At 42.2% G+C, this 60,948-nt stretch overlaps 6 protein-coding genes and 1 pseudogene across 12 annotated transcripts in view; 3 read left to right on the top strand and 4 right to left on the bottom strand.

Annotated features, from left to right (window-relative positions):
* Positions 1 to 416: 416 nt before the first annotated feature.
* LOC106606512 (histone chaperone asf1b-B) lies at positions 417 to 4,024 on the bottom strand. The gene is made up of 4 exons (XM_045715398.1): positions 3,500 to 4,024; positions 2,608 to 2,723; positions 2,050 to 2,226; positions 417 to 1,554 (listed from the first exon to the last, which is right to left on the bottom strand). The coding sequence occupies exons 1-4, from the start codon at positions 3,606 to 3,608 to the stop codon at positions 1,363 to 1,365; spliced, it is 594 nt and encodes a 197-aa protein (XP_045571354.1). The 5' UTR covers positions 3,609 to 4,024; the 3' UTR covers positions 417 to 1,362.
* Positions 4,025 to 5,198: 1,174 nt separating this feature from the next.
* Positions 5,199 to 9,994, top strand: LOC106601616 (protein crumbs homolog 3). The gene is made up of 4 exons (XM_014193957.2): positions 5,199 to 5,543; positions 6,512 to 6,738; positions 8,453 to 8,496; positions 8,611 to 9,994. The coding sequence occupies exons 2-4, from the start codon at positions 6,639 to 6,641 to the stop codon at positions 8,818 to 8,820; spliced, it is 354 nt and encodes a 117-aa protein (XP_014049432.1). The 5' UTR covers positions 5,199 to 5,543; positions 6,512 to 6,638; the 3' UTR covers positions 8,821 to 9,994.
* Positions 9,995 to 10,081: 87 nt separating this feature from the next.
* Positions 10,082 to 25,805, top strand: LOC106601615 (zinc-binding protein A33). 5 transcript variants are annotated; one of them, XM_045715393.1, is made up of 7 exons: positions 10,096 to 10,187; positions 23,350 to 23,789; positions 24,452 to 24,683; positions 24,806 to 24,828; positions 24,930 to 25,048; positions 25,203 to 25,514; positions 25,591 to 25,805. In XM_045715393.1, the coding sequence occupies exons 2-7, from the start codon at positions 23,749 to 23,751 to the stop codon at positions 25,707 to 25,709; spliced, it is 846 nt and encodes a 281-aa protein (XP_045571349.1). In that variant the 5' UTR covers positions 10,096 to 10,187; positions 23,350 to 23,748; the 3' UTR covers positions 25,710 to 25,805. The 5 variants fall into 5 exon arrangements, with proteins under 5 accessions (XP_045571352.1, XP_045571349.1, XP_045571353.1 ...); XM_045715396.1 differs by lacking the exon at positions 23,350 to 23,789 and having other exon boundaries at positions 10,082 to 10,187; positions 24,507 to 24,683; XM_045715397.1 differs by lacking the exon at positions 23,350 to 23,789 and having other exon boundaries at positions 10,097 to 10,187.
* LOC106601614 (tubulin beta-4B chain-like) lies at positions 10,725 to 13,578 on the bottom strand (annotated as a pseudogene). The gene is made up of 4 exons (XR_006769232.1): positions 13,314 to 13,578; positions 12,493 to 12,601; positions 12,168 to 12,278; positions 10,725 to 12,067 (listed from the first exon to the last, which is right to left on the bottom strand). The product of XR_006769232.1 is annotated as a tubulin beta-4B chain-like (transcript).
* On the bottom strand, positions 17,973 to 20,917 carry LOC123741703 (tubulin beta-4B chain). Its single transcript, XM_045715392.1, has 4 exons — positions 20,688 to 20,917; positions 19,914 to 20,022; positions 19,430 to 19,540; positions 17,973 to 19,329 (listed from the first exon to the last, which is right to left on the bottom strand). Exons 1-4 carry the CDS (start codon positions 20,742 to 20,744, stop codon positions 18,272 to 18,274), a joined length of 1,335 nt encoding a protein of 444 aa, XP_045571348.1. The 5' UTR covers positions 20,745 to 20,917; the 3' UTR covers positions 17,973 to 18,271.
* A 4-nt stretch (positions 25,806 to 25,809) lies between the features above and the next one.
* LOC106600671 (RNA polymerase I-specific transcription initiation factor RRN3) lies at positions 25,810 to 33,138 on the bottom strand. 2 transcript variants are annotated; one of them, XM_045715391.1, is made up of 18 exons: positions 33,044 to 33,138; positions 32,155 to 32,266; positions 31,973 to 32,029; positions 31,785 to 31,874; positions 31,561 to 31,690; positions 31,418 to 31,477; positions 30,836 to 30,899; positions 30,638 to 30,707; positions 30,451 to 30,549; positions 30,240 to 30,335; positions 30,000 to 30,129; positions 29,754 to 29,884; positions 29,513 to 29,643; positions 29,164 to 29,348; positions 27,313 to 27,421; positions 27,012 to 27,164; positions 26,783 to 26,873; positions 25,810 to 26,671 (listed from the first exon to the last, which is right to left on the bottom strand). In XM_045715391.1, the coding sequence occupies exons 2-18, from the start codon at positions 32,248 to 32,250 to the stop codon at positions 26,531 to 26,533; spliced, it is 1,833 nt and encodes a 610-aa protein (XP_045571347.1). In that variant the 5' UTR covers positions 32,251 to 32,266; positions 33,044 to 33,138; the 3' UTR covers positions 25,810 to 26,530. The 2 variants fall into 2 exon arrangements, with proteins under 2 accessions (XP_045571347.1, XP_045571346.1); XM_045715390.1 differs by lacking the exon at positions 33,044 to 33,138 and having other exon boundaries at positions 32,155 to 32,587.
* A 7,710-nt stretch (positions 33,139 to 40,848) lies between these two features.
* The window catches only part of LOC106600670 (transient receptor potential cation channel subfamily M member 4), a 60,504-nt gene continuing 40,404 nt past the window's right edge, over positions 40,849 to 60,948 (top strand). Inside the window, exons 1-4 of the mRNA XM_014192188.2 lie at positions 40,849 to 41,432; positions 54,188 to 54,249; positions 54,393 to 54,570; positions 55,306 to 55,486. Coding sequence (XP_014047663.2) covers positions 41,325 to 41,432; positions 54,188 to 54,249; positions 54,393 to 54,570; positions 55,306 to 55,486 — 529 coding nt within the window. The 5' untranslated portion in view covers positions 40,849 to 41,324. The remainder of the gene's footprint in view (positions 41,433 to 54,187; positions 54,250 to 54,392; positions 54,571 to 55,305; positions 55,487 to 60,948) is intronic.

Raw genomic sequence — 60,948 nt, 5'->3', positions numbered from 1 at the left:
CTACGTTTTCAGAATATCTAACCACTTGATACATTCCAAGTTATATTGGTAAATGTACATTTATATTGAGTAATTTAGCAGATCGACGCTTTTATCCAGAGCGAATTACATGCATCTAAAAACAGCTAAATTGGACAAAAATGTAAATGTTGTTAGTATGACTGGTAAGGAAACCAGTGTCATTTAGTTCTATTTCATATTGCACGAATCGTCCTAGATATCAGATTTTACCACCAGACAGCCCACATTCACATACCGCTTTTGCCATTATCTCCTATGCAGAAAATGACAGTCATACATTTCATAGCTGTCAATAATTGCAAGCGTCCATACATGCATGTTTTTTCAGCAAACCGTTCACAAAAGGATTACAATAACATTCAGTGAACTCTGAAGTCAATGACACGAGAACAGGATTCAATGAAAAGGGGAGATTTGTATGTTAACATTTTCACAATTTTGTCTTGAACACAGCTGTAATTCAAATTGCATGGCAACAAGCAAGCCAGACTATCAATTTCAAAATGTGCACTATAGGTGAGCATACTACACTACAGATATTTATGAATGTAACAAAAAGTCGAGGAAGCCCCACTCATTATTTTCAATGCAAAACATTTCAATGTTGAAAAAAGGTTTTTCTCCTAGAGTTGCAACATCTGCCATCACGTCTCAAAGCTTGTCAGGGACAATCACACGCATCACATAAAAAGATATTTAATTCAAAAACAAAATGGCACACAGGAAAATAAACATATGTACATACCGTTATTAGCACCCCCCCCCCACCCATCCAAAAGTCTCCCAAAACACCAACAGGGAAAAGTGTAACTAAAATGCTATAAGGACCATAACCACTGAAACACAATGGCTCAGAAAGTTCAAAAAAATACCACCATTATTTTCCTTCCAGCAGCTTGAGTCATTTCTTCCTCCATTTTGCTTCACTAGTGTCATAATCCTGTTGGTATTTACATCACATAATTAACAGCTGACTAGTTGGTGTGAATCAGAATTTCTGCCAATTAGCTGCTAACCATCTATGGAAACTTGGATACTTCAGCTGTCGCCCTGTTGATAGTATTAAAAATGAAGGGATGAATTAGTTTTACAACTTTTTTTCACCATGTTATAGACATGAAAGTGAAAAACTTCCAATAGATAATAAAGATTACTCCAGAAAGATTGTCTTGGTTGCAAGACACTGTAGTCCATGGTGGGAGTGTGTTGTTGACAGTTTCTGGGAAATAAGGGCAGCTGTAAGGCAAAGCTGGCTGTACATCCAAGTCAGAATGTCCATGTCCATTCTTCTGCTTATAGTGTTGGGTTGATCAAAGATTATGTGTATTTGTACGTTTCCCTCTACAAGCAGTCCATAGAGTTGTCAGGTAGCAACCCTATGGGTGGGGCCTTGCCCGGGAGGCAAGATGGGGGCAGCATAGAGTTGGGGGCAGGATCCACATTCTCTGAGTCTTCCATCCTTTCTGCACACCCTTCCCAGTTGATATGGAATCTTGTTACACGTGGGTTTGAAGCCAAAATATTTCTCTGGAGCTGGAAGACAAACAGCATTAAGGGGGAAATTATTCAGTAGATGTACTTATATTTGCAATAAGACATGTTCCATTTTTACATTATACGAAAGCCTGAGCAGTACTGTGGCACACGTGCCCCTGATGAGTGAGCGGAGTTTGCACTTTAAGACCAATATTAATGGATATTTCGCCCTTCCACAACGCAAAGGTTTAATTTAATTCCAAAAGGTTGTCCCCTCTCCTCTGCCATCATTCAATCCCCTTCATAGATCTGATCAAAATTGGTAGGTGTAAGCAATAGCTCCACCTAGTTTACTCAATATTAATACAACAGTCCTGTCAGATCTGTGAATGGTAGTGAACAAGGGCAGATGGGAGGGAACAAGTAAAGTGCAAGTAAGCATTTCGTTGGACGGTGTATACCTTATGTATCCTGTACATACGACTAATAAAACTTGAACATCTTCCTGGAAGGAAACACAGTCAAGCACACCCATTGAGTTTCCTCCTTTACCTGTCCATAGTCAGGTTTTATGGGTGGGTTTTCCCGCAGCTCAGGGTCGGTGTACTCGTTGTTGACGTAGTACCCGATACGAATGAACTCCTGTCCGCGGTATGTACAGGTGATTAGCGCCACAGTTACACCGACAGCATCACTTTCTGGAATCAGACCCGTGTTTGGGGCATCCGCCTGTTGAAGGATAACATACTGTAGATGAGGTGCAAGGAGGAAGGCAGGAGAAGAGCGGGGTAAGAGGGAGGGTGTAGTTTCTATATCTGGTTTCTCCAATACAGCACCAGTGTGTTACTAGTGATTATGTTATAAGCTCAGTGTTACTTTTCGGGAACGGTTTCCATCGCTAGGGCTGTCACTAAGGACAGAATCAACAACCTCTGCATCATCAAATCAGTTGCTTTGTGAAGATGTTAATGTTCACAGTTGGCCAGTGTTATGTAAATTATATCTGAAAAAGAGAGAGAGAAATGAAGAGGGGCAAGGAAAGCTGCTGCCAGACTACTGCTGAAATAACATTGTTAGTTACTGCCATCTATAAATACAAAAAAACCTCACCTGGAACACAAACATGTGCCTCCCAGCTGGTACTGGGCCAACCAGAACAGAGTCAAGGGTCTGGTCATACTCTTCACTCTCTGCTGAACCCACATATATGATCTTCCACTCAAGATCTGCAACACAGAAAATTATAAAGTCAAATCACTGTCTTCCGGCCCACAAACTCAGTTCGAAACTTTGGAGAAAGCAAGGAAATAGCTGGACTGAAGACTGCTTTGGTCAGAATGCTGTTATGATTGACACCTGTGAAATTATTTGATTGTTTGGGTAGATAACGCGAAAGGCAAGTGGACATGTCAATACGTGTTCTAGAAGTTAACGTTAGTTACCTCCGTCAGAATTCCCCGCCGCCGCCGACCAAATACAAACAAAAGTTGGACACCATTCTGGCTAAGCTAGCCAGCTATAGGCAAAATAGCCAACTAACTAGCAATATCAACTAACGCCATCGTGTAGTTAAGCAATATCAAAGTACAATGTCATATATATATATATATATACACACTTTTTTTAAACGAGCCAACTCTTTGTTCAGTAGACATAAGGGATTAATTAACCATTGTTTGCCACCCGGTCGAATAATTACTTTGTTAATTCTCATCTAAACGATTTATGGCATGTTTGCTAACGTTACCTCGCTAGCTAAATTGCCAGTTTGAACATGAAGTAGCTGGCCTAGTTGAGAATCTGAGAGCTAGCTAGGGAGATTCTCAACTAGGCTAGTTACTTCATGTTCAAACTGGCAATTTTGTTAGCGAGGTAACGTTAGCAAACTAGCCATAAATTGTCAGATGAGATTTAGCTAGCGAGCTAACATTAGCAAGCTAACTATACATCGTCAGATGAGAATAAACAAAGTAATTATTCGACAGGTGAGCACAACACTTACCTTCTGGCAGGTCTTCCATGCACTCAAATGTTATTTCAAATTGAAATGGGTTTCCGAATCGACTCGGGTTATCGAGGACAGCGACATTTAGTACTTGAACCTTCGCCATTATTGCGGTTCCGGCTGCGAGTGACAGACACGCTGGCTGAGTGGCTCGCAAATTTTCCCGTGGAAGGTTTCAGGCCTCAACAATGTAGCAACGAGCAAGCAATGTTCTCACGCAGCGTATACAAAGATCAATTCTATCACTGAAGAAATTCGGTTGTTGCATTTAAAAATGTATCTGATTTCGCAGGTTGACAGTTACGCTTTAGTGTAATTTTGAAATGACTAGGTATATATATATATTTGTTATGATCGCCTGCTATATGAGCCAATCATTTCTACAGAAATTGTATTTTTTAAAGAAAGTGCTATTAATTTTTTAAGTATTTACTGTTATCTGGAATATTCCTCTGACTAGTTTTGTTCAAAACAGCTATTTCAAAAACCACCCGCCAGTAAATTTCACAAAGCCACCAAAATGTCGAATGAAATGGGGCGGGTGTTTTTTCTGTTCTAAACGATGATTCGCTGGGTAGAACAACAGTAAAGCTATGGTTGGCAAGCAACAAGTACGTAGTGCAGGAACAACGCCACAAGACGCTTGCAATTACAAAACGTTTCAGGTAGAAATTCAATTGACACGACCCAACTCCCCCATGTACCCCACTGCTTTTGCCAAAGCAAACAAACACAACCACTGTACCAAATTCAGCCACTCTTTTAGATGGAAACATGTCTACATTCCAGTCTGGAGCGTTGAGGAAAGTCCCAAGACTATTTCATTTTTGGTCCCATAATGTCTACACCACGTTTGTGTGTGTTTCAGTGGATTTGTGTATATGTGTAGGGCTCTAGCAATTGATGATGCATACTTCAAGTTTATGTTGTGTGTGTCAATACATGGGAGACCATTAACCGAAGGACCTATGTGGCAGAGATACTTTCTGATGTGACTAATCAGTGTTTTTTTGCAGACTGCAGAATGTAGGCCTACATAACATACAATATTGGGGTGGTTATGGGTTGACAATCAACCACACCAAATACAAACATGGAAATAGAATCATACATTGATCAGATTGTGTTTTCTATGCCAGTCTTCAGTCACATTCTGGCATAGGCCTAGATGAAACTGTGATTAGGCAAGAATTAAGGGACCATGATTAGCTGTGCTTATGGTATTTCAGGATTCTTTTTATCTTGCTTTGAGGATAGAGTCAGCTAGAAAAATACAATTGCTCTCCACTAGAGGTCCTAAAACTGCAAACAAATTCTCACCATGCACTCACATGAAACATGTGTCCCTTAAAATACAGGATTTAAAAAATGCAGCCCAAAGTTTCTCAAAATGTTCAGTGTTTACTCATTGGGCCTGAACATATTTCACAGCCTTTTATATTTCTTTTGCAGATGGAAAAAAAGGTAGATGAACACGTTCAAGGCTTCAGACACACATCAATAGAATAGTAGATCTTGAGAAAGGGTCCCATAGAACTCTAATAGTTAAGGATCCATAATGAGTGAGAGAGCATGAGCAATGGGAGGAAGTAGGCTCCATTGAGCAGGTGGATTTTTGTCCACTAGTCTGGTGCCTCATCATACAAAGGGTATCTGTCTCCTGTGCCACAGGTTGATACTGGGCTCAGGTACTGTAACACGAGACTGAAGTGAACCATGTGACCATAGGGGCGATGTGAAGAGAGAATTAAAAAAACTGTTTTACATAGTTAAACCTATACAGGTAATCTACGGTGATATATATAAAAAATAAACCCATTCAGCCAGTAAAACGGCTTTGCGATCGGATTTAGTTTGCAGATTATTTTTCAGACATTGTTGGGAGAGGTTTAATCATAAACACGTCCTAACATATGATCCAGTTTCGGTTCACCCACTCACTCGATTAGGTGAGGCGGCGGAAGCGAGACGTTGTTTTTTCGCAAGGAGTTGGATTGATCCCCGTTGCCTAAAACGGTTATCAACATTATTCGGTGAAAAGGTGTGTATAATGTTCTGTACAGGTCTGTCGATAATAAAATCCTATACTTCTTGTATTATTAGATCGACTAATTTGTTGTGGAGCAGGAGTGCAGTTTCTCTTTACATAAAATGGCTTGGAAGTATTGGAAATGAATTATGGGGCACTATAAATCCAATACTTTACAGTACTTTTATAAGGCTTTCATTTTATTTCGATAGGATGCTACTTTCACAACATTCACTAAGAATATGATTTATGAATTGTCATTTGTTATTTCAATGCCCTCCCTCCCCACCTCCCTGAACAGGTGCAATTGTTCTCATATACCACTAGTTTTACTAAGTCAGCCCACCTTAAACGTTTCATTTGGCGTATAGGCCTATATATGTCTCAAACAAATGATCCAGAATGTGCCTTGAAGGGACAGAAAACTTAACTCACATTTTTTGGGGGGTGGTCATGTTTCGACATGGTGCTGAATTAATCACAATTGTAATTTTGCCTCTAAGGTCAAATGTACATTTTAGTCATTTAGCAGATGTTCTTATCCAGAGTGACTTCCAGGAGCCATTAGGGTTAAGTGCCTTGCTTAAGGGGACATCCTAAGATTTTTTATCTAGTCGGCTCAGGGATTCTAACCAGCGACCTTTCAGTTACTGGCCCAACGCTCTTAACCGCTAGGCTACCTGCAGCCCTATCAATTTCTGATTGGACAGTTTCTGACAGTCTGAAATGTTTATAATAACTTGATTCATTATGTTCTATTGTATTGTCATGGTATGGGATAATTGTTTCTCCTGGGACTTACAATGATTCTATGCAGAATGAAGTATAGAAAGCTGTTATGATTTCATCTTCTCTTACATTTTATGTCACTTTATGAACCAGACTCAATAACATTGGGGTTTCAATAGAGACTCGGGCTCAGTGTAGCTCCATATGAACTGCTCTTTTTTTCTTTAACACTATCACCTTCATCTCTTTAGAGCGGCCCTGGAGACTGACGCCGGTGTGTTTGTGCTGCTGAGCACTACTCCTGATGAAATGGCCCCTTGCTGATGTCCAGGCGTCCCCTTGCTGATGGTCTACCCTCTTTAGAACCCATTGGTTTGAATGGAGATGGCACTGCTCCCAGACATGACGGCCTGGCCTGGTCTCCTGGCTGGGAGTGTCATACTCCTGATCTTGGGGAGTAATCCTTCCTGGGTTGTGGGTGAGTCATGCCACTACCTCTACAACCCCCCCCCCATCCTTCTTGTGAAATAACCCCATCACCACCACACTGGATTGTCTCTGACCACAGACAAACAATCTACTGTACGACTGCTTGGAACGATATGCACAAAAGCAGGTTTCACACATTTCTAGGCATTACTCAATAAAAACTAAAGCATGCAGTAACATGCCAACAGGTTGTACAAATATTTCGTAATGCGTGAGAGCTTTGGGTAGGAACCATTGGTATGAAAAGCTCTGGTACACCCACTTTTCTTAATGCGGACATGTGATTTCTCTGATAGACTTATGGTAATACATAATGCTCGTATTTGTAATGCTTTATTACTTGTTATAAAGTACGTATGAGCCCTTATATGTTATATTTTACACTGCTAGTCGTCAGTGCACTGAACTGTTAGTCAGGATCATTATCAGATGATAGTAAGACATTATAAGGGGTTTGTATGTGCTTATAGAACGTTTTCACAATGCATTATAGCTGTATGTTACCCAGCAAGAAACAATAGATAAAGCTGCCCTTAGTTGTTGTTCTGAGTGTTCTTCTGCTTTTCTGGTAATGGGACAACACTGAACAATGGCTGCACTCCAATGCAGACACCTCCAAGCTGTACTGTCAACCGTAGTTAGTTTGCTACAATAAACGTATCTGGCTGTCACTGCTACAGGAGGTTTTTCGGTGTCTCATTTTGAGCAAAAGTTGTGCCCCTCCCCCAAACAACCTACCCTTGTTTTTTGTTATCATGGTGTACTTTTGCCCCAGGGGGAGTTTACTATTTTACTATTTGCATTAGCCAATCATTAACTTAGTTTGACATCCCTAAATGGGCGTTGAAGTTTTCTAAGCAAGACATCTACTGTGAATTAATAGTCAATAATCACTTTGACACCGCACTGACATGGTAACCAAAATATAATAGTGCTTTTCCGGATACTTCAACTAATAAAACTGTTCAGGGGCTTAGCTTCACTGACCACAGGCAAAGGCCGCATTCCAAGTCCTCTCCTCCCCCTCTCCTACATTCAAGTAGTTACTGTGCGGGATGTCACAGAGTAATCACATGGCTTGTCATGGAGAAAGTGCCTGAAAAAAGCACTGGACTTGAGGAACTCAGTGATCCCATCGCATTGCAATAGGCTATTATGTTGTCAATCTATCAATCTAAAAATGACATCAACTTCCACCTTTCTGTTTTGTTTCCCCCTCCCCCTAGGCTGTAAATAAATTACTCTTAACTGTATTTAAGTAACTTGATGTGTTAAAACGTTTGCTTATTTGTTTATTAGGATCCCCATTAGCTTTTGCAGAAGCTGCAACTACTCTTCCTGGGGTCCTCAAAAAACACAAAACATGAAAAGTAACAAAACACTGACACAGTCACAAATTGAACATACAACGATATGCAAACAATACAACAAAAAAATAATACAAACAATACCCATATACATGCTTTTACATGTGCGTGTTGTTCTGGTATGTGGTCATGTGTGGAGTTGTCGCCTCAGAGCACCACACGTGTTATTTCCATCACCTGCACTTGGTATACAGTGTGTAATTTTGAAATGACCCGTTTTCCCACATTGTTCAAACCTATTGTGTTATCCTACATTGATCAAAGAGAGGGTGTATTTGTATTCTTGTAGCAAACTATTACAATGACCTGAGTGGTAATCATTAATGTTTTCTACAGGGGACAACACAACTAATAGATTACCCTCTAACACAACTGCCCCAGTGAGTAAGCTGCTGCTATCTTTATCTCTGTTTTTGTTAGAGGAAATTAAACCAGAAGTATCCAGAGCTTTATTTGTGAGAATGACTACCACCCCTGTGTTGTTCTGCCTCTAGGGACCCAACATTGCAGCTATTGTGGCCCCGACTGTTATACTGGGGCTGCTGGCCATAGCATCTGCTGTGCTAGTGTGGCTTTTCTGCGTGGTGAGGAAGAAGAGGCAGACAGAGGGGACGTACCGCCCCAGTGCTGAGGAGCAGACGGGGGCCAGCAGTGTTGAGACACCAGATGCACTCAAACTGCCCAAGGAGGAAAGACTCATCTGAGCCTAGTCTCTTAGAAGTATCTCAACACCTGTCCTGTACATCCAAGCAACAGCAAAATCCTGATGACTGTAGAAGCTCCACCTAAAGAGCTGATGATTACCTAGATATTAGAGGGTCATGACACAACGTTGACAGATACAGGATGGGACGAGAGGTACACAGCACCTAGCCCTGGAAGAGGAGGGCCCAGGCACTGTGTACTGTACGTACTGCAAACACATGGACTAGTGCTAGTACAGAACCCAGACACAGACGTTGGGATAGCTACTACAAATACCACAGCCCGCAACTAGAACAACTAGATCTAAGGTCCATGAGGCTCTGACTGCTTTCTCTGTGGTGTGTTATTTAATAGCACTGGCATATTTGAATGGGATAGACATGTACACAATCATTCAAATGGTCATACTGGAAGAGGAACCAAACCATCACCTGCACTATATGGAAGAGGACCAGTATTCAGTCCCTGCTCATACTCGTCTTTGGTAAATACATTTCAGTCTGAGTATTTCAGTCCTCTGTCGAGGCAATTTGGCCCTACTAAAAGACTGGATACAGTCTAACTGCTATAATCGTAAGCAGACTGCTGTTACCTGTGCTACCTTGATACATGCAAAAAATGATATTGGAATGTAATGTAAATGTTTGTATAAATTCCTTATAGATTACTTAAATGTATAGCGTGCAATAATATTTGTTTAACCACTATTGATTGTCAGAAAAGCATTTCATTGTCTAGATTTTTACACTGATTACTTACCTCAATACATGTCTCACTACTGAATCAGTCCTGTATCCAGCTTTACAGATAATGACACTGTAAGCTAATATTATCTAGAAAACATTTCTCCCAGTGGGATATTCTGTTTGTGGATACTGTGTGCAGAACAAATAATTATGTCCTTATTAATAATATTTAAGCACAAAATGAATGATTGTTTACGTTTGAATAATTGTATTGTAGTATTTCAGAATTGTTACATTAATTTAACATTGGCTGAAATGTGATACTACATTAGATCATATGTTCTATGTGTGTTCTTACCAGTACGCTGTTTGTATGTTGCAAAGCCTATGATGGGATTCAATTCTCATCATGTAGTTGTTTCACAATGTCATGACATATTTATCTATTGTAGCCTGCATGTTAAATAAATACTAATAGTCATTTTTAGAATTGGCCACCTCAGTAGATTTTCTTTGCATAATCAGTGTTGGACTTTGATCAGATGATGTCAAGACTTGCTTCTGTCTCTCTCTTTCTTGTGAAAACACAACCAGACTTCTATGAGGAATTAACGAGAGGGGAAAAACAGAAGACAGAGCATCGTATCAGCTGACATCATGTATCAGACATCCCTAAAATGGTGAGTGTGAAGTGTATGAGAAATAACGCACTTGCTCAGCATGCAGACCTTACGAGTCAGCTTTCGGTGAAGCTGTGATTGACAATATAGCTTCAGTCAGAATTATTAGCCAGCGGCAACTGACTGCAGGAGCTGGGAAGTGAAGAATGCAGTCACTATACGTCAGTCTCATTTTGCCTGTTGTTACATTCTAGGAATGCATTCCAATGCAGAGTTTATTGCTACTAACTCATTGGCATGAACCCATAGTGGGCAGTGCAGTTTGTCTTCAGCCTATAGTTAATGCTCCCTCACAAACCCAGTTTCCAACTGTGGTTGGCCTTTTCTGGTTTGTAAATCTGCTTTTACCTTTGACATTTTGGGCTCATGGCTTCAAATTCATATAATTTACAGTATGTGAACATATTGTAATTGTACATGCTGACTTTAACCTAGTGTGCCATTTTAATTTCATGTTGTACAGTAATCAAGTTTATATAAGACCATATTTATAACACCCATCATATATAAACAATAAAAACATAGAGTAAGGACCAATTTAATTTGAACTTTAAAATCACTTGCTTTTAATTCCATAAAGCAATGATGAGATGAATGTAGGAAAAATTGAAACAATTCAGTGAATTTCCAACATACAACAACAAAATAATGTCAAAAGTTCACTACTATCTGGTAAGATCACTGTCTAATGTGGAAAAACATTCAATTCATTTTGGAACATCTGCCTTCTTGAGAGAAAGCAGATGGTAAGGATGAAGGGGTGGAGTTGGGGACAGGACGGAGGGGAGTGATAGACTGTTTGGTAGTTGAGTGACTGGATGGTTTAGGCGGCTTCCTCTTCTCCCTCCTCTTCAAACTCGCCCTCCTCAGCGGTGGCATCTTGGTACTGCTGGTACTCAGACACCAGGTCATTCATGTTGCTCTCAGCCTCAGTGAACTCCATCTCATCCATACCCTCTCCGGTGTACCAGTGAAGGAAGGCCTTACGGCGGAACATGGCAGTGAACTGCTCAGAGATACGCTTGAACAGCTCCTGGATGGCTGTGCTGTTGCCGATGAAGGTGGCAGCCATCTTGAGGCCGCGGGGTGGGATGTCGCAGACAGCGGTCTTCACGTTGTTGGGGATCCATTCCACAAAGTAGCTGCTGTTCTTGTTCTGGACGTTGAGCATCTGCTCGTCAACCTCCTTCATGGACATGCGACCACGGAAGATGGCGGCTACGGTGAGGTAACGGCCATGACGAGGGTCACAGGCCGCCATCATGTTCTTGGAGTCGAACATCTGCTGGGTGAGCTCAGGCACGGACAGGGCGCGGTACTGTTGGCTCCCCCTGCTGGTGAGGGGGGCGAAGCCGGGCATGAAGAAGTGTAGGCGGGGAAGGGCACCATGTTGACAGCCAGTTTGCGGAGGTCGGCGTTGAGCTGGCCAGGGAAACGAAGGCAGGTGGTCACTCCACTCATGGTGGCTGACACCAGGTGGTTGAGGTCTCCATAGGTGGGTGTGGTGAGCTTGAGAGTGCGGAAGCAGATGTCGTAGAGGGCTTCGTTGTCGATGCAGAAGGTCTCATCTGTGTTCTCCACCAGCTGATGCACAGAGAGGGTGGCATTGTAGGGCTCCACCACTGTGTCGGACACTTTAGGAGAGGGCACCACGCTGAAGGTGTTCATGATTCGGTCAGGGTACTCCTCGCGGATCTTGCTGATGAGCAGGGTGCCCATGCCAGAGCCAGTACCCCCACCCAGAGAGTGGGTGAGCTGGAAGCCCTGGAGGCAGTCACAGCTCTCTGCCTCCTTCCTCACTACATCCATGACAGAGTCTACCAGCTCTGCTCCCTCTGTGTAGTGGCCCTTGGCCCAGTTGTTTCCAGCTCCACTCTGGCCTGCAGACAGAAGTGTCATAACCCATTATTTCCTGGACAAGATTTTAGAAGTAGTCTACCACCAAATCTCATATCTGCACTGAACACACCAACCACTCACCAAAGACAAAGTTGTCTGGCCTGAAGATCTGTCCGAAGGGGCCAGACCTGACAGAGTCCATGGTGCCCGGCTCCAGATCCACCAGAATGGCACGGGGGACATACTTCCCACCTGAAAAAGAAAATAAATATTATTACTGTGCATATTTGCACTGTATTTGTGATAATAGGGTACCTCTGAATGCCAGTATTTTTTAAAATTGTTAATACAAGAGTCTATTTAATCAATTGTGCATGTTTCTGTTTGTTTCAATAATTGGAGACATAATGTGGTTCATGTATTCAATGCTAATGTGCATACTGTACCTATAATGTGCATACTGTACCTGAGGCCTCATTGTAGTACACATTGATCCTGTCTAGCTGCAGGTCGCTGTCTCCATGGTAGGTGCCAGTCGGGTCGATGCCATGCTCATCACTGATCACCTCCCAGAACTGAGACAGTGAGAGAGAGAGGAGTTGAGATGCACTCAATAGCAATACACAGAAGCATCCATTTAAAATGCAAGTTAGAATATAAAATATAAATAAATATATATAATGCAATGTCTTTTCTGTTGCATGGACATTTACCTTTTTGTGAGAAACACAAATAGCATGATTTGCAGTAAATATTCCCTTTACATAATTATGTAAGCCTCTAAATGATTTCAATTAAGCATTAAAATTCCATTTAGATCTAAATATTTATCAGGTTAAATATGTCGTGTCATAAAAGAGAGGAGAGGAAGGTATTCTAGTACCGTTATCTCTCCCTTCCACCGCACGTCCATTTAGGGTCCCCAAATAACCATTGGGAATGAGTCAGCAGCAACAATAACAAATCTGCCCATTTCATATGCAAAAGTGATATAAACTGATATTAATCGGATATAGCTATTGTTTAGCCTATTTCTCTTATACACATATTTATTTTGTGCACGGAATGACCATGCATTTTTCATGCATGTTATATTATAGCTAATCGATAATGCACACAGTTCTGCACCAGCTTTCTCTACAAGTCTTATGGGTGGATTATCAGCGGCCTTTCTTCATTTTGCTACGCAGAGGTAAAAAAAAAAAGAGGTATAACTAGCTCGCCTGCAATCATTCACATGAAGCAATCTATTTTCTTGGTAAAATACAAAGGAGTCAACAATGATACCTTGGCTCCGATCTGGTTACCGCACTGGCCGGCTTGCAGATGCACTATTTCGCGCATTATGGATGGATGGACGGGCGTTGGCAGTGAGGTGACCGCAGTCGAGATTTGGCCCGGAGGACGCTTCTTCTCTTCTTCCCCAGCTGACCGTCTGATGGACCCGCCTCTCCTTCAACTACTGGGCCGAATCGGTGGGCGTCATCCCCATGGTAACCAAAGACCGGAGGAGAGGAGGGATCCTAAGCTCGTGGAGAGAGCGGATAGGATGCTGTTATTTGGAAGTCTTCATCAATGAGTGTTCCAGTGATGCGCAGTCACCCGACCCTACTGACTGAGTGGTGTAGTGATAGCTACAGGCATCCTACAGTGTAACAGACTCTCGTAAGTGAGCTGAAGGTATCATTGTCATCAACCCACTAATGATGTTCACGAGAGATTTTCCCCAGTTACACAAAGTGGTCACAATCACGAGTGGTGAAGCACAAGATACAAACCACACGCTGTGGACTGATGATATATTGGCACCAAGCAAAAAAAAATACATATTTAAAATACCATACTGTAGATTGAGGCGGATTGTAGTGTGGTAGAGTTAAAATGGTTATTCCAGCAAATTTCTGATTATTGGAATAGTACACAACGCAGAGCAGAACAATCAGATTGAGGGTCAGTGGCCAAAACCCGCGAACAGGAATGATCCAAGTTCAGACAGAAGGGGGAGTCAGATCGCTATGATCGCCAGGAACTTTGCTTTTGGTTTCTAATTTTAATTGTTGCGCTACTGGTGATGCCTGTTGATGTTAGGTGGGCAGCTACAGTAGCTGAATGATGTTAACATCTTCGGGTTTTATTTCATTAAATGTATTTTATTTTATCTGGGTGCTCACGTCACCTACTAACACCCTGGTACTACCCATAGCTCCGGTTCTCCTCAGTCTGAGAAAACACTGAGAGAGAAAGGTATGTGTAGCAGATTACTCCTTTGTAGAAGTCCGTAAAGTGAAATAAATAAAACGTCCCAAGGTTAATGCTGTAGATATTGTTATAAGGGAGTGTGAGACTATTGAAACACGTAACTTTCAGAGTTTTATTGTTGTTATTAATATAGTTTACAGAGTGCTAAAAGTGTTGCTAGCTAGCATGCCTTTCTGTGATGCAGACGGCTAGCTGAGCACCGGCTAGTGATGGTGTTGCATTATGGGAGATGTCGTTTTGGCCCTCTAAGCTCTGAATGGGATAAAGGCGATTTCACGTTGTAACTTGTTTGTGTTGCAGTGTTTTTGTACATGAGTTGTTGTATTTTGGTACTGTCAACACTGAAAGCACCTAGCAATGTATTGGGGATGTGAGACAGGATATGTGTTTTACCTTTCTTCATGCTCCTGTATAGAACAGCTTGTCAGGTGGTGCATTGGAGACTGATGTGTTCCTGTCCTGTCTTTTCACAATACTATTGCAGGTATGGTTCTATTGTCTAAGAATTAAGATTATACATTCTTTGTATTAAGGACTGGTTATTATTTTATACTATACATTATGGCTTTATGTATGAGTGTGATTGTGAGAGTCTGAGAAAACACTGAGAGAGAAAGAACAGCTTGTCAGGTGGTGCATTGGAGACTGATGTGTTCCTGTCCTGTCTTTTCACAATACTATTGCAGATCAACATAAAAGCCTAAAAGACAGCCGTGGTGTTGCTCTTCATTTCATGGATTCTCCTGTGGTGCATAGTAAAGCCACTACAGTAGTAGGTTATTAAATCAATATTCTGAAACTGACTGTGGTCAAGAGAAACACCCTGCAAGTGTGATCAAACAGGTAGTCCCTCCTGTGAAGCCCCCTCCCATTATGTAAATCCAACAATTTTTTTACAGGCTTCACAGGAAGAAACTTGGTTTGGCATTGATGTTGTGTACATTGTTAAGGTGTTGCTGTAACATCAACAGTACTTTACAGGCAGCTAGTGGTAAGTAAGTTAATGTATTTCATATTGCAGTAGAACTACTGTAATTTAAATACAGTGTCAAAATAAGTACTGTGTAATGACACATGGTACAATACCATAGAATTTAGTGTATTATACTGTAAAAAAGTAAATGCTACTGTAATCATAATTAATGAATGACATTCATTAAGGTGAGATTGGGTTTGTATTTCACAGTATTTTACTGTAATTAAATGGGATTGGTGGAGGCAGGTTGGCTGCTAGGTATAGCTCTCTTTCGTATCGTCTGAGATCCCCAAAGATTGGAAAGCTGCCGCGGTCATCCCGCTCTTCAAAGGGGGAGACACTCTAGACCCAAACTGTTACAGACCTATATCTATCCTACCCTGCCTTTCTAAGGTCTTCGAAAGCCAAGTTAACAACCGGATCACCAACCATTTCGAATCCCACCGTACCTTCTCTGCTATGCAATCTGGTTTCCGAGCTGGTCATGGGTGCACCTCAGGCACGCTCAAGGTCTTAAACGATATCATAACTGCCATCGACAAAAGACAATACTGTGCAGCCGTATTCATCGACCTGGCCAAGGCATTCAACTCTGTCAATCTCCGCATTCTTAATGGCAGGCTCAACAGCCTTGGTTTCTCAAATAACTGCCTCGCCTGGTTCACCAACTACTTCTCAGACAGAGTTCAGTGTGTCAAATCGGAGGGCCTGTTATCCAGACCTCTGGCAGTCTCTATGGGGGTGCCACAGGGTTCAATTCTCGGGCCAACTCTTTTTTCTGTATACATTTACATTTTAGTCATTTAGCAGACGCTCTTATACAGAGCGACTTACATTTCATTTCATACATTTTTTATTTTTTTTCCCCGTACTGGCCCCCCGTGGGAATCGAACCCACAACCCTGGCGTTGCAAACACCATGCTCTACCAACTGAGCTACAGGGACATCAATGATGTCGCTCTTGCGGCTGGCGATTCTCTGATCCACCTCTACGCAGATGACACCCTTCTGTATACTTCTAGCCCTTCTTTGGACACTGTGTTCACTAACCTCCAGACGAGCTTCAATGAAATACAACTCTCCTTCCGTGGCCTCCAACTGCTCTTAAATGCAAGTAAAATTAGATGCATGCTCTTCACCGATCGCTGCCCGCACCTGCCCGCCCACCTAGCATCACTACTCTGGACGGCTCTGACTTAGAATATGTGGACAACTACAAAACCTAGGTGTCTGGTTAGACTGTAAACTCTCCTTCCAGACTCATATTAAGCATCTCCAATCCAAAATTAAATCTAGAATCGGCGTCCTATTTCACAACAAAGCATCCTTCACTCATGCTGCCAAACATACCCTCGTAAAACTGACTATCCTACCGACCCTTGACTTTGGCAGTGTCATTTACGAAATAGCCTCCAACACTATACTCAGCAAATTGGATGCAGTCTATCTGTTTTGTCACCAAAGCCCCATATACTACCCACCACTGCGACCTGTATGCTGTTAGCTGGCCCTCCCTTCATATTCGTCGCCAAACCCACTGGCTCCAGGTCACCTATGTCTTTGCTAGGTAAAACTGCCCCGCCTTATCTCAGCTCACTGGTCACCATAGCAGCACCCACCTGTAGCACGCACTCCAGCAGGTATATTTCACTGGTCACCCCCACACATATCTCCCTCACCAACTTTAAGCACCAGCTGTCAGAGCAGCTTACAAATCATTGCACCTGTACATAGCCCATCTGTAAATAGCCCATCCAACTACCTCATCCCCATATCGTTTTTTTCTTCCTTTGCACCCCAGTATTTCTACTTGCACATTCATCTTCTGCACATCTATCACTCCAGTGTTTATTTGCTAAATTGTAATTATTTCGCCACTACGGCCAATTTATTGCCTTACCTCCCTCATCTTACCTCATTTGCACACACTGTATATAGACTTTTTCTATTGTGTTATTGACTGTACGTTTGTTTATTCTGTGTGTAACTCTGTGTTGTCGTTTGTGTTGCACTGCTTTGATTTATCTTGGCCAGGTCGCAGTTGTAAATGAGAACTTATTCTCAATTGGTCTACCTGGTTAAATAAAGGTGAAAAAATAAATACATTACAGCATATCAATGAATATTTGGTGTTGTGTACCACTTGCACTTCTAGAGGCTTTAACAAAGGCTTCCAAACCGGCAGCGACTACAGGGCAAAGCAGGCCAAAGGGACATGGCAAAATGCTCAAACATTAAAGGTTGAAGACTTGCTACCACTCTCATCTGTCCCCTATATATTTTAAATTGAAGGGGCACGGTAACCACATAGGAGTTAGATCCGTACAGCATTCTCACTAACAGGTGAAAAAAAAATATTACCTTACAAGGCACGCCTCAAAATATATTAAATGTGCCATAAACAAAATGTTTTTGGCACCCCAAAAATACAGTACGGTACTGTATTTTGTGGGAAGGAATTACAGTACCATTCGAAATACAACATTTTCCCACTGCACCATAATCTACCTACCATGGTCCAAAGTATTCTATCTGCATTCCTATGGGATAGTTGACCTGCTGGTTGTACGTCAGTGCCACTTACTGACGTACAACCGCACGTCAGATGATGGACTGAGTGTTTTTACAGAAAAAATAAAATAAAATTGTAAACATAGAAAATTATCTCAGGTATTGAAAGGGTGATTTAAGTAAAGCAACACACCTAGCATTGGAACACATCATTCATTTATTCACATAATTCAATTTAGACATCTAGTAATTGAGTTACAGCTTGCTGCTTTCATAAGAAACCTCATGTTAGAATACCCTCTGACTTCTAGGATGAGCACTGAAAACCTTACAGGATACTAATTAGACTGAAGGGAAGAGATCTTTGAGCACATTAATTTAATTATCACAAATCTGAGTTTCCTTTTCATTAACATTAACTTAAATCAATCAAGTTGTGCTTTGGGGACAGGACGGAGGGGAGTGATAGACTGTTTGGCAGTTGAGTGACTGGGTGGTTTAGGCGGCTTCCTCTTCTCCCTCCTCTTCAAACTCGCCCTCCTCAGCGGTGGCATCTTGGTACTGCTGGTACTCAGACACCAGGTCATTCATGTTGCTCTCAGCCTCAGTGAACTCCATCTCATCCATACCCTCTCCGGTGTACCAGTGAAGGAAGGCCTTACGGCGGAACATGGCAGTGAACTGCTCAGAGATACGCTTGAACAGCTCCTGGATGGCTGTGCTGTTGCCGATGAAGGTGGCAGACATCTTGAGGCCGCGGGGTGGGATGTCGCAGACAGCGGTCTTCACGTTGTTGGGGATCCATTCCACAAAGTAGCTGCTGTTCTTGTTCTGGACGTTGAGCATCTGCTCGTCAACCTCCTTCATGGACATGCGGCCACGGAAGATGGCGGCTACGGTGAGGTAACGGCCATGACGAGGGTCACAGGCCGCCATCATGTTCTTGGAGTCGAACATCTGCTGGGTGAGCTCAGGCACGGACAGGGCGCGGTACTGTTGGCTCCCCCTGCTGGTGAGGGGGGCGAAGCCGGGCATGAAGAAGTGTAGGCGGGGGAAGGGCACCATGTTGACAGCCAGTTTGCGGAGGTCGGCGTTGAGCTGGCCAGGGAAACGAAGGCAGGTGGTCACTCCACTCATGGTGGCTGACACCAGGTGGTTGAGGTCTCCATAGGTGGGTGTGGTGAGCTTGAGAGTGCGGAAGCAGATGTCGTAGAGGGCTTCGTTGTCGATGCAGAAGGTCTCATCTGTGTTCTCCACCAGCTGATGCACAGAGAGGGTGGCATTGTAGGGCTCCACCACTGTGTCGGACACTTTAGGAGAGGGCACCACGCTGAAGGTGTTCATGATTCGGTCAGGGTACTCCTCGCGGATCTTGCTGATGAGCAGGGTGCCCATGCCAGAGCCAGTACCCCCACCCAGAGAGTGGGTGAGCTGGAAGCCCTGGAGGCAGTCACAGCTCTCTGCCTCCTTCCTCACTACATCCATGACAGAGTCTACCAGCTCTGCTCCCTCTGTGTAGTGGCCCTTGGCCCAGTTGTTTCCAGCTCCACTCTGGCCTGCAGACAGAAGTGTCATAACCCATTATTTCCTGGACAAGATTTTAGAAGTAGTCTACCACCAAATCTCATATCTGCACTGAACACACCAACCACTCACCGAAGACAAAGTTGTCTGGCCTGAAGATCTGTCCGAAGGGGCCAGACCTGACAGAGTCCATGGTGCCCGGCTCCAGATCCACCAGAATGGCACGGGGGACATACTTCCCACCTGAAAAATCAAATCAAAATCAAATCAAATTTTATTTGTCACATACACATGGTTAGCAGATGTTAATGCGAGTGGAGCGAAATGCTTGTGCTTCTAGTTCCGACCATGCAGTAATATCTAACAAATAATCGAACAATTTCACAACAACTACCTTATACACACAAGTGTATGTACATAAAATAAGAATAGGGAAATGTTGGGCATACTGAAACTATTGTTGAGGTACATGTTTTATGTATGTATTATTTGTTTGTATAAGTGTAATCAGTTAATTTTTCCTAATTAAAACAGCAGTTTATTTAATTGTGCATGTTTCAATAATTGGAGACATTGTGGTTTATGTATGCAATGCTATATAATGTGCATACTGTACCTGAGGCCTCATTGTAGTACACATTGATCCTGTCTAGCTGCAGGTCGCTGTCTCCATGGTAGGTGCCAGTTGGGTCGATGCCATGCTCATCACTGATCACCTCCCAGAACTGAGACAGTGAGAGGAAGAGAGAGAATTAGAGCGAGCGAGGGAGGGTACAGGGGGATGAGATGCAAGTCAATAGCAATACACAGAAGCATCCATTTAAAACGCAAGTTAGAATACAAATAAATAGATAATGCAATGTGTATTTTCTGTTGCATGGACATTTACCTTTTCAAGAGCAACACAAATAGCATGACTTGCATTAAATATTTCCTTTGCATAATTATGTTATCGTCTAAATGCTTCAAATGATGCATTAAAATGCCATTTAGACCGAAATATTAATCAGGTTGAATATGTAATGTCATAAGAGGGAGGACGGAGGTATTCTAGTAGGCTACCATATCTTTCCCTTCAACGCCCATATTTACAAGGACCCCAAATAACCATTGGGAATGAATCAGCGGGGGAAAAAATCAGAACATGTCATATCGTATGCAACAGCGATTAAAATGTAGTTTATCTTGTGCACGGAATGATCATGCATTTTTCGTCCATGGTAGCCTATTATAGCCTATCGAGGATGCAGTCTTATGGGTGGATTACAAGCGGCCATTCTTAATTTAGCTACGCACTACGCAGAGAGAACGAGAGGTTTATCTAGGTCGCATGCAATCCCCAAATGAAGCAATATATTTTATTGATATACAAACAAGAGAAGAGTAATACCTTGGCTCCAATCTGGTTTCCGCACTGTCCGGCTTGCAGATGCACTATTTCGCGCATTTTGGATGGAAGAAAGGGCGTTAGCTGTGAGGATTCGACGGTGGAACGAGAAGGTACTGGGCTTGGAGGACTCTCTTTGTCTTCTTACCCAGCTGACTGAATCATGGACCCGCCTCTCCTGCTACTACTGGGCCGAATCGGTGGTGCAACCTGACGTCATCCCCATGGTAACGACAGACCGGAGGAAAAAGGGGGATACATCATCCTAGGCTCGTGGAGAGAGCGGATAGGATGCTGTGATTTGGATCTCGCCATTTTATTTTATTTAACCTTTATTTAACTAGGCAAGTCCGTTAAGAACAAATTCTTATTTACAGTGACGGTCTACCAAAAGGCAAAAGGCCTCCTGCGAGGACGGGCCCTGGGATAAAAAATAAATAATAGTAATAATAATAAATACAATATATAAATACAGGGCAAAACACACATCACAACAAGAGAGACAAAACAACACTACATAAAGTGAGACCTAAGACAACAACATAGCAAGGCAGCAACTCATGACAAAACAGCATGGTAGCAACACAACATAACAACAACATGGTACAAACATTATTGGGCACAGTCAACAGCACAAAAGTCAAGAAGGTAGAGACAACAATACATCACACAAAGCAGCCACAACTGTCAGTAAGAGTGTCCATGATTGAGTCTTTGAATGAAGAGATTGTTCCAGAGATGAATGAGTGTTCCAGAGATGCGCAGTTACACGACTATAGTCCCTGAGAGGTGTAGTGATAGCTGCATGCATCCTACAATAAAATCTCTTGTGAGTAGCCTGAAATTATCATTGTCATCAAGCCACTAATTAATGTTCATAGATTTTCCCCAATAATATAAAGTGGTCACAATCACATGTAGTGATACACAAGCTACAAACCACATACTGTGGACTGATGTTGAGAGTTTCAATTTCCTTGGTCTCCACATCACCAACGAACTATCATGGTCCAAACACACCAAGACAGTCGAGAAGAGGGCAGAACAAAACCTTTTCCCCCTCAGGAGACTGAAAAGATTTGGCATGGGTCCCCAGATCCTCAAAAGGTTCTACAGCTGCACCATCGAGAGCATCCTGACCGGTTGCATCACCGCCTGGTATGTCAACTGCTCGGCATCTGACCGTAAGGCGCTACAGAGGGTAGTGCGAACGACCCAGTTCATCACTGGGCCGTTCAGGGGAAAGCCCATAAAATTGTCAGACTCCAGTCACCCAAGTTATAGACTGTTTTCTCTGATACCGCACAGCAAGCGGTCCCGGAGTGCCAAGTGTAGGACCAAAAGGCTCCGCAACAGCTTCTACCCCCAAGCCATAAGACTGCTGAACAATTAATCAAATCGGCACTGGACAATTTACATTGACCCCCCCCCCTCCCTTTTGTACACTGCTGCTACTCGCTGTTTATTATCTATGCATAGTCACTTGTGTTACTTTTTATTATTACTTTTTATTTTATTTTCTTAACTCTTCTTGAACTGCACTGTTGGTTAAGGGCTTGCAAGTAAGCATTTCACGGTAAGGTCTACACTTGTTGTATTCGGCGCATGTGACAAATCAAGTTTGATTTGATTTGATATTGACACCAAGCAACAATAACAAATATTTTAAAATACCACACTGGAGGTGGAGGCAGATGGTTGATTTGTTTTAAACCAATATCATGAAACCTTGAGTTTTCAAGGGAAACACAGGCTAGCCTCTCCAAACCCCTTTCTCCCCCTATGAACCCCTCTTCATCCCCTTTCCTAATGTAAATGCAATGAAACTGCACAGGCTTTTGGGGAAGAAACTTGGTTTGCCATTGAGGTTGTGGAAGGGGAAGATTAGGCCTACAGAATACCTTTTGATGCTTAGCCCTATATGTGCATTCATCGGTGTCAAAAGCACTGGCATATAATTATTGCTTTAGATTACACAGTTATCCCCATTGTAAGTTTTATTTGCAAATGATTAATATAGTGCAAGGTACAAACAGGTATAACAGTTGTATACAATAGGTAATGATGTGTATGGTATTTACGTTAGGTCTACATTGTACCTGCCTTTGTGATAACCATGTAAATACATATGTTTTAGGAGCACAAGTTAATGTGAGGCCAATTTTATTTATGAGGATTTTACCAATAATTTTTGTATTATTTTGGTTGATCATATTTTCATCCTGCTTCATAAGATATATCTTGACAGTCGTCTTTCATTTTTCAGTCTTTTAAAGGCTTTTAAAGTTATTGATTGTGTATCTCTATCCACAACCTTTAACAATGTTGCTATTCAAAACATGTAACAGGTTCTAGGCTAAACCAGTCTGCAGCTATTCCACATGTGACCAATAGGGCTCGACTTCCTGTTTCACGTTGCTGTCTGTCACACAGTACTGTGTGTCTCTGGAGTCACACACAAACACAACTCAACAGACAGGAAAACAGCCTGCACTTTTAAGGTCTGGCATTAGAACAAGAACAATGGAAGAATAGGCACTTTGAGTATCTGTTTTGAAAATCAAAAGGGAGTTGATTTCTGAAAGAAAAAGTAAATAATCTCCACATTTATATGCTTGACATGGGAATGTAGTATTGTTTAAGCCAGAGGATATCTTCTTCACAGACTCCCGGTACCTGATCAGGTGAAGACATACATGTCATCCAGTGTGTGTCTCCCAGAGGAGGATCTCTCCTGTCCTGTGTTCTGTGACATCTTCAGGGACCCTGTCCTCCTACCATGTAGCCACAGCTTTTGTAAGACCTGCTTACAACGCTACTGGAACACCTCAGCCCTCAGACAGTGCCCTCCCTGTCTGCAGGAGAAGAGCTTCCAAGCGCACCCCTCCCTCCAACCTGGCTCTGAAGAACCTCTGTGAAGTTTTGCAACAGGGCAGGATTCAGAGCTCAGCGGAGGGGAATAGGGTACTTTGTAGTCTACATGGAGAGAGACTCAGACTCTTCTGTCTGGTGGACAAGCAGCCTGTCTGTGTAGTGTGCCAAGCCTCGAAAATACACAAGAACCATGAAAGCGTACCCACAGAGAAGGCAGCACAGGGTTGCAAGGTGAGAGACTGAATAATAATTGAAATGACTCTAGTATGTATATGCATGAAATAACTTGGCAACGTCTTTTTTCATAGTTAACGTTGCCATTTTCTCATGTAAGGGGCCTGTGGCCCCTGGCAGTAGAATGCTGTTAATCAGGTCTATCCTGACAGTATATGCGAGTGTACAGTATTAGCAGAGAAATATAGCAGAGAAATTCCAAAGTGTGTAAAGTATTATATCTGCATTCCTATGGGATAATATCTGATCTGCTGGTTGTACGTCAGTGAGTGGTGTTGATGGACATAGTGTGTTTGCAGAGTAAAACATCTTTAAACATAGTAAATTATCTCGGGTATTGAAAGGGTTATTTTAGTCAAGCGACACACCTGGCATTGAACCTATTGTTCATTTATTTCACATAATTAAATCTAGACGTCTAATTGAGTTACAGCTTGCTGCTTTCATAAGAAACCTCCCGTCAGAATACCCTCTTGTAGGATGAGCTCAACGTAGTACTGAAAACCTTACAGGATTCTTCTGGACTCCCTCATTAGACTGAAGGGAACCTCTGAAGAGATGCTCGAGGACATTAAGGTCATCTCCACAGATGTCATCTATGTTTCCTTTTCATTTAAATGAACTCAAATGCATCAAGTTGTGCTCTAACTGCCCCTCAGAATCAGGCCCTGGAGACAGAGGCAGATAAAGGATCTGTTTGTTGAACTCCACCAGTTCTTGTATGATGAAGAGGCAGCGAGGCTAGCTGCTCTGAAGGAGGAGGAAGAGGAGACAATAGGGGTGATGAAGAGTATGGTGACAAAGGCTGCAGCAGGGATGCTATACCTCAAAGAGACTATAACAGTCATAACACAGGAGATGACAGATGCTGAAGACATGACATTGCTCCAGGTTTGTATTGGCACAATTTATACATTATACACAAATTAAATAAAGCCAGAATAATCATTTTTGAGGAGGATGGGATTTATTTTTTTATTCAGACACAATATTACACTTTCTTTGTTTTCCAGAACTTTAAAGTCACTATAGAGAGGTATGTTGAAATCCCCCACCTCTGTCTATCATTCTATTTTTTCCTCCCTCTCTCTGCTTTGGAATACTGAACAGGACAATTGTATTATTTTGTCATTTCAGAGCCCAGTGCACAGGGCAGGGTCCAGAGAGGATTTCAGGGGTGCTGATTGATGTGGCCAAGCACCTCTGTAACCTCAAGTACAGAGTCTGGAAGAAAATGCTTCTGCATGTTGAATACAGTAAGTCAATTTCAATGGTTAACAGAGATGAGGAGATAAGGAAGTTAACTCCCACAGCATTTTAACCTGGCAGAGGGAAGCTAAAACAGTGGTGAATGACCCAAACCCTTTCCCTGTCTCTAACCCAGTCTCTGGCCCATTTTCTCCTCTTCAGCTCCTGTGACCTTGGACCCAAACACAGCCCACCCCTGCCTTTTACTGTCACATGACCTCACGTCCCTTGAGTACACCAGCCAGCCCCACCGTCTCCCTGACAACCCTGAGCGCTTCCACATGGTTGCAGAGGTCCTGTGCATGACCGGGCTTAGCTCAGGAAGCCACTGCTGGGTAGTGGATATTGGATGTAAACAACTGGATTCTGGGCGTGGCCTGTACGTCTGTCACCAGGAATGTGGAGGTCCAGGCCAGGCCCGAGAACAGGTTTTGGACCATGTGTCTGCGAGACAGGGAGTACAGAGCGATGACCTCACCCCCAACAGCCGTGACAGTCACAGAGAAACTCAAGAGGGTCAGAGTGCAGCTGGACTGGGTCAAGGGCCAAGTGTCTTTCTTTGACCCTGCTGATGACGATACACCCCTTTACTCTTTCTCACACAAGTTCAGAGAAAGTGTTTCCGTATTTTTATACGCAAAGCAAACACCCTCTGACAATCCTACCTGAGAGGACGTGTGTTACAGTGCAACATAGTGGGGCAGGGCATCCTTGTACAGTTCCCAACTGATCATTATTTACAATAAATTAATTTCTGTCAACCCACAAATAGACTTTCATTTACAGGGTAGTGTATGTCAACTATGTAATTGATACTCCATACAAGCACAAGTTTACAGAAATAATGTTTCCTTTTTCATCTACTGCAGGTGACCTTTCTTACAAGTATCTGTTCTGGTTAAGAATTTCAATAAGGGAACATGTTTACAATCTGTAAAATTATATAAATCATAAAAATGTGTTGTTCAGAACTTGATACAAATTGTAGATCAGAGAAAACCAAAATCAATGAACCATTGAAAGTGTCAGATATATATTTTTTGTAAATACAGTTACCGTCGTTGAGAACACAATCTACTTACGATTTTCCCATCCTAGATAAAACAAATAAATTCTTTCGATAGTTGAGTTAAATGAACTTATTCACTATTAACCAGTTATAACGTGTTAACTGCTATAACATAGAACCATTATTAGAAAATGAATAGCTCTAGCCACGCATTGTACACTGTGTTCAAAATCTTTTGCATCCTGGAGTAGGTTCTTGATGGGGTGATGATTGCAGATGGTTCCGACTGATACTTCTCTTCAGAGATGATAGGGAAGGATGGACCAGTCCATTTTAAAACAGCAGGGGGTCAAAATCAGAACAGTCTATGGTAAGATCATTTAATATTCCATTTGAAAATGTTAAAGCTGGGTGTCTCTGTATGAAGGCGCTCAGGGTTGTGGATGAGTCCATGTTAAATACGGGGGTGTCAGAAGTATCTCTATAGGAAGGCGATGGGCGGGGAGCCCACATTGCTGGGGCTGTGGAGGTGTGACTCATATGAGCCAGGGGTCATACCCATCACACCCTTTGTCTCCGGCGTCTCCCCTCGCAGGAAGTCATCCTCATCTGCATCCGAGCACTGAGACAGAGAGAAAACAGCCAATCAAACCACAAAAAACAACCAATAGGGAGACACACAGCATCCAATCATGTGTGTGCCTGAGAGAATACAAGAGTGTCTGTGTTTTACCTGTCTGACTCTCTTGGTGGTGACGGTGTCCACTTCAGTGTCTGCTGGCTCCTCCCACACCTGGTAGAGGGGCTCGATGAGTTTACTTGACCTGGAGAGGAGAAAAACATGAGCAGAAATGGAAAATGAACTCTTCTTAGAGTTCAGGTTGTACTACTGCCATTTCCAACCAATTTCTCCTGTTTTGTGCCTACTGATAAGTGGTCCCTGAGAAGGGTTCATGGGTTACCTCTTGAGCACGTAGGGGTCGAAGGGGAAGAAACTGTCCAGGGGGTTGGTGTTGGTGGACACACAGTCGCCCCCCACGGAGCTGCGGACCACGGGGAGAACATGGCGGCTGTTCCTCTCGATGATGGTGTAGCAGAACACCAACTGGTACTTTCTGTGGATGGATGGATGGATGGATACACGTCTGGGTCAAACAACCACTTCACATTTTTAGAAGCAGACAGAAACTAACACAGTGCTGTAGCAGAGTGTAATTGATGTGTGACTGGCTAAAAGGGTGGTTGGTTGGTGTACCACGGTACCTGGTGATGGCAGCAAACATGTTGGTGACGGCAGGCAGGCAGACCTTCAGAGGGTTGAGCTGACACATCACTATCCTCTCTAGGTTCAGACCCTGCAGGTACGCCAGCCCTGGGGGGGGGGAAACAGACATAGTTATAAAATACTGGACACTGGTAGAGAGCCCCCCCCCCACAGAGATTGCCAGGCCAGTGAGATTATATATATATATTGCTCAAAAAAATAAAGGGAACACTAAAATAACACATCCTAGATCTGAATGAATGAAATCATCTTATTAAATACTTTTCTTTACATAGTTGAATGTGCTGACAACAAAATCACACAAAAATAATCAATGGAAATCCAATTTGTCAACCCATGGAGGTCTGGATTTGGAGTCACACTCAAAATCAAAGTGGAAAACCACACTACAGGCTGATCCAACTTTGATGTAATGTCCTTAAAACAAGTCAAAATGAGGCTCAGTAGTGTGTGTGGCCTCCACGTGCCTGTATGACCTCCCTACAACGCCTGGGCATGCTCCTGATGAGGTGGCGGATGGTCTCCTGAGGGATCTCCTCCCAGACCTGGACTAAAGCATCCGCCAACTCCTGGACAGTCTGTGGTGCACTGGTCTGTTGGTGGATGGAGCGAGACATGATGTCCCAGATGTGCTCAATTGGATTCAGGTCTGGGGAACGGGCGGGCCAGTCCATAGCATCAATGCCTTCCTCTTGCAGGAACTGCTGAAACACTCCAGCCACATGAGGTCTAGCATTGTCTTGCATTAGGAGGAACCCAGGGCCAACCGCACCAGCATATGGTCTCACAAGGGGTCTGAGGATCTCATCTCGGTACCTAATGGCAGTCAGGCTACCTCTGGCGAGCACATGGAGGGCGTGCGACCCCCCCAAAGAAATGCCACCCCACACCATGACTGACCCACCGTCAAACAGGTCATGCTGGAGGATGTTGCAGGCAGCAGAACGTTCTCCACGGCGTCTCCAGACTCTGTCACGTCTGTCACATGTGCTCAGTGTGAACCTGCTTTCATCTGTGAAGAGCACAGGGCGCCAGTGGCGAATTTGCCAATCTTGGTGTTCTCTGGCAAATGCCAAATGTCCTGCACGGTGTTGGGCTGTAAGCACCCTCATGGAGTCTGTTTCTGACCGTTTGAGCAGACACATGCACATTTGTGGCCTGCTGGAGGTTATTTTGCAGGGCTCTGGCAGTGCTCCTCCTTGCACAAAGGCGGAGGTAGCGGTCCTGCTGCTGGGTTGTTGCCCTCCTACGACCTCCTCCACGTCTCCTGATGTACTGGCCTGTCTCCTGGTAGCGCCTCCATGCTCTGGACACTACGCTGACAGACACAGCAAACCTTCTTGCCACAGCTCGCATTGATGTGCCATCCTGGATGAGCTGCACTACCTGAGCCACTTGTGTGGGTTGTAGACTCCGTCTCATGCTACCACTAGAGTGAAAGCACCGCCAGCATTCAAAAAAGTGACCAAAACATCAGCCAGGAAGCATAGGAACTGAGAAGTGGTCTGTGGTCACCACCTGCAGAACCACTCCCTTTATTGGGGGTGTCTTGCTAATTGCCTATAATTTCCACCTGTTGTCTATTCCATTTGCACAACAGCATGTGAAATGTATTGTCAATCAGTGTTGCTTCCTAAGTGGACAGTTTGATTTCACAGAAGTGTGATTGACTTGGAGTTACATTGTGTTGTTTAAGTGTTCACATACATACATACATATATATATATATATATATATATGTATATATATGTATCTCAACTGATACAACAAAACATTTAAAATTGTATCTGTGTGAGTATGTGTTTTACAAGCATGTGTAATCCCCCTACCTTTCTTCATGTCGCCCTCCAGGATGCTCCTGTGTCTGAAGATGAGTGTGTAGAAGACAGCCTGGCAGGCGTTGTAGAAGGGCCCGTGTAGCGTGATGTCACAGTAGGCCCGGGAGCCAGAGTCCTGGCTGTCTATGTATAGGTGGAGCCAGGGGACCAGCAGGTCCAGACACGCACGCACCGTACTGCAGGACGGAGAACACAGTCAGAGAATCTTAGTTAGGGAGTTAGGAGGGACCAGAGAGTATGCTGCGTAGAACCAACCACACCCCAACATGCTCTAAGAAGCCCTTTCTGAACAGCAAAGGTACACTTTTGAATATTTAGGAGGACAGAGGGTGTGACTCACGCGACGGGCAGGAAGCTGGCACGGGCCAGGAAGCTACCCATGTAGCCAGCGGCAGATTGGCGCAGTACTGCCGGGTGAGACGGGCTCTGCAGTAACCTCCACAGGTGTTCCAGAAACGCCTCTGCCAGAGCCTGAGAGAGGGGTCAAACACACAGCCAATCAATCCAGTTACCCACTCAACCGTTCTATAAAATGCCACTACTATAAAGTCGCACGGATGCACACTGTTGCGAGTACTGACCAGTCTGAAGCTGCAGAGGTAGAAGAGGGCGTATTGGACGTGACAGGAGGCGTGTGTAGGTAGGATAAGTTTATCAAACACACACACCAGGTCCTTGTATAGATCCTTAGTCTGCTCCACATCCAGACAACCTGCCAGATAGAGAGTAGAGGGGGAGAGATGGAGGGGTGGAAGGGGAGAGAGAAAGGGAGCAGAGTAAGCACTGTCTTGTCATATGTCTAGTGAGTGTGAAGACCCTGTGCTCACCGTTGACATGGCACATGTGCTTGATGAAGGCCAGCAGCACAACCATGAGAGTGTCCAGTCTCTCAGCGACAGGGTGGACCATCACATTGGTCCCTGCTGGACTGGACTTCACTGAACACACATCCTCATCCTGTGTGATAGAGAGAGAAGAGGGAAACGTCACACCACATCAGTCGTAAAATGGAGAACTATCACACCAGTGACTGCTGTATGTAAACCCTAGCAGATCTAGTCAGTCACCATGTCAAAGAGGCCCTCCTCCTCCTGCTCTCCTTTCATCTCCTGCTGCACAGCGTTCTCCTCCACCTCCTCTATCTCTCCCCGAGAAGCACTCACCTGGAACACAACACACAGTGTTAGCACACAAAAAACAGCTATTTCTCAGTGAAGAACTGGAAAGCCAACACACACACACACAGGAGCAACTGTGGCTTAACAAACACACACGTACGTCCAGTTTGAGCATCCTACTGATAATGAGTTCCAGGACGTCTCGTCGTAGAGAGGGGATGTACACCGCCACCCGCAGAAGGTTATGGACATAACACTCCTGGGGAGAGAGAAAGACAACCATACTGTACAACAATCTGACAATTAAAACAACAAACATGAGGCTACCAACCGTAGCCACTACTTACCAGGGTTCTGGAAGATTTCTGCACAAAAGGAAAGTTTTCAGTCAGAATGGGCATCAGGAAACGGCTGGTGCTGAAATGAGAAGGACGAAGAAAACATTTTGTTACCAGTTTGCATTGGGGGTCAACAATTCCCAAGGTCAGACCTGGGTCTGAAAATGATCCAGCAACATGTTGTAGGATTGTCTTATGGATACTTACGATGGGACATATCTGGCAATCAGCTGCAGGGCCTGATGACACTGGTCAAAATTTCTTGGAAGGTCTTCAAAAATCAAGAAAGAAGAGAAAAGGTTAAAATTGTGCATAAATGGAAAAAGTATTTGCCGTTTTGAACTAACATCCAACGTTGAACAAGTTGGATCTGTGAACTGGGTGTCATTATACCCTTTATATTGGAATGGAACATTGATTCTGTAACGTTTGAAATAAAAACAAATTGTAACATTGAAGTAAAACTAAGATTTATGAAGAGGTCTGTCAGCCTGACAAAAATCAGTAACCATAAGGGGTGGGACTCCTGCAGTGAAAGTCCCCAGTGCTAGAGTCTCCGTGCATTATCTTATCTACACCTCACCTCCCCTCTTATCATCCTCACTCTTCAAGGACTTTAGAAGTGTGCCTAGTTTCCCTAAAAGGACGAGCGGAGCAGCCTTTTACCAACCGCATTCTCAGATCACTATGAATTTACTGCAGTGTGTATTGCAATGAAACATTTCAGGGACTGTCCGTTGAACAATCTTGGTTTTCCATTGGAAACAGTAATGAAACAGTAACACCTACTTTCATCGTCATCATCCGAGTCTGAGATGTCCACTCCTCCCTCACAAATCTTCACTCTCTCTGGAAAGGAAGGAAAAACAATACGTCTTCAAAGTAGCCATATTGAGTTATCAGAATGTCCACGCAGACAGACAGGAACTCACTGGGTGTGAAGTTGGAGACCACCATCTTGAGGCAGGCCCGGAGGTAGACAGTCTGAGCAGATACCAGGTTACTGAGGAAGGCCAGATACTCCTCCACTACGGCAGGGCTTCGACCCAGCCACGGCAGCCTCTGGTACAGAGACAAGGGGTAGATACAGCATTAGAAAACTGTTCCTGGCCTGGGCAGTACTGTCCATCTCTTGATTCAAGTGTTCCATCCTCACCAGAACCACATAGATCAGCTGCTCATGGTCTTTGCTGAGTTGTGTCACACAATTCCGGAACTCCTGCAGCCAGTTGATGATTTGGGCATCCTGTCAAAAAAAGGAAGGCATTCTATTATCATTAAGACCTCTGGAAACTTCCTTGTTACACAGTACATGTAGCATAACTGCTAGTCGTGCTCATTTACCTTGATATCTGGATCTGCCAGCTGATGTTTCAACAACTCATAGTCACTGGTGTCTCCCTTAAAAAACAACCAACCAGCAGTAAATACTGTCATACGTATACCAGGTTATAACTACATTCCAGAATGAATCATATAAGTGTTTAAGGCATCCATGTTTGGTGTCACTGGATTGGAAATCTCACCTGTTTGAATTTCGCTAACGTGGCAACAACGTTGCCCCCAAACCGCACCGTCTTCAAGGGGGGAGTGTTCATGAAATCTCTCCCCTCAATCTCCATGCTTTACACACACGCACTGGGGAGGGGAGGATGGCGACAATAACGCGCGAGTAAATTAACTGAGATACAGAGTGGTAAGCAAGTATTGTGAACCATAAAGCATGACAACACAATACAGCTAGCTACCATTAGTTTGATGGTAATGCGTTTACAGCAACGTATTTGAAAGGCTTCAGTCTTACCAATCAAATTGAATAGTGTACAAATAGCTACAATTCTATTAGCAACGCAAAACGCTGTTTCGATCGTGATACAATGAAACGTGCCATCTCCATGCCGCTAACTTCACAACAGGAAGAGAAAATGGTGACCGATTTTATTTACGGAAATGAATGGTAGATTCTTCTTCCTGTACTAGCGCCGTGGTCTTCTATGGTGCATTACTGCTACCTACCGTGGCGGAGCATAGGCATATTTGATAGAACAGTTCCACCAGAACGTGCCACCTTTGCAATCGCTGCCTATCTGGATTGAGCGTTATCAATCCGACTCTAATACTGCACTCTAAATTTATGGGGAGGGATTAGAACATTGGACACTGCATTTGGGCTCCTGAGTAGCGCAACTGTCTAAGGCGTCACTACAATCCCTTGGTTCGAATCCAGGCTGAATCACATCCGGCCGTGATTGGGAGTCCCATAGGGCGGCGCACAATTGGCCCAGCGTCGTCTGGGTTAAACCGTCATTGTAAATAAGAATTTGTTCTTAACTGACTTGCCTAGTTAAATAAATGTTAAATAAAATTGCAGGGAATGTTTTTTCAAGCAGTAGTGCAATACTTGACAGCGCTTACCTCAATTTAATACGTGGTGAAATCATGCTCGGAGTGTCTCTTCCAACAGTCCATCCAGCAGGCTCCCTACATGGTGGCGCATGGGTTCAACCTGGGCATGCAGCCTGGTCTGATAGACTAGACATAACATAGTAAACGTAAATTCGGGACTATCAAAGTAGAATTATATGTTATATTTGGTATGGTTACATAAGACAGATGGTTATTATTATGGTTATGAAATTAGGGTGTTGGTCGGGGTGGATGGGTAGGCATATAATGCGAATGTCTACCAATCCAAAGGTTGTGAGTTCAAATCTCATCAGGGATAACTTGAGCATTTTAGCTAATAAGCAACTTTTCAACTACTTACTACTTTTTAGCTATGCAACTGCTTAGCATGTTAGCTAACCCTTCCCCTAACCCTAACATTAACTATTTTAGCGAACCCTTCCCTAACCATAAGGTTAGCCACCGAGCTAGAATTTGTAACATATACTGCGTTTTGCAAATTCGTAACATATAGTGTGTTTTGCAAATTCATAACAAATAACATAACGTGGACATCCACAAGTGAATACATACCATATCAACCATATCACACTAAAGGAGTGTCTCGGATTTACATACAGAATATTACGAAATGCACTGAGACCAAGTTGGGGCATGAGACCAAACCAGATGCTGGCTGAGCAGAAGCAGCAGTAACAGCAACAGGTCCAACAGCAACAAGCACAGCAGCAACAAGAACAGTACCTGAGGCAGTAGGCACTACGAGTATGTTCTTCTAACTATAGTTAGCTGTACAGTTATCCTACAACTCCTTTTGTTCACCATCAATTCATCCTCATTGCACCACAGACAGTATCTTTAGATACTCTGTTGTCACTATACATCAAGTGGCACAGCAGTCTAAGGAACTACATCTCAGTGCTTGAGGCATCACTACAGACACCCGTTTTTGAATCCAGGCTGTATCGCAACCGGCCGTGATTGGTACACAATTGGCCCAACGTCGTCCAAGTTTGGCCGGTGTAGGCCGTCATGGTAAATAAGAATTTGTTCTTAATAACTGACTTGCCTAGTTAAATAAAAAAAATAGATCTACAATGCAACGCATTGGCTTTAGGCAAATTTATTCCCACTGATTTATCAGATATCTACTCAATACTCTCAGTCGCTATATCTCAACACTACTCATCCACTCAAAGCCCTACACATCCACTCAGAAATACCTGTACACACAGTATTACATTTCGGTCATCGAAAATGTTGTGCCAATTAGGCACAAACTGGTTGAATTATTTCACCAACAAAAAAATGCAATGTGATAACTTTGAATCAACAGTAATTCAACCAGTTTGTGTCCAGTGCAGTGGCAATTTTAGCATGCAAATCTTGGTGGGGCAAACAACATTTTTTTTTTAGGTCCATCCCAGCAAAGCCACTACACAACACAACAATAAACAATACATTAATTGCACTATAACGGTTACAAATGGTGCCAACAAACTGTTAGAGCCTACATAAAGCTGTCCCAACACCTTACCACTGCTACACCTGGCTTTCAGTGGAGCTTTGTCTGGCAGCGAAACAGTTAATTCAGCCTCATTTACTGCCTTTAAAAAAAAACATATCTTATATGGCTGACTTGCTTAAACAAATGTGGTTTCTACTGACAATTGAGATGTACAAACTATGGCATAAGGGGATGACGAGCGAATAAGAGGCAATCCGTAATTTGATTAAGACATTAATGAACGAGGTAGGATGGACGAAGTCAATATAACTATTTGCTCAGCACTTTTGAAATGTACAGCAACAGAATTCAGAACATGGACCTTTCTTACAGTATTCTCCCTGTACACCAAGTCAGAACCGTAGGATAAATAAAGGGGGCATATAAGCAGACAATGAAAGCTCTTACAATATTCAATTATGACATTTTGCTAAAACAGGCTATAGGCCTGTACACCAAGTCAGAACAGTAGGCTAAATTATGAGGGGGAAAGGGACCAAATTATTAGGGTGGATTGACAGCATGGCCAATGTTGAGTGTTTATCCTTTTAAGCTTGGAAAACTTGGACCACACACCCACTCCACTGAATAGCAGGCTAGTGATTTCTTTGCAATGCTTGCTGTTAGCCACTGATTCCTTCCAAACTACTCATTGTGATTTCCAATTTGTTGTGTAATGTTCATGTCCAATGGCCGATGAGCACAGATACGGTTTATCTACAATTTCATATGATAAGGATTGAAAAGGATTTGCCAGTAGATTGTCGACTTGATTCATGATGATAACTCCTAGCTTGCTAGCTAAGATTTTAAAAGTCTGATGTTGACATGATCAGTCCAATAAAGATACGGTAGATATGTGATTTTACGTCATTTTATCTGTGGCCAATGACCTTGAGCCTTCTTGGATGGGCACTTCGAATGTAACTCTATGGCAGCACCCAAGGGGCTTGAATTTTCTAGCTCTACCAGTAGATTTGGCGGTGACGTAGTGTCCCCATAAGTGACAAAACACTGAGCCAATCACAGCAGCTAGAGAACACTACCAACCCCTACAGTCAGTATTTTTCAGTTGCTGCCCAACCACCACAAAAGCACTGAGCTACATTTTACATTTTAGTCATTTAGCAGACACTCTTATCCAGAGCGACTTACAGTAGTCAATGCATCCATTTCATTTTATCCATTTCATTTTCCATTATTACGCATTGTATACTCAATGCCAGTACACTAAACATGTGAAAAGTTTCTTCCACCCCAGATCGGGTTGAGACATAGAAATCTAAAGTACCATCAATGGCAATTCTAGCAACGTGATCTACGTGATTCGCTGCCTGTGCGGCCTATTTTTCGTAGGAGAACCTCAAGGGAGTTACGCACTAGAACAGGGTTCCCCAACTGATTTTGGCCCACAGGTGGTTTTATTTGGCCCCCCAATCTTTCTGAGACAAATCTTTATTTTTTTATTTTGTATTATTTTTGGGGGCATGAAAGACTGTAAAAACACCAGGAAATCAGCTCCAAGTGATTTTAATTTAAGAAATCTGTTCCCAAGTATTCTCAAATGTAAACAAGGTTTAAAATTATAATGTTTTAGTCAAACATTATATCTGTTTGGGCTTCTTGCGGGCAATTTGCAATGCACGAAATTATTTGTCCTTTTGTTCCGGCCCACCGACCTTCCACTTAAGAAGAAAGTTCGGCAAGTGGCTGAATCTAGTTGATGATCCCTGCACTAGAATGTATGAGCACTGAAGTGCCTTTTGACATGCTGACCCCAACAGCCCAGTGGCCCTCCATTTCAAAGAGTGAGGACACTCACTTAGTGAGTTCTTCTACTTTGGAATTGAACAAGTCAGCAAAAACAAACGCAGTGCCGATGTTGACAAACACGGAAAGTTCCAGAGAGATGATCTGAATACATTCTTTAGATACTTTAGTCCCCAGAGGTATTAACTTAGAGAAGGACTATAGTATTATTTTGTGAAGGGCTGCATCCCTTTGTTTGTCAAGTGACAACCCCCCCCCCCCCCCCCAAACCAGTTTTAGATCTCTTTTCCTAAGCTTTTGATGTTTTTTGTTGTTTATCCCTAGTTTGGCTTAGCCCTGTTGTTTATATTCCAATACCCAACATATTGAACATGTATTATATAGTAAAGGTTGTATATAAATTACACCTACTGCAGTTGAAAAAGAGCTTGCCCAGTTTTCCAATAGTTTTTTTTACTGGTTCCACTTGTGTAGTTCATCACTAGGTGGAGACATTGACCACAGTACCCCACACCCTGAGTATCAACCTGTATGGTCTACCATACGATCTCTCATTAACACCACCAGTTTAAGAGTTTTCTCCCTAATTGTCTGACCCATGCCCCATATGAACTTGTCCATTCCCTTTGTGATTATTCTGAAAAATGCCATTAAAGGCCGAAAACGTAAATCTTTTAAACTTGCTTAATAAAAGTAGGAATTTTTAATGGCGAGCGAGCCTTGCGCCTTTTCCTTTCCAATGATGTTTACACATTTTTAGGTTGCACCTCGACTCACGTTGGTTGAGCACCCTCTACTTCTTTCCCAATGGGTCCAGAGGCTGTCATAACCTGCTTGGGTAGTGAGGGGGTGGATTTTTTTTCTCAAATACTTTACCACTTTCCACAATTTACCTGGATTTCCACCACACTCAGATACACAATTCAAAAAGTATATTGACTTTACTTATCTAACCAGAGTAAGACATATATTTCTCAAATGTCTGAAGAACTGCCAGTCACAGGAAGAATCAGTCAATCTAGCCTTAGATTGACTTTCATTAAATATTTCTGACAATTCATGCATGAACTATGGGTTGCATATGTCCTTTACCCTTCATCTCTTATGTGGGGGATTCTTATCTACAACAGAGTTAAATAGAGAGGTAAAACGTTTAAGGGCCTGATCCGAGTCAGAGATAGAGGACACACCCTCCCAATCAAGCAACCCCAAGTCATACAGGAAATGTTGTTCATTGAAAGTTTCTATGTCTCTTTGTAATAATGTGTGTACATGATTTAGGTAGCTTAGTATCGCTAATGCAGCAATGGGACAATGGTCACTGAGCTTGTTAGCAAAGATTCCATTAGCTCTATACTTTCAGAATGATATCCAAAAGAGTTTATTTCTCAGGGTGTTTTAAGTTGGGGCAAGCTGATTTAGTTACCAGTTGAGTTAAATTTAGCTCAGTACAAATATATGTCAGTCTAACTGATACTGGCATCAACCAATCCAGGTTAAGATCACCCAAAATTCAGAATTCAGAATGAGTATAGTCAGCAAGTCAGATAATTTGCTAAGTGCAATTGGGAGGGCAATAAACTCCCACTAACGTTAGTTGGGCATTATGACAAGGGCCCATATTTAGGACAATCCATTCAAATTGCTTGGGGACAGAGGTGGTAATACACACAGTAACATTCAAGTTGTTCTTCATGAATTTGGAGACACCTCCACTTCTGCCTGCACTGTCAGATCTTTAAACATTATATCCATTTAGAGACACATCAGAGTCTGGCACATACCTTTTTAACCAAGTCTCAGTAATTAAAAGAATGTCGGATTTAGTTTGAGAAGCCAGAATTTCAATAAGATCCATTTTCGAAATCAAACTTCTGATATTTACATGAATCAGTCCAAGACCACAGCTGTGGGATTTCAGATAGTCTCTAACACAAACATGCTATGATCAGTAGGTAACCCTCTATATAAAATGGCCATGGGGTTGGCTTGAAATTGTATAGATACAAGATTGCTTAGAACTGTGCAATTTGGTCTATGCCTTGAACAAGGACGTGGAATAATACAAGACTCGATTAGGGTTACCTGTTTCGGCCAGTTTCAGGTTACCTGTAATTGCATTACTGTTTTCAAGCGAATACAAAATTCTATTCTAGGCTGCAGTGAAAATTCCATTTGAATAACGGCGACAAAGGCCTGTGATTTGAATGTTTCATTCCATTTGGATCAGTTGTGAGTCTACTCTAGACCGTTTATAAGGTCTCGAAAGGCGCGGTAGCAGGCCAGTCTGGGTGTATTTTTACTTTTGATACTGAGACGCGCTGTCTGTTGCAGATCAGCATTCTTCCTGGTAGGTCCAGTTATTCAGGAACGCTTAATGCGCGCTCTGCCTCCTCTCCAATCCAAGGGTCTATTCCTCGTGCACATAGAACCTAACACTTTAATATAACCTAAAAATATAATTCCAGCCTCCTCAAAATGGTTTAACACTAACCAGGTTTCCATCCAACTTTTTTATGCGAGTAAAGAGTGTCACGACATCATGGGAGAGCATGCAGTTTATTAGGCTACAGATTAAATCATTTATGATGACTTTCACAGGGTGGTGGTGAAAGTAAATGCCGATGAGTTTAATGCTCCTTTCAATAAATATCGAGGGTCTTATTCTGGTGACATGATGATCGATGTTTGGTGCCGTTTGATAAATAAAAATAATCTTGCAATTTTGTCCATAATAATCTCATCATGTTGGCTATACCCACTCTGTATGTGAGCTGTTGGCTAGAGCACAGGTGCCAGTACGAGAGTGGCCACATTCACTATACCTATGCAACATTCTTTTGTGTGGCAAAACCATCAGTAGGCCTAAAGTTAAAAATGCGATGGAAACCCATTTAACTTGTTGTTTTTTATTCGGTGCATGGGAATTTAACAGCAGAAGTTAACTTTATGTGCACTACGTATTTCCACACATACCTTTCTTTCATACATTTTTATTCAAGAGCCAACGCTGCAAGAGCATATAAAGAACATGTACTAAACATACAAAATATATCTTTGCTGTCTTTACAAAGGCCGTAATTACATTCACATGTTAAGGTACATTTTGGTTGTACAGAGCAAATATTTCAAGTCTAAATAAGAATACAATTTCGATAACGCCACAGGAAAAATACAAGAAAAAATAGAAAAAATAACAGAAATGACAGAATAAGACCAGTAGGATATGTCAGGAACTCTGACCAGACACCTTCATACCTATTACAGACTGGTCATACCTATTACAGACTGGTCATACCAATTAAAGACTGGCTAATGTGTTGGTCCAGTGTCACTTTCATTATGCCTGAAGATCATGGTTCACCAGCAGCCCCAAATATGTAAAGAATAAGCTACAGGCCAGACAAAACAAGCTTGTAAGAATTGTTCTTAAACTCCCCCCTCATAGTCAACTTGAGGTCGAGCATGTTTTGGTCTGTACCTCTGTAATTTGTTTGTATCTATGTAATTATATATGTATTTATGTACAGAAAAAGCAGGGACCACAATGGAAATAAGTTCCCGACTTTATTGTGCAATCCCCGTCACAACAATCTTTGTACTTTGTGTATACTGTATACGTATTTTTTTACCTGACACAATTATCAATCAATCCAAACTGTGCAACGGCCATTTGATGAATGGAAAGAGACATCTGTTACAAAAAAACAAAAAGTTGAATAACATTCAAAGATTGTCAAGGCAAGGACTCGATACTGCGTAGGCCTACAAGGTAGGGGAGGAAGTACTTTCTGTTTGTCGAAATTGACATAGTCTATTTGTTGTGGTGTTGAAAAAGCAAACCATGATACTGAAGTGGCCGAAGTCTGTAATACTTTGTTTATTGGTTGCCATTGGCACAGAAAGTTGTTGGGGGAAAATGTGTTGCATATATTTTATATAATTATAAATAGGCCGTCATTGTAAATAAGAATTTGTTCTTAACTGACTTGCCTAGTTAAAAAAATGTTAAATAAAAAAATCAAAATAATATGGCATCAAAATGTTGAAAATCTGATTTCCCCCTAGCTGATCATTGTCTGCAGCCGTAGTGTCGTAGTGTAATACATCGTAGTGTAATGAAACAGGCAGCGAGAGTGAGCTCGCCCATGGAGGTCGGTGAAACCCCCACCTTCTGGCCGGTAGCCCTGCGTGACATCGACTGTGCCACAAAAGCATGCTGAAGTGGCAAAGTCGATATGCACGTCTATAAGCAGGGTCGCTAGTTATTGTTTACTCTGGTCGTAAACATAATTTTAAATCAATTATATGGGGGGTGCAATTTATTTTACAGTACAAGGGGAAGGTCATGTGAAACTTCATTATCAACATATTTTGCTATTGTTTCACAGGAGGTTGGTGGCACTGGGTCGTGGTAACGACTGGAGCGGCGATAGTGGAATGCTATCAAATACATTAAACACATGACTTCCAGGTGTATGACGCCATTCCATTTGCTCCATTCTGGTAATTATTATGAGCCGTTCTCCCCTCTGAAGCATCCCGTGGTTTGTTTGTTGAGTGATTCCGTTGGTTTGAGAATGGTGGACTTCCTAAATATTAATTTACCATTTGGTCTCCTCCCACTCTATATCATCCCATCTCTACGCCGTGTCTGCAACATACCTGTCGTGGGCTTGGTTACATAGGCCTACACACAGCTACATCGAGCTCTGTAAACGTATTTAGGAAGCTCCGTGGTTGTGGGGGAGCGCAGCTCTAGCTCTATATGCGGTGCAATTTCAGCAGTCAACTTCAAATTTAAAAATTGGGTTTTAACTGTTACTGTCCTGGCGTCGGACCTTTTCGAGATTTTTTTTAGCCCCTTGCCGGTGAAGAGGGTTTTGTCTAGGAGGGATACAGCTTTTGTAAAAATGTACTTTTCATAGCATTTAGGAGAAGGGTTAGGTTTAGCTAAAATGCACAAAAAAGTACTTTGACGTCAATTTGACAAAAGCTGTAATCCATCTAGACATGACCGGAGAAGAGGCGAGAGGGAGGGGGCAAGAGTGTGTAATGACGGATAAAGAGCATGAAGGAGGCGACGGGAGAACGGGAAGAAGAACATCCGACAAAGATCAGGTTTGGTTTACTATTCCAAACACGTGTCACGTAATTTCGTACATTAAATAACCCGTGTCTTTTTAGCATTATTTTATCCCAAATTAGCTGCTTTTGAGGCAGCGGTACTCTTCCTGTGGACCAAAAAGTGAACAAAACAGCATATCAAATACAAAATATACATAAATATACACTATATATATACAACAGTATGTGGACACCGCTTCAAATGAGTGCATTCGGCTATTTCAGCCAGGTGTATAAAATCGAGCACACAGCCATGCAATCTCCCTAGCCACATTGGCAGTAGAATGGCTTTACTGAAGAGCTCAGTGACTTTCAATGCTGCACCTTTCCAACAAGTCAGTTCGTAAAATTTCTGCCCTGCCAGAGCTGCCCAGTTGAACTGTAATTGCTGTTATTGTGACGTGGAAATGTCTAGGGGTAACAACTGCTCAGCTACGAAGTGGTAGGCCACACAAGCCCAATAATGTTTGTACCATGTTGTGTTGTCATGTGTTGCTGCCTTGCTATGTTGTTGTCTTAGGTTTCTCTTTACTAGTGTTCTGTTGTCTCTCATGTTGTGATGTGTGTTTTGTCCTATATTTATATTGTATTCATTTTTTATTTTTTATCCCAGGCCCCGTCCCCTCAGGAGGCCTTTTGGTAGGCCGTCATTGTAAATTAGAATTTGTACTTAACTGACTTGCCTAGTTAAATGAAAGTAAAACAAATAAAATATAAATAAATAAATAAATAAAAAAGCTCACAGAATGGGATTGCCGAGTGCTGAAGCGCATAAAAATTGTCTGTTCTTGGTTGCAACACTCACTACCGAGTTCCAAACGGCCTCTGGAAGGAAAGTCAGCACAATAACTGTTTTGTGGGGAGCTTCATGAAATCACTTTCCATGGCCTATTAGCCACACACAAGCCTAACCATGCTCCATGCGCAATGTAAAGCTCGCCGCCATTGGACTCTGGAAACGCGTTTTGGTGGATGCCAGGAGAACGCTACCTGCCCGACTGCATAGTGTCAACTGTAAAGTTTGGTGGAGGAGGAATAATGATCTGGGGCTGTTTTTCATGGTTCTTGCTAGGCCCCTTAGTTCCAGTGAAGGGAAATCTTACAGCATACATTGACATTCTATAGTACAGTTTGGGGAAGGCCCTTTCCTGTTTCAGCATGACAATGCCCCGTGCACAAAGCGAGATCCATACAGAAATGGTTTGTCGAGATTGGTGTGGAGGAACTTTTATTTATTTCTCCCCCAATTTTTGTGGTATCCAATTGGTAGTTACAGTCTTGGTTCATTGCTGCAACTCCCGTACGGACTCAGGAGAGCGAAGGTCGAGAGCTGTGTGTCCTCCGAAACCCAACCAAGCCTCACTGCTTCTTGACACAATGCCTGCTTAACCCAGAAGCCAGCCACACCAATGTGTCAGAGGAAACACGTACACTTGGCAACCGTGTCAGCGTGCATGCACCCGGCCCGCCACAGGAGTCGCTAGAGCGTGATGGGACAAGGACATTCCTGCCAGCCAAACCCTCCCCTTATGGACAACGCTGGGCCAAATGTGCACCACCCCATGGGTCTCCCGGTCGCGGCCAGCTGCAGCAGAGCCTGGACTCGAACCAGGATGTCTAGTGGCACAGCCTTGGGCCACTGCTCCACTCGGGATGCTGTGGAAGAACTTGACTGGCCTGCACAGAGCCCTGATCTCAATCCCATCGAACACCTTTGTGATGAATTGGAACGCCGACTGTGAGCCAGGCCTAATCGCCCAACATCAGTGCCCGACCTGGCTCTTGTGGCTGAATGAAATCAAGTCTCCGCAGCAATGTTCCAGCATCTAGTGGAAAGCCTTCCTAGAAGAGTGTAGGCTGTTATAGCAGCAAAGGGGGGGCCAACTCCATATGGATGCACATGACTTTGGAATGAGATGTTCGACAAGCAGGTGTCCACATACTTTTGGTCATGTAGTGTACATTTATAATTGAGTCATTCAGCAGACTCCCATCCAGAGCGACCAACAGTTAGTGCATTCTTCTTAAGATAGCTAGGCGAGACAACCACATATCACAGTTGTATCCCAACCACATATCACATAGGCTATGTAATACAAATGCGAAATATAATAGGTGAAAAATATTTTTAATAAAAAAATACAAAATGCATAAAAATGTCTCATCAGTCCCCGTTGTGCCATAAGGTGTTCTTTTTGTTCTTCTTTGGGTATTGGCAAGCCAAAATTGTGTGTGAATGGTAGCCTACTACAGCATATGCAGAAAGTGTTTTCTGTTTCTGTGTTAAATATTTCACTGAATGCAGAAAGTATAGTATTAACTGACTTTTTATTATAGAATAACGTTTATCACAAAATAAAAATCAATTTAGATGTAAAATTGCAGTAGCCTATGTCATTCCTTTCCATTTCCTGGTATTTCTTTATTTAACCAATTGCTCTCTTTTCTGTTGCTGAAATTCAGTAGGCTTAAGTGCTTACAGAACCAGTAAACTTGTATCTTAATCTTGATCTTACAGTTCCACCTAACCTTTTGTACCCTAATCTTGATATAGCCTACATTCATCAATGCCAGTAGCTTTACATTCATCAATGCCAGTAGCTTTACATTCATCAATGCCAGTAGCTTTACATTCATCAATGCCAGTAGCTTTACATTCATTGGCAAAAATCTACCTCCTCAAGGCTCTATAGTATAAAGCTATTGCGTTTGGCAAATATTGTTTTAATAAATCTGCACAACTGCAAATTGATCGTAAATGGCACATTATTCCTATGTGGTGACAGGGAGACAAGAATAGCTGAATTCTCAATCCTTGTGACAGTTACTTACTCATCAATGTAGGCAAGGCATACTACTGTAGGCTTGCTGTTTTGTTCATACCTTCTAACAAGTTTCTTTATGACTTTATTGCATATTTTTGTCGACGTTTAACCGTTTTTTGAGTGGGAATGACGGGATAATGTCTGCGTTGTTGTAAAAACATAACTCTGTTGTGACAAGCGCGTCTCGAATCACCAGGGCAGGCTAGTCCATCTTTTCATGCATGAACTGATAGGATGATAGGTTAGACATACGACTAATTTAAGTTGTATAGCAGCTGCCAACTGTCCCACAAAGTAGTTTATAAAAAAACATGACTTTTAATGTCCTCTGTTCTCTTGACATACAAAAGCTGAAAGGTTTTTCTACCCCTATTTGAAAGGAGTGAAAAAGCAAAACTGTGTGACAATTGGCCCATAAGTTCTGTATATGTATGCAGCCTCTCATAAACTAAACTTGAGAATTTAAATTACACAATTTGTGTCAGTCACAAAAGATAAGGCATGATAGCCCACATGCTGATATGGTAGTACTATGCATTACATTCATTGTTCCCGAGAAATAGAAACAAAGGAAACATAAGACTGGACAAAACTCTGTTCAAGAGAGAGCAAATAGAGACAAAGACCACGTTTCCATCCACAGTTTCTATGGGACTATTGTCATACCGAATAGAAAATCACTACAGCTGTGATGGAAACAGGAAGTGGGAGTATAATTATATAAATGTGACAATTTGTTCGTTCCACATGGTGAAATATTTTTGTGTCTAAAATTAATCCGCATGAAATGGCGATGGAAAATGCATTTATGTGCAAATACTGATATAAAAGCATTATATTGAAGTAAACTTGGATTCACATGATTATATGTGTTGTCCTCCTATGACTTGGATGCAATTTATTACCCTACAGATAATGTTATGATGAACTTCAGAGTGGTGAAAGTGCACAGTGATGAGCTTGGTGCTCTTTTCCAATAAATATCCAGGGTCTAATTCTGGTGACATGATGATCGATGCTTTGATTTATTAGGGTCCCCATTAGCCAATGGCAACAGCTAATCTTACTGGGGTTCGACATATAACAAGAAATACATTACAGACAAAGACTTTACAATTTACATACATTTAAAAACATTAACATGTAGTGTGTGTGTGCATCTATCAGTTACACATGTTACTACATACACACAACAAGTAGGTCACATGGGGGAGAGGTGTTGTGCCGTGAGGTGTTGCTTTATTTGTTTTTGGAAACCAGGTTTGCTGGTCACTTGTGCTATATAAGATGGAAGGGAGTTCCATGCACTAATGGCTCTGTATAATACTGTGAGTTTCCTTGAATTTGTTCTGGACCTGGGGACTATAAATAGACCCCTGGTGGCATGTTGCTTGGCTGCCATTTGACAAATACAAATATTCTTATTTTATGCATTATGATCTCATCATGTAGGCTAGCCTATCGGCACTTTATCTGTGAACTGTTGTCTGGACCACATGTGCCAAGACCAGATTGGGCACATTTGTTATTAAAAAGCAATGAAAACAAATGTAATTTTATACTTGAAAATGTAAGCGAAAAATGACAATTTATGTGCACCAAGCTTATTTTAGAAGGGTATAATGCTTTGTTTTTGTTTCAACTGCTGATTGGCCCTTTAAATGTGAAGTCAAACTCAATGTGACTTGGATTCAAAAATAATAATGCTAAGACTGGTGGAAGGAAACTCTCTCTCGCCCATGTTTACACCAATCCAATGCTTTTTCACCTCAGTAGGACATGCAAGAAGAATCAAGTTGGCTACCAAGACGATTAACCCATGCAGATAAATGATATGAAGCATAAAAACAGCCAAGAACAAGATGATAGAAACAGGAGATCATTTCATAAATGTCGACAGACAATTTGTTCATTCCACATGGTGGGATCTTTTTGCCGGTAAAATGAATGATGTTAAAGGAAACTTGGAGTTACATGATGGTATGTTATGTGGTCCTCCCACTACAACTCGGAAAAGCATGCGGTTTATTATGCTACAGAGGAAATAAGTTATGATGAACTTCACAGGAGACATGATGATCGATGATTGGCAGCCATTTGACAAATATAAATAATCTTGCTCTTGTCCATAATAATCTAATAATTTGCTAATTAACACAACAGTTTTTATGACAAAACCATCAGTAGCCTACAGTTTGAAAATGTGATGGAAATACATTGAACAGGCAGAATTGAAACGCTCACAGCAGTAGAAATCCTATTTTTCGAGCTGAAAGACAATGGCCAGAACTTACCCATGATGTTGCACAATGATTTAAGTCCATAAGTCCTCTACAACAAGGTTCACAGGATGATCGAAAGGACAGTATCAGTTGGTTATCAAAGCAAGCACTCTATCATGTAGGAACTATCATGTGAAATCATTACCATGTTTATCTCAATACCACAAGGATGATGCAAGTGAAGTTTAGTGAAATGTGGTAGGTTGGTTATTTTTTAATGACATTCTTAGTCATTAGTTAATGTAATGAGTTTATATACCAATTCTGGGGTCAATTTGACTAATGGTTTACGTTAAGATTTGTGAAATATTTTCAGCATTAGTGTGTATATAGCTATATTGTGGTCATCATTGACAAAATAAAGTCCAGGAATTCAATATTTGTGTGTAAATGATTTAAATCTCAGTTGATACACTCCACATCAGCGTTCCAAAATACGTCAATACAATCTCACAGCTGTAATACGCAGACTTCCGGGTTTCTAATATTCCTGAATAATAGATCCACTTTTCACTATGTTCATACAACATTGTTGCCCTATTATGTGATTTATACAGATATACTAATCACAATATTTATTTTGGCTTGCCCATATTTTATATATATTTTTTGCATTAGACAATAGTCATTGCTCTGGCACCAGTGGCAGCAGGTAGGCTAGTGGTTAGAGTGTTGGACTAGTAACTGGAAGGTTGCAAGATCGAATCCCCGAGCCGACAAGGTAAAAATCTGTAGTTCTGCCCCTGAACAAGACAGTTAACCCACTGTTCCTAGGCTGTCATTGAAAATAAGAATGTGTTCTTAACTGACTTGCCTAGTTAAATAAAAAATTAAGTGGCACCATAGGATACTAATGACATCCATAGTGCAGCCATCAAAGGTTGCAGTGACTTTATATCCACACAGCTTCTAAGGACATATACATAAGGTTTACATACCAAATTTCATGGCCCCATGTTGTTCGGTTCAGTTCTTATATCCCTGGTGTCATCTAGTGGTGTAGCGTGGCCCACTTAAAATGCAGCAACTAATCATTCTCAAATTCATTGAGTTAATATGATTTATCATTCATGAGAAGAAAATGTATGTTTTTTTTCTTCTCAAAACCATTAGACTGATGTAATAGTCTAAATACAAAATTTGGAGTCAATCTGACTTATGGTTAATGAGAAGATGATTGCAGATGATTTTGAGTATTAGCGTTACATATACGATTTAGTAGTTAATAGTTTATTTTTATGTCAATAGCAAATTCATTGTGGTTCATCTTAGGTACTGGCCATAATAGTGATGAGACAAGTTGATAGGCCACTGTGGAGTGGATTTACAGTGGTTTAAATGGACAATCCCTTAGTTTGAGAAAAGCTAATTTAAGACATACCAAGGGCCTACATTCCAAATTTGGTGTCATTTAGTCCTATAGTTCGTGAGAAGTATTTTTTTGCATATTAGCGTATGTGCTAATAAGCATCTACTGGTATAGTGTGGTCATCTTTAAATGCATCAATTAGGAACTATTGTGATGAGTCTAAAGAACACATTTGGAGTGAATCTGACTCTTAGGCCAAGAGAAGAAGATTTTTATGATTATTTTAAACAGTGTTTCGTAGTCAAAAAAGTGAGTTGTTAAGCTTCCTCCTTTTTTATAATATCAATGCCAAACATATGCTATGACATGGTAATGTTTTTGATGACCCTAAAATGTTTCAAGTTGACAGGCCATTGGAGTGGATTTACAAAGGATTTAAATGGACACGTAAAATTGGACTTCCTGATTTATCGATAACTCAGCCATGCCTTAAGGCCGGCGTGATTTAGGGCTTCTAACCCCTTTTAAACATTGTGTATTTAAGCTACATACTGCTGGGTTGTACCATTTGGATTTGTCTATTTATTCTACATCAGTTGGTAACAACCATTATGTGTTATTGAAAGGGGCTGAGCTAGAGCAGTTTTTGTGAGACAAGGGCGGACCCAGAAGGGGCCCCGGGCAGGGTCTTTTTTTACAAAAACGCCTGTAGAGTAAGAATGGTTTGCGCTTTTAATAGTTTGTAGCTATCTATGAAAAAGCTGAGACTCTCATGAACACGTGTAACATGTTTTGCTCTATGACGCTCACAAGCTACACAATAGTTGTTATCCCCTTTCAGCAGCTATTGCTAGTCAGGTTCTACCAGTTAGATTGGTCTACAGTTTGTTTACTTAACACTTACAGTATCCCACAGTCTCAGAAAAAAAGGTTGCACATTATACTTAAAGGGGTACAAATGCTTGTCACTGTAGTGGTACCCTGTAAGGTATGCCCACTGTACCATTAATTATAGGTAGGAGAGAGTAGGGTAAGTTGACCCAAATAGTTAGTTGAGCCACCCCTTGTTTCTGGGAAACCGTCCATACACCAAATATGAAATCATTCCATGGAGTATTTGAAGGAAGAAACAACGTGGAAAAAGTGGTGAGCAAGTTGGGTGCAAAAAGCAGATTATCATAGTTAAGTTAATATATTGTGTTATAGGTTTAATGATGTTTGTATCTAAACCAAATGAAGAATTTTTAAAAATTGTAAATCAAGCTACAATGTGAGATCATAAACCTATCATGAAAGTGTATCATGTATGGGCTAATATAGTCAATATGTTTGCCTTGACGAAAGTTGAGCCAATGTCCATTGGTTAAGTTGAGCCAATGGCCACCATAGACCATACAAATTCTAACATTTTGTCAGTTTTATGCAATGTATCATGTATTTAAACTATTGTTAAAGAGCAGACATCGTCATGCCCAGTGTATACAAATGTAAAACCAGCACGTTTAGCCCCCCAAGGAATTGAGAGAAGGGAAGAAGTCCATTCAGCAGCAGCAAGAGATGGAAAAAATAGACTGAATGGTACATTGACAAAAAAGAAAAGCACCATGTACCTGTGTGAAAGAGAGCTATGATAGAGTAGCAGAGGCACACAAGGTCTTATCTGATGACATGGAGTCTGAGCTTGATAAACATGTCAAGAATCACGCAGACTAGTTTTATGGAGAGAACTTGCCTACAAATTGGCACATCAAAACAACATCCCTGTCCCAGACAACTGCTCAAGAAATGGAAGGATAAGTGATATTGAAAAGAGAGATCTATATATGAATATAGGCATGCTTTTTAGATACACAATATATCACACCCCCAATCCATTAATTAAACTTTGACCGACCAGCACCATCACCCACTGTCACAGAACACCATCACCCACTGTCACAAAACACCATCACCCACTGTCACAGAACACCATCACCCACTTACCCCAAGGTGGCTCAACTTACCCTTTTCTCTATGCTCAACTTACCCCATAGCTGAGGTCATTTTTTTTAAGAGACTACTTTTGACAAGCTATGTTTTCAAAACTGTTATGTTTACATCAATTGTGATTATTTCCAGGGATACACAACATCCGGAAATTAATGTAGATAGTGTCTTTTTTATAAAGAATACTATATTTCTCTTGACATAGTGATGCTGATTGTAAAAAATGGCTCAACTTACCCAACTCTCCCCTACATAATTGTAAGTTTGCAGTGTGACCGCAAAACAGCCAATAGTGCACCTTAGGGGACAAGATAGTACCTTTTATTATTAGTCCCTACCACACTTTCACCTCTTCGGTAATAAAGCCTGTGTAACTTCTTGTCAGTAAGAGGCTGAAAGAAGGTGGAGTGTATCCAAGCTGTTTGCCACTCCCAACAAATCAAATCAAATCAAAGTTTATTTGACACATGCTTCATAAACAATATTGAAATAATGCTTACTTACGGGTCATTTTCCAACAATGCAAATAGAAATAATGACACTAGGAATAAATACACAGTGAATAAAGAATAACAATAAAGAATAACAGTAACTTGGCTATATACAAGAAGTACCAGTACTGAGTCGATGTGCAGGGGTACAAGGTAACTGAGGTAGCTACAGAATGTACAGTTGAAGTTGGAAGTTTACATACACCTTATCCAAATACATTTAAACTCAGTTTTCCACAATTCCTAACATTTAATCCCAGTAAAAATTCCCTGTTTTAGGTTAGTTAGGATCACCACTTTTATTTTAAGAATGTGAAATGTCAGAATAATATTAGAGGATTATTTATTTCAGCTTTAATTTTTTTCATCACATTCCCAGTGGGTCAGAAGTTTACATACACTCAATTAGTATTTGGTAGCATTGCCTTTAAATTGTTTAACTTGGGTCAAACGTTTTGGGTAGGCTTCCACAAGCTTCCCACAAAACATTGGGTGAATTTTGGCCCATTCCTCCAGATAGAGCTGGTGTAACTGAGTCGGGTTTGTAGGCCTCCTTGCTTGCACACACTTTTTCAGTTCTGCCCACATATTTTCTATAGGATTGAGGTTAGGGCTTTGTGATGGCCACTCCAATACCTTGACTTTGTTGTCCTTAAGCCATTTTGCCACAACTTTGGAAGTATGCTTGGGGTCATTGTCCATTTGGAAGACTCATTTGCGACCAAGCTTTAACTTCCTGACTGATGTCTTGAGATGTTGCTTCAATATATACACATCATTTTCCTTTCTCCTGATGCCATCTATTTTGTGAAGTGCACCAGTCCCTCCTGCAGCAAAGCACCCCCACAACATGATGCTGCCACCCCCGTGCTTCACGGTTGGGATGGTGTTCTTTGGCTTGCAAGCCTCCCCCTTTTTCCTCCAAACATAACGATGGTCATTATGGCCAAACAGTTCTATTTTTGTTTCATCAGACCAGATGACATTTCTCCCAAAATGATGATCTTTGTCCCCATGTGCACTTTTTTATGTTGGTTTCGGAGCAGGGGCTTCTTCCTTGCTGAGCGGCCTTTCAGGTTATATCGATGTAGGACTTGTTTTACTGTGGATATAGATACTTTTGTTCCTGTTTCCTCCAGCATCTTCACAAGGTCCTTTGTTGTTGTTCTGGGATTGATTTGCACTTTTCGCACCAAAGTACATTAATCTCTAGGAGACAGAACGCTTCTCCTTCCTGAGCAGTATGACGGCTGCGTGGTCCCATGGTGTTTATACTTGCGTACTATTGTTTGTACAGATGAGCGTGGTACCTTCAGGTGTTTGGAAATTGCTCCCAAGGATGAACCAGATTCGTGGAGGTCTATCATTTTTTTCTGAGGTCTTGGCTGATTTCTTTTGATTTTCCCATGATGTCAAACAAAGAGGCACTAAAGCCATGACATCATTTTCTGGAATTTTCCAAGCTGTTTATTAAAGGCACAGTCAACTTAGTATACGTTAACTTCTTGCCCACTGGAATTGTGATACAGTGAATTATAAGTGAAATAATCTGTCTGTAAACAATTGTTGGAGAAATTACTTGTCATGCACAAAAGTAGATGTCCTAACCGACTTGCCAAAACTATAGTTTGTTAACAAGAAATTTGTGGAGTGGTTGAAAAACACGTTTTTTTAATGACTCCAACCTAAGTGTATTTAAACTTCCGACTTCAACTGTACATATAGGTTGGTGTAAAGTGACTAGGCAACAGGATAGATAATAGACAGTAACAGCACCGTATGTGGTGAGTGTGAAAGTGTTTGGATGTATGTGTGTTGGGATGTCAGTGTAAGTTTGTGGGCAGTGTTCCGTGTGTGTGCATAGAGTTAGTGCAAAAAAAGAGTCAATGCAGGCCTTTTTAAATTTTTATTTAACCTTTATTTAACTAGGCAAGTCAGTAAAATTTTACAATGATGGCCTACCCTGGCCAAACCCTCCCCGCTGAGCACCGCCCGAACAGGGAGAGGAGCCACCTTCGGTGGAAGTCGTGACAATGGCTATGAACAAAGGCGGAGAGTCGAAACGAAAAGCCAATCAATTTCACTGGTGCCCACTTGGGGTAGTGTCATTTTCAAGCAAATGATATACAAAATGTATTCTAAACAATATATAGTATGCCAACAATGCTAGCACCGTAAATTATCTTAATATGGATAATTTGTGTTTCTCACAGCCAATTTAGCCAGCAGCCGCTGGTAATCAGCTTTCCACTCATACCTACCGTTCCAATATGAACTTCCCCAGACTCTTGAGAACAATGTGCTGAGGCCTGGAAGCAGAGGCTACTTTATTACAGGTGTTAATTTCCTATGATAAAATCCTATGATTTGTTAATGTGTTCGGACCAAACAGCTAGCGCTGAAAAAATACGATTCAAGCTAAGAAGAGACGTATCAAACAAAATAACTGCATTATGGTATTTACTCATATACTATTGACATAGAATTTTGTCCACAAATGTATCCAATTTTCTAACTTACTCAACCTTTAATTTAACACTGAAAAGTGTGGACCCATATTATAGACAATGGAACAGTGTTATAAACCGGGTAGTTTGGATCCTTGATGCTGATTTGTCTGAAAGCCGTGCTAAATCAGACAATATACCATGGGTATGACACACAATTACTTGTTTACTGTTCTAATTGTGTTGGTAACTAGTTTATAATCGCAATAAGGCACCTTGGAGGTTTGTGGTGAATTGCCAATATACCACGGCTAAGGGCTGTATCCAGGCACTCCTTGTTGCGTCGTGTTTAGAGCAGTCCTTAGTCGTGGTATATTGGACATATATACCACACCTCCTCGGGCCTTATTGCTGAAATATAACACTGTGTTGATTCAGCACTGGAGAATATGCTGTGTACAATGACGAATCCACTTGTGCTATCTTAGTGACATTATTTAAATATTGTAATGCAGGGCCTTGTTGTATTGGAGTCGTGGCTTAGTGGGGCGTGGCTTTTAGTTAGTTATTTTTTTATCGAGTTGGGAATTTTTATTTACCCGCAACCTGCATTCAGAATGACAGTCAGGGTTAGGAACCTTGGTAAAAAGATATCTATTTTTGTCCTTACTGATATTAGCCCATGCAAACGCATTGAATAACAGATTTACTACATGGAACAACAGATATCCCCCAAAAAAATCTAAAGGAAGTTTGTTCTGAAGTGTCTGTCTTATCTGATAGATATACATTTATAAGATCAGGAAACATTTTTTTTAACATGTATTTAAGCCCTTATTTTTGGCACTAAACAGTCCCATTATATACAGTACTTCCATTCATTTTCATCAACTGGTACTAGGGGGCATTCAGATGAGTCTCACCTTTCCACATATTAATGTGTAGCCCAGACCGTTCAGACGCTACAGACAGAAGTTGGCAGATCGGCTGTACCGACTTCAGATGAGTCCCAAGACGCTTGTGGGTCGTAGAACAGAGCACATCGTGCTCGTGAGAGTCTCATCTTTCCATAGAGGGGTTGCTACAGACGATTTTGTGTGAAGACCGATTTTCAGGAAGTCTCATGGTCAGACAAACACCGCAATAGCGCTGTCACTTTTCACCGCAGATGCGGAGGTGTGACATAGCTTAAACCGACAGATTTTAATGGGGATTTTTGTATTATGCTAATCCTTAGCATCCTTTGCACAATAACATGTCCATGTAGTCCACACACAAACACACACACTTTCGTACAATGTATATGATGACTTGGCTTTTTGCTAATTGCTACTATACATCCGGTTTCACAAAAAATTCAACATCTGTAGCCGAGATAGTTTACTCTTAATCAACTCTTTCTCTCCCAGAGCTGGATCCCCAACATCATCAGGAAGAGAGTATGCACCACATTCGTAGAGGACTCTTTAAGGTACAGCCTCTCTCTGGGTCACTGAGTTGTCCCTTTATCTGACACAATATAGTTACAGTTACAATGCAAAATGTGTCTGGTCTATGCAAATGTGTGTGTGTGTGTGTGTGTGTGTTTTGTGTGTGTGTCTCTCTCCCTGTCAGCAATGGGGCATTGTGTCAGTGTGGGGGCATGCGGGAGACTCACGGCTCCAACGCTACGGGAGACTATTTCGGAGCCGCCATCGTCAGCCAGTGGGACAGCTCCCAGCACTCCTCAGAGTACCCCACCGACGCCTTCGGAGAGCTGGAATTCACAGGGGCTGGCAGGAGACACAGCCATGTGAGTAACACACACATGTAAGAGCATGCACATAGCAACATATGCACACACGTGCGTGCATACACTTGCACATATGCAAGCACACACACACTCATGCAAGGGCAAACTAACTCACACACACAACACTGGTGTCTTGGGTTTGGCCTCTGGCCCTTGTTGATGACCTCATGGAGGACGGTGTGTTTATTCAGCCGTGTCCCGCACTCAATCAATCAGCCCAGGGTATTACTAAGGTATAAATAACATTAGGACACACACATGCATATCTGTCAGTATGGTGACTGGCTGATTCATAAATTAGGTAGCTGGCTTAGTGCCCGTCAACTCATAACTATCAATTGACTCAGCTATGTTACCACATGATCCTACTGAGAGATTGAGTTCATGCTAATCTCATGATGCTATATGTTATGAAATGAATACGTCACATAGCCATTCATTGACACTAAATGACAAATATGTGAATGTAGTTCATTTCAGTCTTTTGCTCATCTACATCAGGTGTAGTTGGGCTGTATGTTGCAGAACGTCTGTCTGGCATTCTATGGAACCATGGTGGGCCGAATGTTCTCACCTGTACTGATATCTCTTCACTTTCGATTAGCTACACCATATAGGCAAAACAAGCAACTAGCAAGCAGCACTTTATGTAGCCTCTTGAGCATCATAACTTTGTGTGGCGATACTCATTGACCCTTCCCCATCCTCTTCTCCTTTTCTCTTCCTATTGGTCAGTTCTTGCGTCTGTCATGCGACACCCCACCTCAGATCGTGTACAGTCTGATGACGGCCCACTGGGGGGTGCCCTCCCCCAACCTGGTGGTTTCTGTTGTGGGGGGTGGGGGGTGCGAGAAGGTCAAGACCTGGGTCAGGGAGGTGCTGAGACAGGGGCTGGTCAAGGCGGCACAGAGAACCGGTGAGACACACACACACACATACACACAAACAGACATACCATGGTGTGCTGTGATTGAGGCTGGTCAGAGCACAGCTGAGGACAACGCCCACTCTGTTTCATCTATTTGTTTAAAATATAATTAATTCATACACTCTTAGAAGTAAAGGAACCTGGAAGAACCTTTAGGCATTCAAAAAATTGCCACACGGAGGGAACCTTTCCAGTTCAAAAAGGTTTCTTGAGGAACCCCAGTGTAAAGGTTCAAACTGGAACCTTTTTGTAATGGGAGGGGTACAATTTGAATCTTTTTAATAATATATTGTAGAGGTGGCAGCCTATTAGAAGATTGGAGAGGTGTGGCTTATCGGGGCCGTGGCTTTCAGATAGTTATTTTTGACCACCTGTTTGAGTAAATGTCATAATTGTTCATCATGTTAAGTTTGTACACTGAAAATTGACATTTTCCTTAAATGCTTCCTGATGACCCCCATTGGGAGGAGGACCTCCCGCCCTATGGTGACGGGATAAGACTCCTCTACGCAGGAGAGGAAGAGGAGATGGAAGATGAGGCGTAAGCCGACAGATCATCTTCCGTCCTTAGCGGGCATCGATAGTGGACGACAAATATTCGCTGCTCAATGTCTGCAAATGGGCAGCGGCCAGACTTGACATTGAGTGGGCCGAACCCGTGGGTGACTGAGACGCAGAGGGGGACTTTTACGATGGGAGGCGTCTCTCCTCTCGTGCTGTCCCAGGCAAGCAGCTCTGGTAGCACTTTATTTGGATAGTCCATCTGTAGAGGCTCTACAGGCTATCAGTAACATTTCAACTAATTATCTATTAATCCTAGCTCTAATCCTAACTTTAGCCCTTATCCTAACCTTAAACTTAACCCTTACCCTAATCTGTATTCTATACCTAACCCTAACTGTAGCAAGCAGTTGCTTATCAATAGTTTGACCATCTGTAGAAAATCCGGACTATGCAAATAAAGTGTGACCGCAGCTCCTCCCGGCTGTCCCAGCCTACTTGCCGGGACCCAAGCGCTACTGTGTCAATCCCTTTACCTCCAGGGTCCAAACCAGGCATTTTTCCAACATGGAGGTCAAGGACATGGAGGACCTGGGTATTTGAGCTTTCACTGGCCTACCACCTCAACCCCAATACCATCACAGAGCTCAACCTCCGTGCCTCTAGAGGTGCCATCCAATGCTGCCATGAATCTTGCGGTGGTAGGAAAGAGAGCCTTGAGGCTCAACCGGTCTGACAAGGGCAAAGAAGACTTCCTTGAAACTCTAGTAGTGCCTAAGGTACTGTTTGGGCCTTCTGTTGCCAACATGCAGCAGAAGTGCAAACTCTGCAAGAAGGAAAGTCAAGCTTTCAACTTCTGTCTGCCCTGTAGACCTGGGAACTGTGGCAATCCGGGCTAGCCCTCCACTAACCAAGGTGGGGAATGGGGAAGCCCCCAGAAACACAGCATGTGACACTGGGGCAAACGGCCATCCCCTGTAGCCACGTCCAAGTCCCGCCCCTCTGGTTCTCCTGCCAGGAAGAAGGGGTGTCAGACTTATGGGTACGTCCCCTGCGGAAGAGAGGGGCAGTCAACGAGGCATTCGGTTCCCTGCACTGTTCCTTCTTGGGTGGAGCACAGACTCTCCACACAAGGGAGATCACTCTACCCCCGGGTGCCCTCCGTGCCACAGCTCTCCCCTCCACTCGTTCGTTTTCAGCCGAGGCAGGAAGACAAATTGCCAGTTGATTCGAAGCATTGTCACCTGTTCCCAGTGTCACTACACTCTCTTTCAATAAAACACCTGTCACAACCAGGCATCTTGCCAAGGAAACAGAGCAAAAATACAATGCACCACTGGTGAGTGAGAGTCAGCCTCCCTGTTGGCTACTCGCCGAGAGAGTAGACAATTGGCACGCATGTGCCGTCAAGCCTTGAATCCTATCCACAGTTACCAAGGGCTACAGACTGCAGTTTGCAATGAGACCTCCTGCCTTCAACGGCATTCTGGAAAGGTATACCGAAACTTCTGTACTTTTTGTTTATACTAGAACATGGTACTAGAATTTTTCTAAACTTTTGGTAATTCTGTCAAATGTCTCATGTCATCTACTGATTGAGAGAGGATCAAGTCTCTCTAGCAGCGCTGCCGATGTCCCCTTATAGGGTAAACGCATCGTGCCTGCTCCACTTAGTCATTGCTAGCTCAAGCCTGTCCCAAGGAACCATTGCACTCACTGGGAGTCTGGGCTGCATCATGTTAGCTCCCCACTCATGCTGCACAGACGTTAACACACTTCAATAATGCTGCACGGCATGTAAAAATGTTTCAACTTTTAATTACTGTTTGCAAAACAATGTCCATTACAGGCTACAACACTTTACAATGCCAGAAGATACCAGTAGCTTCCAGCTTTGTAGGTTAACTTTCCTTGCTAACTTACAACTGAAGCTAACTGTCAGGTTGTGCGCTACTGGTGTAGAAGTCAGGTGCAGGAGAGCAGAGTTGTGATCAGGTGCACACTTTATTTGGCAGAAGCAAACAACAGACGGACGCAACTGCGTCAAACAAACCTCCAGCCAAAAGCAAAAGTGAAAGCGCGACAAAGTCACAATGATTAAAAAATGTTTAACAATAAACATACTACGGGTGAACACGGTACACGGAGAAAAACCAGCCTGGCGCGTCACACAAAACAAAAACAATTCCACACAAAGACATGGGGGGAACAGAGGGAATATATATATATATGTAGTGTGATTAGGGAATGTAAACCAGGTGTGCGGGGAAACAAGACAAAACAAATGGAACAATGAACAGTGGAGCGGCAATGGCTAGAAGACTGGTGACGTCGACTGCCGAACGCCGCCCGAACAAGGAGAGGAGCCGACTTCGGCGGAAGTCGTGACACTAACGTTAATTCACTATTCTAGAACTTTGTTTGTGATAACTAAGTACCATAATGCAAGTATGCTGATTTCAAAGCTGATTGTCACCAAAAACCATACAGTCATTGACAAAATACCTATTCCTTCACTTGTTCTCCCTAGCCCCGAGTGTCTGGTCTGGAGCGTGAAGTCCTGAGCTCTGAAGTGCTGGTCTGCTACTGCGTAGCAAGCCCTGGTCTGCCCTCGAAAGCCTATGTAAATTACGATTAAAAACAAACAAAACATTTTGAAGCCATTTTGGCCACTAAAATGTGTTTATTATGATCAAGTTTGGTCCCCACAGTGAATTATTATAAAGTTCACTACAAATCGTGATATTTAATTAAATAGTGATCCGTTCTGACCACTACATTTGTCGTCACACAGGACCACGTGCTGACACAGACCAATCACAGGCTGGCAGGCCTGAGTTTGCCTGGTTGGGTTGACTCTCTCAGGCAGGATGAAATCGACTACATCGACCATGATCCTTTGCTAGTTATGGCCACTTTCACCATGATCGTTAGCGATTTTGTTTTTGGTTGCCATTCAGCCCCATTCAGCAATATGGCGCGCTTCAAATTCAAATACTTTCGGCTTCATGCGCCATCGGGAGTTATCTATAGGAATACGTGGATGACATCAACGCTATCACTATCTACTGGTTTTAATGTCTATGCCCTCACCTCCCATCTCTCTCACTGTGTGTGTGAATGATGTCATTAGGTCTTAGAGACAGCACACACTTTTATAAAAGAAGAGATTGCTTCTTCAATGCAAATGTTGTTGATCAGCACAATAACATTAGTCCCAAATGGAAAGGAAATAGATACTTTTTCATCTGTAACCCCATGAAATCAGCCAAAACAAGCTGAATAACTCAATACATGAACACACTCCTATTGAAAATGCATTCACCTTTATTAGGCTCCCAAGTGGCGCAGCGGTCTAAGGTACTGCATCTCAGTGCTTGAGGTGTCACTACAGTCACCCTGGTTTGATTCCAGGCTGTATCATAACCGGCCGTGATTGGGAGTCCCGTAGGGCGGTGCACAATTGGCCCAGTGTTGTCTGGGTTTGGCCGGTGTAGGCTGTCATTGTAAATAAGCATTTGTTCTTAACTGGCTTGCCTAGTTAAATTAAGGTTAAAGAAAAAAAGAATTGTGAATTGGCCTTGGCTACATCTGAATTAACCCAGTTTATCAATAGCTATTTACAATTAAATTCAATTGCCATTATGTTATCTAGTTACCTTGTAATAAACAAAGTCAAATGGATTATATGATGGTATAATTGATTAATTAATGCATACATGGCTATCTTTGAAAAATGTACATGATGTAATATAGACCTCAAAAGATCTGTCTGGATCAAGTGCCATTCTGTCACTTTGTCTGGCTAATTTTCCTTTTTTGCCGTGGTATCGTTTTGGTGTACTAAACCTGATATCAAAGTCAAATTATGTCGAATTCTGGTTTTGTGACAACACTACTTGGCACGCAGTAGTGTCAATTGCCAGGTTTGCACTTGTTCACAGCCTAGCAAAGGCAATTATTCTGTGGAGCAAAACTCATCAACTTTCCTTATGCGCGACTCATGTCCTTGGCATACTAAATGTAGGAGTGGACTTATTGTCCAGAGGGAATCCCCTTTACAGATATTGGAAACTCCATTTCCGAGTAGTGGAGGGAATCGAGAAGAAATGCAGACAAGCATCCGTAGATCTCTTTGCATCGCATGAAAAGGCACATTACCCGTATTTCTTTGAGATATCAGGTTATGCACCTCAAGGACTGGACTCTCTCAAACTGCTCAAAGCTTTTCCCCCTACAGGACTCATACTCCCCAATAGGGCTGTGGAGGTCAAGACCTTTTGTCCGCCTGTGATTGTCAAGCAAATAACTGTCGGTCTCACGGTATTTGATCATTAATTAACATAAACACATTTAGCATCTCCTGTCTTCCTACAAGCCACTGATGCAGACCTTTGGAACATATACATTTTAAAAAGTCTAATAAATCCATGTAATATAGCCTACACCATCACAATAAATCCATTATTTATTTTAGACAGGTCTAAAGAAACATGATATGAAGAAAATGTAGTCTAGTCTGAGTTTTCCTGATCTGGCTATGCCATATGGCTGTGGGCTACACTAGTTAGTTTAGCAGACAAGATTTGCTTAGAATTCCATGCCATTATTTTATAGTATGAAGAATGCAATTGAACAAAGCTGAATAAAATAGAAAGGATATTTTATCCAAACGATTTGAGGGAATGCACACATTCAGCTATTCTGTGTAGAGGTTAACAAAGAAATAGGTACTCCTATATGATTTAATTTAGAGCAGTGGTTCCCAACCAGGGGTACCACTTGGCCTATCCACAGGGGGTAATTGAGAAGACTCAAGAGACCATAGACCTACTGTTAAAATGCACATGAGGGGGTACTTCAGGGGTACCCCGAGCAGAGCAAAATTCAGTTACATACATTAACCGAAAAAGGTTGGGAACCACTGATTTAGAGTTATTAATGTAACT

Source organism: Salmo salar, chromosome ssa03 (genome assembly GCF_905237065.1).
Source record: "Salmo salar chromosome ssa03, Ssal_v3.1, whole genome shotgun sequence".
Classification (NCBI taxonomy): domain Eukaryota; kingdom Metazoa; phylum Chordata; class Actinopteri; order Salmoniformes; family Salmonidae; genus Salmo; species Salmo salar.
This window is presented reverse-complemented; position numbering and strand designations above follow the sequence as displayed.

Bases quoted from the DNA above. Each gene is read 5' to 3' on its own strand.
- LOC106601616 (XM_014193957.2), top strand. From the start codon at position 6,639: ATGGAGATGGCACTGCTCCCAGACATGACGGCCTGGCCTGGTCTCCTG. The intron at 6,739-8,452 runs GTGAGTCATGCC...TGTTTTCTACAG, and splicing joins TAATCCTTCCTGGGTTGTGG to GGGACAACACAACTAATAGA. The intron at 8,497-8,610 runs GTGAGTAAGCTG...TTCTGCCTCTAG, and splicing joins CCTCTAACACAACTGCCCCA to GGACCCAACATTGCAGCTAT.
- LOC106606512 (XM_045715398.1), bottom strand. From the start codon at position 3,608: ATGGCGAAGGTTCAAGTACTAAATGTCGCTGTCCTCGATAACCCGAGT. The intron at 2,724-3,499 runs GTAAGTGTTGTG...TCTGTGTTGCAG, and splicing joins CATGGAAGACCTGCCAGAAG to ATCTTGAGTGGAAGATCATA. The intron at 2,227-2,607 runs GTGAGGTTTTTT...ATCCTTCAACAG, and splicing joins GGCACATGTTTGTGTTCCAG to GCGGATGCCCCAAACACGGG.
- LOC123741703 (XM_045715392.1), bottom strand. From the start codon at position 20,744: ATGCGCGAAATAGTGCATCTGCAAGCCGGACAGTGCGGAAACCAGATT. The intron at 20,023-20,687 runs GTATTACTCTTC...TCACTGTCTCAG, and splicing joins GAAACCAGATTGGAGCCAAG to TTCTGGGAGGTGATCAGTGA. The intron at 19,541-19,913 runs GTACAGTATGCA...TTGATTTTTCAG, and splicing joins GTACTACAATGAGGCCTCAG to GTGGGAAGTATGTCCCCCGT.
- LOC106600671 (XM_045715391.1), bottom strand. From the start codon at position 32,250: ATGGAGATTGAGGGGAGAGATTTCATGAACACTCCCCCCTTGAAGACG. The intron at 29,885-29,999 runs GTGAGCACAGGG...TCTATCTGGCAG, and splicing joins GCACATGTGCCATGTCAACG to GTTGTCTGGATGTGGAGCAG. The intron at 26,672-26,782 runs GTAAAACACAGA...TCTCTGTCTCAG, and splicing joins CCACCAAGAGAGTCAGACAG to TGCTCGGATGCAGATGAGGA.
- LOC106601615 (XM_045715393.1), top strand. From the start codon at position 23,749: ATGAAAGCGTACCCACAGAGAAGGCAGCACAGGGTTGCAAG. The intron at 24,829-24,929 runs GTATGTTGAAAT...TTGTCATTTCAG, and splicing joins TTTAAAGTCACTATAGAGAG to AGCCCAGTGCACAGGGCAGG. The intron at 25,049-25,202 runs GTAAGTCAATTT...TCTCCTCTTCAG, and splicing joins GCTTCTGCATGTTGAATACA to CTCCTGTGACCTTGGACCCA.